Below are 66,126 nucleotides of genomic sequence, written 5' to 3'. Positions count from 1 at the left end.
TAAATTTATTTATTTATATATTTTTGAGATGTAATCTCACTCTATTGCCCAGGCTGGAGTACAGTGGCGTAATCTCAGTTCACTGCAACCTCTGCCTCAGCCTCCTGAGTAGCTGGGATTACAGGGAACTGCTACCACGCTTGGCTAATTTTTGTATTTTTAGGAGAGATGGAGGTTTATCATGTTTTTCAGGCTGGTCTTGAATTCCGGACCTCAAGCAATCCACCTGCCTTGGCCTCCCAAAGTGCTAGTTTTACAGGTGTGAGCCACCATGCCCTGCCAATATACCATTATTTTATATACTAAGAAAAAAATACTATCCATTAAGCCATGGCATACCTTCAGTTTAAGATGCATTCTGACTTCAGAGATGTTCAAATGTAAACAGATTTAAAACGTTATATAGAGTAAATAAAATACATTTACTGCATTTAAAAGATGAGGCGGCCAGGCGCGGTGGCTCACACCTGTAATCCCAGCACTTTGGGAGGCTGAGGAGGGCGGATCACCTGAGGTCAGGAGTTCGAGACCATGACAGCTAACATAGTAAAACCCCGACTCTACTAAAAATATAAAAAATTAGCCCAGCGTGGTGCTGGAAGCCTGTAGTTCCAGCTACTCTGGAGGCTGAGGCAGAGGAATCGCTTGAACCCGGGAGGCAGAGGTTGCAGTGAGTGGACTTCGCGCCACTGCACTCCAGACTGGGCGACAGAGTGAGACTCCATCTCAAAAAAGAAATAAATAGATAAAATATGAGAAAACAGGCACAGAGAGGTTAAATAACTTGCCCACGGTCCAGTAAGAGACAAAGCCAGGATTTGATTGAAACCAGGTAGCCCAACTCCAAAGCCCAATTTCTTAATCATTTGATGCAGGGCTGGGGGTTGTGAGCACTGTGGAAGTTTTCAGGGAGGCCAGCGTGGCCGCTGAGGGTGAAGTGCATTCCAGGGGAGCAGGCAGCCTGGTGGCACCTCTGGGAGACTGGGGTCCACTGTGAGAGGGTTCTGGGTGGGCAGGGGCTATGGAAGGATGGGACAGACAGGATAGAGATCCTTGAAAACTGGGCAGGACTGCCTGTAATCCCAGCACTTTGGGAGGCCGAGGCAGGCGGATCACTCGAGGTCAGGAGTTCCTGCCCAGCCTGGCCAACATGGTGAAACCCCGTCTCCATTAAAAGTACTAAAAAAATTACTCAGGCATGTGGCTCATGCCTGTAATCCCAGCACTTTGGGAGGCCGAGGCAGGAGGATCACCTGAGGTCAGGAGTTTGAGACCAGCCTGGCCAACATGGCGAAACCACATCTCTACTAAAATACAAAAGTTAGCTGGGCGTGGTAGTGCATGCCTGTAATCCCAGTTTACTCAAGAGGCTGAGGCAGGAGAATCGATTGAACCCAGGAGGCAGAGGTTGCAGTGAGCTGAGATCGAACCACTGCACTCCAGCCTGAGCAACAGAGTGAGACTGTCTCAAAATAATGATAATAATAATAATAATAATAATAATTTGTAAAAATAATATATTGGAAAAAAGGGAGAGGTACAGCCAGGTGCAGTGGCTCACACCTTAATTCCAGCACTTTAGGAGGCCGAGGTGGGTGGATCACCTGAGGTCAGGAGTTCGCCACCAGCCTGGCCAACATGGTGAAACCCTGTCTCTACTAAAAATACAAAAATTAGCCGGGCGTGGTGGCAGGCACCTGTAATCCCAGCTACTTGTGAGGCTGAGGCAGGAGAATCATTTGAACCTGGGAGGGGGAGGTGGCAGTGAACCAAGATCGCGCTATTGCACTCTAGCCTGGGCAACAAGAGCGAAATTCCGTCTCAAAAAAAAAAAAAAAAAAGGCCGGGCGCGGTGGCTCAAGCCTGTATTCCCAGCACTTTGGGAGGCCGAGACGGGCGGATCACGAGGTCAGGAGATCGAGACCATCCTGGCTAACATGGTGAAACCCCATCTCTACTAAAAATACAAAAAAAAAAAAAACTAGCCGGGCGAGGTGGCGGGCGCCTGTAGTCCCAGCTACTTCGGAGGCTGAGGCAGGAGAATGGCGTAAACCCAGGAGGCGGAGCTTGCAGTGAGCTGAGGTCCGGCCACTGCACTCCAGCCTGGGCGACAGAGCAAGACTCCGTCTCAAAAAAAAAAAAAAAAAAAAAAAAAAGAGAGAGAGAGGTACTACTGTGGAAAGAGTAGGAGTTCTTCCCATCCTTAGGGCCTCTCTGGGCACCCCGGAACAATGATTCTAACCCTGGCTGTGGGTTACACTAACCAAGGCCCCATATAGGACCATTTATTCCAGAATCTCTGGAGATGGGGCCAAAGCACAGCAAGTTTTAAGGCTGCCCAGGTGGCTCTGATACGCAGCTGGCTGAGAACGCTTACCCTGGAGCCTCGAGGTATCCAGTTTGAAAACCCCTGGGCTGGGATCCCTGCCAGGCCTAGGCACTCAGACTGTGCCTTGTGGTTGGCAACAGACCTCTCTTCTCATGTTCCATGTCCCATGTCCCACTCCCAAACCAAAAACTCCTGATAGGCAAGGGACCAAACACCAGGGTTTCTCAACCATTCTCTGACATTTTGTGTCTTTCTTTTCTTTCTTTCTTCTTCTTTTTTTTTTTCCTGTCTCCCTTTCCTGGTAAACACTGACATTTTGGATGGGATAATTCTTTGCTGTGAGGACTTTCCTGTGCATTGCGGGATGGTTAGTAGCATCTCTAGTCTCTACCCACCAGAGACCAGTAGTACATCCCCCCAGTTAAAACAGTCCACAACGACTCCAGATGTTGCAAAATGTCTACTGGGGTGCAAAATCACCCCCATCTGAGAACCACTGTGCTACTCTGAGAGTCTCCCATCCTTCCTCTGCCCTCCCCAGTTGCAGACAGAGGCTAGGCAAAGGCAGAGGCCATGAACAGCAAGTTTAGTTAGGCCTGGTAGGACAGAGACCTCTGAGGGAGGCCAGGGTTTGGAACTGTTAACACGATGGAGGGAGGGCATGCCCGCGAACCCACCGACGTGATCTCACTCTAGCGGGGTGAGTTTTCCAGAACATGCATTCCTGGATTCCTAATCAGTCATAGGAGGGCCTGGAATAGCTTCTGGGGCAGATGCCCCCGCTTTCCCGGAACAGGCAGAAGGGGGTGTGGGTGTGGTGGGAGTGGCGTAGGGGATTCTTTCCTTCTGTAGATATTTTCCTGGCATTGTTGACAGCTGTGTGATTGGTTGAGGGCTGGAGGGGAGGAACTTTCCAGCTGTGGGTGCCTGGGTTCCCGGGAAGCTGTCTGACACTGGGATTGTGGGGGGTCTGGGTTTTTGGGGATTTTCTTGTTTTTCATTATCTCACCAACCAGAAGCAGGGATGTCTGGGTTTTAGGGTCTGGAGACTGTTTTTGGAGCTGGGACTAAGGGGCTGGCGGGTTCCCCTCCAAGGCATGTAGAAGTTGTGAGTGCATACTCCTTAGAGCTGGAGGCTGGGAGGTTGTCAGCGTCTTCACAAGCCACTTTTTGCTTGGAGGTGGTGGGACCTGAGGGAAGACGGAGGATGGGAAGCCTACGGGAGGGGCCTGGGAGGGACAGAGGGAGGGAGGGTGGGCGGTGGAAGGCACTGGATGGGGTAGGATTCCTGTCCTTATCCCAAAACTCACTCCACCAGAAGACTCAGAACACCCAGAAGCAGGATAGCTCCAAAGATGGAGAGGAGCAGAATCTTGGCTTCCCAAAGATCCTGACTTCCTGCAGGGAACCCAGGAGGCAGTGAATGATTCTGGAACGCACACTCACCGACGGGGGAGCCCAAGGGCTCAGGGATCTGGGCAAGGTGGGGCGGGGCCAGGGTGGGCGTGAGGACCTGGGAAGCAGCGCTTTCGGGGCCAGCAGGACACCTCTGTCCCCTTGCAGGTGGAGCAGTTGTACAGCGTGGTGCTGCCCCCTGCAGGAGACAGCAGAGGCAACGCTGGGGAGGGGAAGCCGGGCCTCCACCCTGCCTGGTACCCAGCTTCTTCCTGCAGCTGCCAGGCCCTCCTCTGACACCCTGCAGGCCCCAGGTCCTTGCTACCCCTTTCCTTTCCTACTCACGGCAGGCAGGAGGACAGAGAGCTGAAATGAAAGACAAGGAAGGGGTGGGGGTGTGAGTGGATGAGCTGCTCACCACACATCCCTTTGGCTAAGACGCTAGGCTCCCCTTGAGGCCCATCCCACGTCGGTACCTTCCCTGGTGTACTCAGGGAGCTTGATCTTTCGAAGCCAACTCCAATATGAAGGGAGCGAGGAGAGAGCCTCTTTGATCTCTGGGGAGGCGGAGAGCAGCTCTGTTGCCCTGGGCCTTGACGGGGCCAGTGCCCCCTCCCTTCACCCAGCCCCCTCCCTGATCAGCCCTCCTGTCTCTGCCCCTCCACCCTTCCCCTCTCACCCCAGCCCCTGTCATCCACTCCTCTCCCTAGTGTCCTCCCAAGCCCCTAGGTCACTCTTTCCCCTTGACCTCACCCATGACCCTCAGGACTCTGTGAGTCTTCTCTGTGACTTTGTTCATGGACATCTCATCTGTGCAGATGGGCAAGGACCAGCGACTCCCTCACCAACTCAGATTCTGGGGTCTCTCCTGACTTTCCCAGCTATGGAGCTCTCTCAGAGAGAGAGGCCAGCATGTCCAGAAAGGGCCACAGATGGAGGGCACAGCTGGGAGGTCACATGCCACCCTCTGGGGGTATGGGTGTGAGTGCTTGCTGGACCCATCCCTGGATGTCTGATCCTACCTAAGGCAAAGGCCGAGAAGTCTGGGGAGGCCCCACATTCCTTCTGCCCGGCCTCCATCTGGTTGCAGAGCCGAGCCAGGCGGCCTGACAAGTCGTGGGCTGGGAGGCGGCAGAAGACACAAGCCTGGGCGGCTGCCAGGAAAACCCCGCCTAGTGCCAGCCTCCACATGAGGACCACTGGGGGATGGGGCAGGGCTGCCCCAGCTGGGCCGAAGAATGCTCTGCAACCCTGGCTCCAGCCCTTGCCTGGAGGTTCTAGAGTGTTCCAGAACAATGGCACTGCCCATCCTCAGCTAGGGTAAAGCTGGGGCTCAAGGAACTGGGGTCCAGAAGACATCTCCAGCAGGCGATGGGCAGAGAAAGCAGGGCTTCTGTTGTGAGGGGATAGCACCCCCAACCTGGCCCTCAACAGCCTTCACAAGTTTGTGGTTCCAAAAGCAGTTTTATTTTTCTTCTTGTAAATCATGACCAGTGAGAAATAATGTGTGCCCCCCCAGTGAAGAAGCTGTGCATGAGTATCCCACCCGCTCTGGGACCCAGAAATCCCATCCTTTCCCATCTCCTCCCCCACTGTCCCGAACTCTTCATCTCCTCTCTCTGCCCTGGGCAGCCTTGGGCCTTCCCCAGCTATCTCCTAGCAACAGGCCCATGGTTGCCTCAGCAACCAAGAGTTCCATACAGGCCTCAGAGGCCCAGCTAAACCCAGTGACTTCTCTTACCTCTCACCGGGAAGATCCCAGTGACTCAAACCCCAGCAGTCCCCTCCTGGCTACATGGTGATGCATATACATGCGTGCATATAAACACACACACACATACACCCTGTGATTAAACTACTAATTGTCAGCCACCTCATAGGTATACCACAGACACACCCTGTGCCAGAAGAGTCACTAGGCAACCCCAAACAGGCCTGGACATGCAGACATCACAGACACTGTAGTCAGCAACACAGATAGGAACCAGGATGCCATGGACCTATACGTCAGTCAGACACACGGGCTGATAGGCACGCACACATGAAGGAAGGCCAGGACCCAACAAATACTGCCCTCTTCCCCCTGGCCAGCCCTGCTATCAATATAGGATTCTTCCAGATGAGGGATGCTCCAGCCCCATTGCCGTGGGGACTCTCCTAGCTCCCGTGTGTCAACCTAGGGTGGGTTGTGGCCTTGCCACGTCCGTCAGTAGATGGCTTGGAACACAGCAAAGAATTCCTCTTCCCATGTTCCAGAGTGTTCTGGCCTCTCATTGGTCAGGCCAGGCCAGGCCACCCAGCTTCAGGAGGAGAAGCCATGGTCCGAGAGACCGCATTGGGAAATGCAAAGTCCTCCCTTTTCTCCAGACCTCAATATCCTTCCAGGGTTTTGCCAGGTCTGGTCTGGGTAAAGAGATGTTCCCCCCTTTTCCAGTCCCTTAAACACTGAGATCCAAATCAAGGAGAGACTGGAGGTCCCCAGCCTTAGGTGAGAACAAGCCAAGAGAACCTTCCCTACCCCTCCCAGGGTCAGCACAGGTCGAGACCTTCTGGATCATTTGTGAGTCCTTGGTGGGCCAGGTTTGGGAATTCCTGCCCACATCTGAGCTCCAGTCAGGTGCAGGAGAACCCCGACTCTCATAGCTCCTGAAGCAGAGCTGGAAAGAGGCTTCAGGGGTGCCAGTACCCCATTCTCTCTCCTCCTCACAATCAAATTGAGAAGAGTCCTCAGTGCCGGACAAAGCGCAGAGACCGGGAGTTGAGCAGGTCTTCGGGGTCGGGGAAGACAGAGTCTAGGCGGAAGCCGTGCTCGAGAGCCACCCGCAGCACCTCCTCCAGGAAGCTTGGCGTGCCCACCACCTCCCGCCGCTCTCCTGGCCCTCCAGTCCACAGCGGCTGCAGCCCCAGTCTCCCATACTCCACCTCGGGGAGTTCCACGGGGCGGGGGGCCCACTCCAGATGAAAATGTGGGCCCCCCTCTGCCCTATCCCCACTGGCCACACCAAATCGGGCCCGCAAAGCACCTAGACAGTCAGGGTCGGTGCAGAAGAGGTTGGCTCGGAAGGTGTCCACCTGGACGGAGCTCAGCTCATAGTGATGGGGTCCCCGGCGAGCAGAGAAATGCACCAGGCGGGGGCTGGCATCGACATCTGCGTGGAGCAGGGCAGCTGTGGGTGCAGGGGTCCCCCGAGAGGCCTCCAGTTCCCGCAGGGCGTCCAGGAGGGGCCGGATCTGGTAGAAGTCAGCCTCTGCCCTGAGCAGCGCTGTCTCTCCGTACCCGCGGGGCAGGTCCAGGCGGCCCAGCCTCAGGAAATTGAGGACGTGCCGGAAGGCCTTGCCATCCCGATCGATGAAGTAGTGGCCGCCTCCTTGCGGATTGAGGTTAGGAGGCATGGGGGTGCCGGCCCTAAACATGGCCCCCAGCATGGAGTCTGGGAAGCGGGTCAGGGTCTCCAAAGTGGTGGAATATAGTGTGCCCCCCACATTCAGGGTCACGGGGCCCCCAAAGGAGGGGGGCGAAGAGGGCACAGGAGGAGGAGAAATTTTGGGAAGCACAGAAGACACCGAAAGAAAAGAAAAGGCACAACTTCCTGGGTGTGTGCAGAATTGGGTCGAAGCTGTCAGATTCGCTGGGTTGGAGGCACAGGTGGAGCACACGCAGTAAGGTTTGGGGCTCACCCCAGCTACTTTGGTGGTGGATGGGGAGCTGCTCTCAGGACACAGAAATCCCCAAAGGGTTGAGAGAAGAGATGAAAAGAGCAGAGGGCAGCCAGAGAGGGGAAGGGAGCTTGAGGTTTGGACGTATCCGATTTGAGGTGGTCAGCGACACCCCTCTGTGGTCTTCAGACAGTGGGTTTCCGGAATCCAACCAGCAGATGACGGTGGCGAACACAGGGCCGATTCTGAAGGGCTGGCTTCCGAGACCCCGGGCAGATCGCTGCCGCCGTGGATGAGTTCCCCAGGGCTCTGGGGCCACTCAGAGGCCTGGCCTGGCTGCGGGCGCGGGTCCCAGGAGATGGATACGGAACTGACGGGAGCGGATGGCGGAGCCCCCTTGTATCCGCCGGGGAGCGACGATGAGTGTGCTCAGCCCGGGCTGGGGAGTGTCCGAGGGCTCTGATGGAAACAGCCAGGAGTCTCGGGACCCGGCCGCGCCGCCTTCCCTGGGTGTCGCCGCAGCCGCTGAGGCCCTCTCCGCCCCCAGGAAGTGGCCTAAGGGCAGCGGCCCGGGGCCCTTTAAGAGACAGCCCCGCCCCTTGGCGCCCCGCCCCCGCCCCCGCCCCCGCGAGGCTCGCGCTGCTCGGGCGGAGGCGGGAGGCTGGAGGCGAGTCTCGGACACGAGAGACTAGGCGGACTGGCTGGACTGGCAGACGCTGGCGGGACGGGGTGACTCAGGCACGTCGTCCCGGATGTGGCCGGGACCTCCCCGCCGCCCCTACAGGTGTGCCCAACCTCACGTCTGCAACTCGGCAGGGCTGGAGCCTCTAACCCCACCGCTCAGAGCCCGAGGCCCTGCCGGCCCGGCCCGGGAGCCGCGTCCCTCCCAGCGGCTCCCCCGGGGAATTCCCGAGGGGGCGGGTGCTGAGCCGCCGCATTCCGGGGATGCCTTCCGGCCGGGGTGGCCCGGGCGCGCTCTCTCCGCGGCGGCGGCGGGGCCAGCGAGCCCCAGGGCCAGCCCCACCCCTCGGCAGGACTGGGCCGGTCAGGTCACCCCAGCCCGAGAGCCCCCGCCCCGCAACGCCCGGCGCTCGGGTCGCGGCCGAAGCTGCCGCCTCGCTCTCTGGAGTCGCCCCTTGCTGGACTCGAGGTCGCAAACCCCCAGTCGCTCCCCGCACCCCGGGAGCCTCAGGGCCCACACCCTACAGGTCCAAAGGTGGCGCCCAAGAAGTGAACCAGAAGGGAAGAGCGAAGCACGGAAGCTTTAATGGCAGAGGGCCCGGTAACGGGGAGGGGAGGGAGGCGCGGACCCTTAGGGCCTGGGGTCACAGCGTGTGGAGGTCGTGACTGCGCCGGCTGAGCTTCTCCGGGTCGTCTGACGCCATGAGGGAGAAGTCGCGGAAGATGTCAAGATACGTCTCATCTCCTGGGGGAGGGAGGAAAGGCCGGGAGGCGGCTGGGCCCCAGTGCAGAAGGGCAGAATCCGGCGTTTGGAGCCCGCCTGGGGACCTCGCGCTCCGAGCCTGGATGGGAACGTGCGCGCCGCGAGCACCGCGCCAGCGCCTATGCCTTGCCAGGGCTTGGCACGTCGCATGCGCCCAATACGCATTTGTTAAATAACGGAATGAATGCAGCTGGGCACTAGGGAGAGAGGTCACCGTGGACCAGAAGCCCAGAGTTCGGGTGTTGGGCCTGGGGGGTGGGGTGGGTGTATTCTTTACCTGCCTGCCCCTGGGCCGCTTCAGCCTCCCTCATCTTTGCCAGTCGTAGCCTGAAGGGAAGGGAATTAAGACATGAACGACGCTATCCTTGGCCGGGCGCGGTGGCTCACGCCTATTATCCCAACACTTTGGGAGGCCGAGGCAGGTAGATCACGAGGTCAGGAGATCAAGACCGTCCTGGCCAACATGGTGAAACCCTGTCTCTACTAAAAATACAAAAAATTAGCTGGGTGTGGTGGCACACGCCTGTAGTCCCAGCTACTCGGGAGGCTGAGGCAGGAGAATGGCTTGAACCCGGGAGGCGGAGGTTGCAGTGAGCCGAGATGGCACCACTGCACTCTAACGTGGGCGACAGAGTGAGACTCCGTCTCAAAAAAAAAAGTCTCAAAAAAAAAAGAACGACACTATCCTCACCTCCCCCGCCAACTTCCCATCCTTTGAGCTGGGTTGCGTTCGTTCATCTGCCCACCCGGGGTCACGTCTAGTGCTAAAAAGATGCCTGATGGCAATGTTGATGGGCGAATGACGCCTCTCAGGGTGGGCCAAGCATCCTCGCACCCTGCCCGCCCTCCCGCCTGCCTTCTACTCCACGCCCCAATGCACACTTGGCGCAGCCTTTCTTGAGCCTGGCCTAGGCGCTGGCCCAGCCCTTCCCCAGGCCCCACCAGGCAGGCTCCAGTTTCTGCATCAGCCCCGCCCGCTCGAAAGTGGGCGGGGCGGGGTGGTGGTGGTGGTGGTGGGGCTCCAGCGCCAGCGCCAGCCCCTCCCCTTCAGGCATTCTCACAGGGTGACGATGTCAGCGTTGGCTGTTTCCATGGCGATGGTCAGAGGGTCCCTGCCTTCAGAGTCTCGAGCCCCCAGATCAGCCCCCCGTTTCAGGAACAGGCAGGCGAGGCTGGAGAGAAGAGCCAGGGTGAGCCGGCCACCCAACTCCTCCCAGCCTTCCTCCCCATGGCTGTCATCCCTACCCTGTGTGGCCAAGAATGGTTGCGTGGTGCAGCGGGCCCCGGCCCGTACTGTCTGCTTGGTTCACATTCGCCCCGTTCTGGAGGAGAAACTCACAGGCCAGAAGAGAATTCTGCATGGAGAAATTGAGAAGGGGGGTTGAGGGTGGCATCCCTAGTGGTGGATTTCAAGATGTCTTAGGATGACGCCAGTTCAGAGAATGGGAGGGTAGGGTGTGTTAATCAGGAGTGTAGAAGGGGTTACAGCTAACTCAGGCTTGACTCTAGCTCTTTGCATGTATTCATATATAAATCTGTAGTACAAGCTTATGAGGTATGTTACTATTTTACAGATGAGACTGAGATTGTTAAAAGTCTCCTGTAAGGGGTGAGAGCCTGGGTTCAAACTCAGGTTCTCTGCCTCCAAATCACACACTCTTAGCAACCAGTCTCTGTTGCTGATGTCTCTCTATGGGTGGAGGCCCTAGGGAACAGGTCGTGGGAAGAGGAGGTAAGGGCAGGGCCTAGAGTCAGGAGTAGGTGTCAGAGCCCTAGGGTGGGGTGGGGAGGTCCGCAGGGCTCTCACAGCAGCTGTGGCCTGGATCAGCGGCGTGGCATTCTCTTGGCCCCCATTGACCCAGTTGACATCAGCTCCATGGGCAAGGGCATCGGCCATGGTAGGAAGAGATGGAGGATGCCCAGACGCTCGAAACAGCAAGGCCCCGGGGTGCAGGCTTCCCAGGTCCTCAGAGGGGGGCTCTGTTCAGGGGATTTGGTTCTTTTAGGGGGAAGCAGCTCTGAGTCTGGGAAGAAAACCCTCAGCACAGTGCCCTGATGCTCTAACGGGACATGTCTTTTCTAAATGGTGGGGAGCTTGGGACTGTGGAGGGAACAGAGTGTGCAGGCGTGGGTATGTGTAAGTGTGAGTATGCATGTGTACAAGTCCCTAGGGTGTGGGGGAGAGACGGAATCACCACCTCATCCAGTCCAACCACCCCAACTGCTGGGATGACACAGGTGAGCTGACTGCCTGACACTCGGCCTCAGCTCTCAACCCCTGCCGCTCCAGCCAAACCCACCCCCCCTTTTCTCATGCTGCTGGCACCCCTTACCCTACCTGCCCACACCCAGCCCCACATTCCTTCCCATTCTTCATGTCACACTCCACTGTAACCCCTGAAACGGCAGTCCAGTCCCTCCGACATTCTCCAGGGGAAGGCCTGGGCTTCACACTCTGTGCCTCCCTGCGGGACCCAGCACGGTGCCAAGTACACAGCAGGTGCTCAATGAATGCCCAGCCAACCCTATACCTGGCTTGGATCTCAAGCTCCCTGGCCGGGGCCTGATGGAAGGCTTTGGGGGCACAGGAGGCTGCCCCCTTGGGGGCCCCCGGCCACCTCTTCGCCCTCGAATCTCAGGCAGCTTGGTCAGGAACTTCTTTTCCACATATTTAGCATGAATCCAGGCCTCCTTCTCCTGCCTGTGGGAGGGGAGAAGCACGCAGTCTTCCCTCTTCTTGCTCCAGGTATCCCCCATTCCCCTGGGAGGCTAAACCCCAAGCTTACCGGGAGCAGCTGGGCCCTGGTTTCTTCACTGCCATGGCCTCCACACGGGCCTCATAGATCTGGTTGATGACGACATTTCCCAGCTCACACATGAGCTTCGGGAGGCCCAGGCAGAGGCAGAGACAGGTAAGGTAGGGGTGAGTGATTTCTCAGGGGTCTCGCCCCTGCACCCCCATGTCCTTGCCCTGCCCCAGGTTCTTGCCCCCAATCTTCACAATACCCCAAGTTACCTTCACCAGTTCTGGCTCCCATGAGTCAAGGGTCAGTGACCGGACTTTGGAGAAGTGAACACCAAGGCTCCTGGAGGGCCAGAGGGGAGGGTCAGGCCCTGTGCGGGGCAGTGGCCTGGGCAGCTGCTGCTGCTCCTGAACACACTGGGAGGCAAGGCTGGCATGGGGGCCCATGTGGAGGTGCTGGCCCAGGAAGCAGGGCAGCTGCGGCCATGTAGCCGCCATGTAGCCTTGACCTGGCCCTGGCAGGACCCTGCCTCGTCACCGATTCCTTCTTCCTTAGGTTTCATTTCAAGGCTCCAGCCACCTCCCTTCTCTAGTGACACTTTGGCCTGGACAACCTCTCCCATGTCACCTCTCTTCCACCACACTGAGGCGGGGGGCAAGGGCCTTAGACACTTGCTAAGGCCTCATGACCGTTTCTCTGCCTAGTCTTCCTTGGCTCCCCCACCCTCAGCAGCCTTGACCCCACACTTCTTCCAAACAAGCCAACAAATTCTGGATATCCCCCAATTCTGGCCAGACTAGGACACAGAGGGGCCAGGCCCACCTGGGTCCAACTGGCACCCCACAGGCTTGGGCCCAGGCCTGGTACCCAGTGACAAAGCCAGAAGCTAAGAGAGGAAGCCAGGACAGGGAAGGAAGAGGGGCCAGTGTGATGAGCTCTCTATTGGAGCCACAGTGCGGCCCAAAGGAGTGGGGCTCCCGCCTGGGCCTCATGGAGTAACCTGTGGATGCCGGAACACTGAATGCAGAGGGTGACACCAAGGTTGATGCTGGCCCACTCCGGGGCTGGCTCCCGGCAGTCGCAGCACTGGGCATTGCCATCCACACTCTGGACCTGTGCCACCACGTGCCCGGCTCCCCCAGGCTCCCTTCCCCTGGCCATTCCACCACAGCCCAGGGTGGCAGCAGAGCCTATGGCCAGGTGTCCCGAGCCCTGGAGAAGAGAAGAAAGGGTGGCCTAGGGTAAGGGGTGCCCCATCTCCATGGGCAGCCTGGCCCCGCACCCCCAGGTTAAGTTACCTGGCCTGGACCCCGGGGGCTGTCATCAAGGCGAGCCTGACTGAAGGCAGAAGCGATGCTGCTCTGCACAGCACTGACCCACAGCTGCAGGAGGCGCTCTGAGTCAGCCTGGAGGAGGCAGGACCTAGGTAGGAGGGTGAGGGAGATGGCAGAGGGGTCTGAGGCCTGGGAAGCAAAGTGGCAGGATGAGCAGGCTGACATCCAGCCAGTGTTCAACCAGTTCCAGTGGCATTGAAAGACTTCTGTACCAGTTGGTAATAGCCTCCTGAGTATCCCCCATCACCCTGTACCCTCTTCCACAATGGCCCCCCAGTACAGCCACCAAAGGGTTAAATTTAGGTCTGGAGCTGCTTGGCTGGGCCTCCATTGTTGTGGGCCTCCATTGTTGTGGGCCCTGCCTTTCAGATTGGCAACTGTTTAGATATGTTAGAGTATCACCCCTGGGGACTGCACTCACTTGCTGGTGGACACCACCTCAAAGCAGAACCGCCTTTCTGAGTCAGGGCAGAGTTTCACTGTGCAGAGACGAAGGTCATCCACCACCACAGTCACAGGGTCCTGGCGGGATAAGGTGATAAGGGGGCTGATGTCCAGCTGCAGGCAAGGGCTGAGTCTCCCTGGGACCCAGGCATCCAGGACCCAGGCCCACTCACCTTGTACTTCTTCTGGTAAACCAGTTGGTTGCTCTGAATGGTGAACCAGCGTCTGTAAGAGAAGGAAATCATTATAGACATGGGCAGTTTTAGGATGAGGGATGGAAGAGAGGCTGTGCTCTTTGCCTATGAGGATCTTACTGAGAGGAGAGACACCTGGGCTGACTGTTCCACGAGACATTCCAGAGAAAGGTGGACAGTTGTGTAGCCTGGAACATCTAAAGGATGCTGTTTAGTCGTATCTTGGACAATCCAGATTTCATATAGTTATGAAGACAACTTTCCAGCAGATGGCAGTAACATTATTTTTCTAATAAAATGTCTATTGCTACAATTTAAAAAATACTATTTAGGCTGGGCTCACACCTGTAGTCCTAGCACTTTGGGAGGCCAATGGGGGTGGTGGATCACCCAAGGTCAGGAGTTTGAGACCACCCTGACCAATATGGTGGAACCCCGTCTCTACTAAAAATACAAAAATTAGCCGGGCATGGTGGCGGGCGCCTGTAATCCCACCTACTTGGGAGGCTGAGGCAGGAGAATCACTTGAACCCAGGAAGCGGAGGTTGCAGTGAGCCGAGATCGTACCACTGCACTCCAGGCTGGGCAACAGAGCGAGGCTCTGTCAAAAAGAAAAGAGAAAAGAAAAGAAAGAATCTTGGGGGCCAGGTACAGTGGCTCATGCCTGTAATCCCAGCAATTTGGGAGGCCAAGGTGGGCGGATTGCTTGATATCAGGAGTTTGTGACCAGCCTGGGCAACATGCTGAAACCCTGTCTCTATCAAAAATACAAAAATTAGCCAGGCATGGTGGCACACACCTGTGGTCCCAGCTATTTAGGATGCTGAGGACGGATGATCACTTGAACTCAGGGGGCGGAGGTTGCAGTGAGCCAAGACTGTGCCACTGCACTCCAGCCTGGGCAACAGAATGACACCCCATCTCAAAAAACAGAAAAAAAAAAAAGTATCTTGGGGAAGCAGCTCCATTTTCTAATTTGCACAGAGATCCCATATGGGCTAGCAGTGGCCCTCGAAGGGGAAGGAGTCAAGTCACAGCATGCTGCCATCCTGTTCCAAACCCTATAGCGGCTCCCAATTGACCTCAGAGTAGACCCCAAATCCCTACAAAAATCTATACGGCCCTATAATGACTCATGCCCCCATTAGCTCCAGTTTCATCTCCTACACATCCTCCTCCCTCACTCTGTCCAGACCCAGGGCCACCACCCTGCTCTTCCAACTCCCCAGCTATCTCAGGGCCTTGGCACTGGCTCTTCCTCCTGTCTAGAACTTTCTTCCCCCAGATATCCTTCAAGTCTTTGTTCAAAAGTTACCTTCTCATGAAGCCCACACTGCCCAGCTATTTAGAACTGCAACCCCTACCCAGCTCTCCACATTCCTTGCTTTATTATCTTTCTCCTATAGCACTATCACTTTCTTACATAGCACGTAATTTACCGACTAGGTTTATCATCTGCCTTTGCTGATGGAATGTAAACTCTACTAAGGCGGGGGGTTCATCCGTTTTTCCTTGCAGTGCTTAGCGTGCTATTACCACTCGAAAATACATAATTGGGTGGGGTAGGCTGATTGGGGTGTCCTCTCCTCACCTGCTCCAGGTCTTAAATGCGTTGCTGGCCCGTTTGAAGAGATGTCCTTCCATCACCAGGCCACCGGGCCCCTCTCTTAAGCTTGGTTCTGGCTCCTCCCCACCCAGCTCCTGGAGGCACAAAGAGGTTCAAAGGGCAACTGAGATGGGCAGAGACCAAGGCCATAGGCATCTGCCTCCTGCCCGCAGCCCTAGCCCTCACTTCTGCTTTTTGAAATATTTTTTAAAATTTATTTTTAGAGACAGGGTCTTGTTCTTTCACCCAGGCTTAAGTGCAGTCGTGTGATCATAGCTACTGCAGTCTTGAACTCTTGGGCTCAAGTGATCCTCCCACCTCAGCCTCCTGAGTAGCTACTACAGGTGCATGCCACCACACCAGCTAATTTTAAAATTTTCTGTAGAGATGGAGTTTCACTACGATGCCTAGGCTAATCTTGAACTCCAGGCCTCAAGCGATCCTCCCACCTCAGCCTCCCAACATGTTGGGATGACGGTCGTTGGCCACCGCACCTGGCCCCTCACCTTCTGTTTCAGCAGCACGTGTCTCTGCTCCATGTCCCTCTTCTCTCGTGCGGAATTCAAGACCAGCTGGTGCAACTGGGCACAGGAAGGGCATCTCAGATGCCCAAGGCCCCCCAGTTAGGAGTCCCTAACCTCCTTCCACCACCTGCTGTGCCCTGGGGGCCCCACCTGGGCGCCCAGCTCCTTTCGATACTGGGACAGCTGGCTCAGCTCCTCGTGGCCCTGCTGGAAATGGGTAGCCTGGGCTTCCACCAAACGCAGCGCCTGGGGGACAAGGCGGGCAGTGGGTGGGCTGAGGAAGAACCCCTCTCCCCTTTCCCTTGTGCTGGCAGCAGGCTCCTCTCCACCCTGCCCTCAGCCCCGCCACTACTCACAAACTCCATGATGTCAAACTTCCTCTTGTCCTCAATCACATTGATCTGAGGATGTAAAAAGACCCAGGTTAGTCTTGAAAACACAGCACCCCTTCCCACTGCACAGTGGGGACCCCCCAGCCTCGAGGTGACACCTGAGGCTCTGGTACCCCAGGAAGACAGGTTGGGGTAGGCACCTGCAGAGCATAATCCAGTGCCCGTCCCCGGTACCCAGCTCGCGCTGTCCTCAAAGCAGCTCCTGCCTCTTCTGCCTCCTGGGCCCGGCGCCTGGGAACCTCTGCGTTGTGGGTCAGGGCAGCCTCCAGGCTCTCAGCCCCCCGCCAGAAATCCCGGCGAGCCTCTCGGAAACCCCGAAGACCTCTGAGGATGGAAAGATAACACAGAATCGCAGCTAACACCCACCTGCGCCAGCAGAGCATTCCCAGGATAAAGCCATCATGTCCTTTCAGTTAGTCTCTGCATGTGGGAAACCCAAGGAGATCCCTGGGATGGAAGTCAGGACACCAGAAACCCCCAATCTCACAACCCCGCCACTGGGGAGGCCCCTGTGGTCATGGGAAGAGGGCGACGCGGCTGGTTTCCAAGAAATAAGGCCCCTTTCCCTCCCATCTCACTCCGCCTTTTTTTTTTTTTTTTTTTTTGAGACAGGGTCTTTTGCTCTGTTACCCAGGGTGGAGTACAGTGGCACAATCACAGCTCACCGCAGCCTTGACCTCCAGACTCAAGCAATTCTCCTACTTCAGGCTCCCAAGAAGCTGGGACAACAGACATGTGCCACCACGCCCGGCTATTTTTTTTTTTTTTTTTTTGAGTCAGAGTCTCACTGTGTTTCCCAGGCTGGAGTGCAGTAGTGTGATCTTGGCTCACTGCAACCTCCACCTCCTGGGTTCAAGTGATTCTCCTGCCTCGGCCTCCTGAGTAGATGGGATTACAGGCACCTGCCACCATGCCCCACTAATTGGCTTTTTCTTTTTTTTTTTTTTTTTTTTTTTTGTATTTTTTAGTAGAGCCGGGGTTTTGCCATGTTAGACAGGCTGGTCTCGAACTCCCGACCTCAGGTGATTCACCCGCCTTGGCCTTCCAAAGTGCCGGGATCATAGGCATGAGCCACCGCGCCCGGCCTAATTTTTGTATTTTTTGTGGAGACAGAGAGTCGCCATGTTGGCTAGGTTGGTGTCGAACTTCTGGGCTCAAGCAATCCTCCCGCCTCCCAAAGTGTTGGGATTTCAGGCATGAGCCACTGCGCCCGGCCCCATCTCACTCCTTGACCAGGGTCTGGATCTGCTGCTGCAGTGTGTGTTGGGTGGCATCTAGAAGCTCCTGAGGGAAGGAGAAGTTGGTAGGTTGGGGTCAGGACCACAGGCGACCTGGCCACCACCCCCACAATCCCTACCTTCCCCTGCTTACTGCATGGCTGTCCAGCTTGTGGTTCAGGCTCACGGTGAATTTTTCCAGACACTCCTAAGCAAGCAGAGGTATAGAAAGAGTACCAGGCGTGGGGTGGCAGCGCCCTGCCGACTCGAGACCCAGACTGCTATGGCTATCTAGGACAACAGCCCAGCCCCGCTCAGGCCTGGAACCTGCAGACCCCAGGCCAGCCCTCCTCTTCCATGGCATCACCTCCTCACCCCAGACCCCTTCCCACCCAGATGCAGACCCTCCGTATACCGCCATCATGGGTTCTGGTGGACCCAGGTGGGCCAGGTCACAAACGCCGACAATGAAGGCACGGCTGGCAGCAAGGTAATGGCGCCCACTTTCCAGGAGACCAGTGCCCAGTTTCAGGAGCTGGGAAAGAAGGAGAGTAACAGGGAGCTGTGCAGTCATCCCCACACCAGGTGACGCCCCCACACCTGCCCCACTTCCTCTCCCCTTGCCCAGAGCAGCGCTCCCCCATTCCTGCCTGGCCTCACTGTCCTCCAGGCTCATCCAGCTCTCCCTGTATCTAACACACACCTGCTGTGTTCTCATGACTGCCTCTTTGCTCCCACTGCCTTGGGCCTGAAACCAAATTCCTGCCCATTCCCCTCAGCCTGTCGCCAACACATCTGTCAGCCTTACCTCCAAAACATCTTTCCCTGTCCACTCACACACATCTCTTCCTGCCCTGCCTACCTGCTTAGATCCAGAGCTCCCTGGAGATTCTAGCCTCCTGCATGGTCTGGATGCTCTACGTGGTTGCTATTAAATTCTACAGTATTGGCCGGGCGTGGTGGCTCACACTTGTAATCCCAGCCCTTTGTGGGGCCATGGCAGGCCAGTCGCTTGAGCTCAGGAATTCAAGACCAGCCTGGGCAACATGGTGAAACCCCATCTCTACTAAAAATACAAAAATTAGCCAACCATGGTGGCACGTGCCTGTAATCCCACGTGCCTATAATCCCAGCTACTTTGGAGGCTAAGGCAGGAGGACTGCTTGAACCCAGGAAGCGGAGGCTGTAGTGAGCTGAGATGGCACCACGTGCCTATAATCCCAGTTACCTGGGTAGCTGAGGCAGGAGGACTGCCTGAATCCGGGAGGTCAAGGCTGCAGTGAGCCGAGATGGCGCCACTGCACTCCAGCCTGGGTGACAGAGCAAGACTCTGTCTCAAAATAAATAAATAAATAAATAAATAAATAAATAAATAAATAAATAAAATCTATAGTATTTACTGCTAGGAGTTGTCCCATTCTGTGCTCACTGTGCATTCCCTCATAAATATTAATCCATCATCCAGACCACAGGTCAGGACCAAGAGGAAATGCTGGGGTACTCCTGGGGTCCATCCTATCTGGCCCCTTTGACTGACAAACAAAGAGACTTGATAGTCCAGGCAAGGTGGCTCAGACCTGTAATCCCAACACTTTGGAAGGTTGAGGTGGGTGGATCACCTGAGGTCAGGAGTTGGACATCAGCCTGACCAACATAGTGAAACCCCATCTCTTTTTATTTTTCTATTTTTGAGACGGAGTTTCACTCTTGTTGCCCAAGCTGGAGTGCAGTGGTGCGATCTCAGCTCACCACAACCTCCGCCTCCTGGGTTCAAGCAATTCTCCTGCCTCGGCCTCCCGAGTAGCTGGGATTACAGGCGCCCACCACCACACCTGGCTAATTTTTTGTATTTTTAGTAGAGATGGGGTTTCACCATGTTGACCAGGCTGGTCTCCAACTCCTGACTTCAGGTGATCCACCTGCCTTGGCCTCCCAAAGTGCTGGGATTACAGGTGTGAGTCAGCACACCTGGACTGACCAAGATAAATCTTTTTTTTTTGAGACGAAGTCTCGCTCTGTCGCCCAAGCTGCAGTGCAGTGGCCAGATCTCAGCTCACTGCAAGCTCCGCCCCCCGGGTTTACGCCATTCTCCTGCCTCAGCCTCCCAAGTAGCTGGGACTACAGGCGCCCGCCACCTCACCTGGCTAGTTTTTTGTATTTTTTGGTAGAGACGGGGTTTCACCGTATTAGCCAGGAGGGTCTCGATCTCCTGACCTCGTGATCCGCCCGTCTTGGCCTCCCAAAGTGCTGGGATTACAGGCTTGAGCCACCACGCCCGGCCCCAAAATCAAATCTTACCAGATATCACCATGGGTTGTCTGTGACAAGGGACAAGGATGTTCACAAATCACTGTGTGAATCTGAGTACTCTGTGTCTAGTTTTTTCCTTACCGTCTCAGCTCCTCCCCCTTAGATGAGTAAGAAACTTTCATAAGACTGGACTAGTGACAAACTGGGACATCTGTACAATAGAACAGTACTCAGCAATAAAAAGGAACGAACTGTTGATACGTGCAACAACTTGGATAAACTTCAAAAGCATTAATCTTTTAAAAAAATTCGTATTATTTTTAGAGTTGGGATCTCTGTCGCCCAGGCTGGAGTGCAGTGGTGGGATCACAGCTCACTGCAGCCTTGAACTCTTGGGTTCAAGGGATCCTCCAACCTTAGCTTCCTGAGTAGCTGAGACTACAGGCACACACCACCACACCTGGCTAATTTAAAAACAAAACAAAGCATTTTTTAGAGACAAGGGTCTTGCTATGTTGCCCAGGCTGGTCTCAAGCTTCTGGCCTCAAACAATCCTCCTACCTTGACCTCCTGAGTAGTTGGGATGACAGGCATGAGCCACCACACCCGGCAGGAGCATTGTTCTGAGTGGGGGGGAAAAAAGCCAAATCTCAAAGAGTCACATACTGTATGATTCTATTTATGGAACATTCTGGAAATGACAAAAGTAGAGAGATGGAGAACAAATCAGTGGTTGCCACGGATTAAAGCAGTGTGGGAAGGGTATCGGGTTTCACTGTAAAGGAATTCCTTGTGTCCATTTGTATGTGGCGATGGTTAAAGGAATCCATACACGTGATAAAGTACCGTAGAATTATACACAAAAACGCAAAAAAAAAAAAAAAAAAAAAAAAGAGCATATGCAAAATGTAAAATCGAAGTAGGATCTATAGAGTTTATTTATTTAGAGACAGAGTCTCGCTCTGTCGCCCAGGCTGGAGTGCAGTGGCGCGATCTCGGCTCACGGTAACCTCCGCCTCCTGGGTTCAAACAATTCTCCTGCCTCAGCCTCCTAAGTTGCTGGGATTACAAGTGTGAGCCACCACGCCCGGCTAATTTTTGTATTTTTAGTAGAGGCGGGATTTCACCATGTTGGTCAGGCTGGTCTTGAACTCCTGACCTCGTGATCTACCTGCCTCAGCCTCCCAAAGTGTTGGGATTACAGGCGTAAGCTACTGTGCTTGGCTAGAGTTTACTGGGTTTTTTTATTTGTTTTTGTTTTTTGAGACGTAGTCTCACTCTGTAGCCCAGGCTGGAGTGCACGATCTCAGCTCACTGCAAGCTCTGCCTCCCAGGTTCACGCCATTCTCCCACCTCAGCCTCCCGAGTAGCTGGGACTACAGGCTCCCACCACCACACCTGGATAATTTTTTGTATTTATAGTAGAGATGGGGTTTCACAGCATTAGCCAGGATGGTCTCGATCTCCTGACCTCGTGAGCCACCCGCCTCGGCCTCCCAAAGTGCTGGGATTACAAGCATGAGCCACCGCACCCAGCAGAGTTTATTGTTAATTATAATGTGACAATATTAATTTCCTGGTTTTAATAATGTACTAAAGATGTCACCACTGGGGAAGCTGGGTGATGAGTACATGAGACCTCTCCTTACTAGTCTCCTGAGTCGATAATTTACTCAAAATAAAAAATTCAGGCCAGGTGTGGTGGCTCACACGTGTAATTCCAGCACTTTGGGAGGCTGAGGTGGGAGGATGACTTGAGTCCAGGAGTTCCAGACCAGCCTAGGTAACATAGGGAGACCCCATCTCTACAAAAAAATAAAATTTTAAAAAGCCAGGCATGGTGGCATGTGCCTACAGTACAGCTACTGGGGAGGTTGAGGAGGGAGGATCACTTGAGCCCAGGAGTTCAAGCATCTGGGACCACAGCTGTGGCCACCCCATCCAGTCCGTTGTTTGATATCATTATTTGTAGACCGGGTGTGGTGGCTCACGCCTGTAATCCCAGCACTTTGGGAGGCTGAGAGAGGTAGATCATTTGAGGTCAGGAGTTCAAGACCAGCTTAGCCAACATGGTGAGACCCCATCTCTACTAAAAATTAAAAAAAAAAAAAAAAAAAAAATTAGCCAGGTGTGGTGGTGCGTGCCTGTAGTCCCAGCTACTTGGGAGGCTGAGGTAGGAGAATCGCTTGAACCTGGAAGGCGGAGGTTCCAGTGAGCTGAGATCGCACCACTGCACTCCAGCCTGGGCGACAGAGCAAGACTCCATCTCAAATAAATAAAAATAAAATTATTATTTATAGAGATGAGGTTTCACCATGTTGCCCATAAAACAATGTTGCTGGGCTGGGCACGGTGGCTCAAGTCTGTAATCCCAGCACTTTGGGAGGCCGAGACGGGCGGATCACGAGGTCAGGAGATCGAGACCATCCTGGCTAACACGGTGAAACCCTGTCTCTACTAAAAAATACAAAAAAGTAGCCGGGCGAGGTGGTGGGCGCCTGTAGTCCCAGCTACTCGGGGGGCTGAGACAGGAGAATGGCGTGAACCCGGGAGGCGGAGCTTGCAGTGAGCTGAGATCCGGCCACTGCACTCCAACCTGGGCGACAGAGCGAGACTCTGTCTCAAAAAAAAAAAACAAAAACAAAAACAAAAAACAATGTTGCTCACCAAATTTGTGACAATTTGGTACACAGCAATAGAACTAAGACATAGCATGCAAATACATAATGTGTCAGAGGTAAATGTTGCAGAGAAAAGTAAAGTGAAGTAAGGGAAATGAGAGAGCATTTGTGTGTGTATCTGTGTGAACATGCTGTTTGATACAGTGCTCAGGGGACACCTTACTGTCTTGAATTGAAACATTTCACTGGTTTGTCTTCCAGTCAGCCTTTGGGCTCCATGGGAGCAGAAATGATCTTGCCCTCCCTGAATGCCCAGGGCCTGGCACAATGCAGGAGGAGCTCAAAAGCTGAACAAGGAAGTCCAAAAGTAAGTCTTTTTTTTTTTTTTTTTTTGAGGCAGAGTCTCGCTCTTTCGCCTAGCCTGAAGTGCAGTGGTGCAATCTTGGCTCACTGCAACCTCTGCCTCCCGGGTTCAAGCGATTCCTCTGCCTCAGCCTCCTGAGTATCTGGAACTACAGATGGGTGCCACCACGCCTGGCTGAGTTTTGCATTTTTAGTAGAGATGGGGCTTCGCCATGTTAGCCAGGCTGGTCTTGAACTCCTGACCTCTGGCGATCCATTCGCCTTGGCCTCCCAAAGTGCTGGGATTACAGGCATGAGCTACCACGCCCGGCCCAAAAGTAAGTCTTGTTTTCCAAGATCCTGAGCTTCTTGAGGGTACAGAACCACCTTTTTTGCTTCTCTAGAGTCTCCAAAATATCTCCCCTACACAGTATTCAATAATCCCTGGAACGCATTCTCTATCTCCAGCTTTCTCCCTGGCCCTACCCCTCTCAACCATATCCACTCCAGGGTCACCTCTCCATGTCAGGGTCACCTTTTCCAGACGGGTCTCCAATTCTGACACTTGGGCTTCCACCAGCTCAATAGAGGCTCTGGGAAAGAGGGGGTCATGGGAACAGAGCTTGGGTCGGTCTGGTCTGTCTGCCTCATCAGGCCAGATGGAGTCGCAGGGCGGTGGGTATGGAGGAGAAAGCTGCAGAGTTGAGAGGCTCGCCCCCCACCCGCCCACTTGTGCTCTGCCCGCTCTGCAGTCTGGGAGCTACCACAGCCCAGGCCAGAGCAGGAAGGGTAGAAGGAGGGTGGATGTGGCCAGGGCAGGAAGTTGCTAACCGCCCCAGAGCAGGTGCTGGGGGAGGGGCAGGGGTCCCACTGAGAGGCCAGAGGGAATGCCAGCTCTAGGGCTGAGGGAAACTGCAGAGGCCAGGAGGAGCATGCAGGGGCGGAGAGCACTGGAGCACCCTGCTTTGATAGCTGGGTTACCACTTTGGCCCACAGGCTCGCTCCTGCCTCTTGGAGGCCTGCTACCTGGAAGGAGATCTGGCCTGGGGAAAGATGTGTGTGTGCTGGGGGTGTTAGACTTTTCCCTCCTTAGCCCCCTAGACCAGTTCACACTTACCGGAAACGGGGTGAGTCCTTGAGACACTCCTCGAAATCCAGCTTGACCGTCATCTCAGCTTGCCTGCTGTGGGGCCAGCGGGCCCTGGAGGCCGGACGCCTGGGGATGCAGGTGGAGGCACTTTCTGTCCCAGGAGGTGGAGATGATGGGGAAGGAGAAGAGGGACCTGAGCGGGGAAGGGCCTGGGGGGCACAATTCTTTCCCCAAGGGGAAAGTGGTGTCCTAGGAGGAGCTCCCACCCCACACTTCCAGGCAGTGCTGGGAGGGGCAGGGGTGGGGCCTGGGCGGAGGATGGGGGCCTGAGATCAGAGAAGCCACAGCCCCGCCCTCAGAGGCGATCTACCAGCTCCTTCCTCTTGGGGCCCTAGCCTCTGTTTCTTTCTCTCTTCTTGGTTGAGTCTTGGGGGCCTGGCAGATCTAGGTTCAAATCCTGGCTCTGTCACTTAGAGGTTGTGTGCCCCTGGACAAGCTCTCTGATTCCTCAGTTTTCTCATCTGGAAGATGGGAATGATGACCCCTTCCTCCAGGGAATTAATTAATTAATTAATTAATTTTTGAGACGGAGTCTCCCTCCGTCACCCAGGCTGGAGTGCAGTGGCGCGATCTCGGCTCACTGCAACCTCCGCCTCCTGGGTTCAAGCGATTCTCCTGTCTCAGCCTCCCGAGGAGCTGAGACTACAGGTGCCTGCTACGGCGCCCGGCTAATTTTTCATATTTTTAGTAGAGGCAGGGTTTCCCCTCGTTGGTCAGACTGGTCTTGAACTCCTGACCTCAGGTGATCCACCCACCTCGGCCTCCCAAAGTGCTGGGATTACAGGCATGAGCCACTGCGCCCAGCTGGTTCACTAAATTAATTGCATCAGTCATTATCATCCTGCCGCAGCTTGGGCCTTCTCGTGATGCTAGGCTCCTGTGGAGTCCAGTACCCCGGACTGCTCCCAGCTTTCTTCACTCTGCCCTCATATTCATAGTTCCTGTGTGTGAACTCCCCTTCCTCCTCCCCTCTCCTCAACGACTGAGCAGGCCCAGCCTGAGCACCCGATTCACAGCTCCCAGACTCTTGCTCTTCTGCTCTTTATCGTCCACTCATAGGGTGGCTAGGAAGGGAAGGTTGCCGCCACTCTGCCCCCAACCAGCCCCAGTTTCCATTGTTTGCTTTCGTTTTCTTGAGTCCATGGAAGTCCCAGGGTTTCATCTGGAGAGAAGAGTTTGAGTTCATGGCTTTCTTGTAGCAGGCGTGGGATCTTGTTCATGTGACCCTGAATCCCCTAGAACCTCCCCACTCAGCTCCTCTACCTCCCTGGCCAGTGTGAGCACCCCCTTGCCTCTGCCCAGGCTCAGTCTGTCAGGCTGCGCTTGTTCTGGCTTGAGGGGTTGGGGTTGCTCCACTCTCCCTCTCTGAACTCCCTGGGCTTTGCCAGCTCAGCCCCCTAGCCACCAGCTGGACACCATTTGAGACTCACTGTCTTTGAAGGACAGAGAAATACCTGGAGTGGGATGGCGTGGCAGAGAGGAGTTAAGGAGAAAGCATGGAGCCAGTGGGTGGTGCCAAGCTGGAGGGGGTCTCAACCCATTCTGAGTCTCCCTGGTTCCTCTCCTGTCCAATGTGGACCTTGGACTCGAGGCTGTTCAGGGCCTCTCCTTCCACCTGTTGCTGATGTACTGGCCTGAAATAATTGGAGGGCTGGGAGATGGGAGCTTGCCAAGAGAGTCCCACGGAGATAGCGGCCTGGTGCCCTCGACAGGCTGCAGTGGTGTCACTGTCACCATCAGGGAGCTCTCTGTGGCTTTGTGATCCCTAAAGGGGCCTCCCATGTGGTCCAGTAGGTGGACCTCAGTGCTTACAGGGTTCTCAATCACCTAGGTCAAGCTTGTGGAGCCTAGAATCAGGGATCAGGGCTGGGGTACCCATCAGGCTGTGGGTTCCCAGCCCTCCTGCCCCCTAGGCTGGCCTGCCCAGGCTCTCACCATCCTGATGCTCATCTTCCATGTCCTCCACAAGCTCTGGGTGGGAGCAGGACCTCAGGTATAATCCTTTGCCATAATACTCCTTGTGCTGCAGAGCAATCTTCTGCCCCAATATGATGGTGGCCACAGCTGGTGGCGGGAGGCACTGATTTCTGTAGGTGGAGGAATCTGAGGAATCAACCAAATGAATCCAAGTCTTCTGGCCATCTGGTATATCCATGCCTCCCAGGTGTCTGTCATGGGCCCTCACCAGAGGGGAGAAGCTCAGGCCCCAGATCCTCATCTCACTGACTTCTCTTACCCTTCCCATTTGAGAAAAACTTCAGTGACCGCTCCCCCTCCCCCCATGGTTGTCTCGGACTTTTGTTCATTTTTTATTTATTTTTTGAGACAAGATCTTGCTATGTTACTCAGGCTGGAGGGTGGTAGTGCCATCATCGCTCATGGCAGCCTCAAACTCCTGGGCTCAGACTATTCTCCCACCTTAGCCTCCCTGATAGTCTGGACTACAGGTGCACGCCACCATGCCTGGCTAGTTTAAAACAATTTTTTTTTTTTTTTTTTTTGTAGACACGAGGTCTCCCTATGTTGCCCAGGCTGGTTTTTGAATTCCTGGCCTCAAGCAATCCTCCCAAAGTGCTGGGATTATGGAAGTGAACCACCGAGCCTGGCCAACAAACAAGCCCCCAGTCAGACTTTCTGTTCCTCAACAGCCAATAATCTCTGGGGGCTATCCTGAATGGGGTCCTTTCTCCAGCTGCTCTCTTTCTTCCCCGGGGTCACTTCCCAGCATTACCTCCCTGTCAGGCAGCAGAGTCTTGAGCTGATGGCCACTGAGGAAGACAGACTGTGGTAGAGAAGTGAGGAACGGGCTCTGGAATACAACCCCCTCTAGTCCCTGGAGCCCTCCCGTCTCTAACCCTGGGCTTCAAGGATGTGCTTCTGGGTGACCAGGCCTGGCTCATCTTTGGCTCCTCTGGCTGGTTCTCCTGCCCAGCCTCTCTGCACAGGCCTGGGCTCTGGGTCCAGCATCACACCTCGACTGCCACCGCTGATACTGATACCACCATTGCTGTCCTCTTCATCCTCGAAGGGCCAGTTTTTCTGAGCCTTGAGAAACTTCCCTTTGTCATAGTGTGCCTTGTGGCGCTTGTCAAAGTCACTGGAGCCTGTGACCATGGTGACAGCCTGGCTTTCCCACCGCACTCTTGCCAAAGACTCGCTCCACCTCCCACTTTCCATTCAGTCCCAAACCCTTCATCTCATGTTGTGGGAGAAAGATTACCTAGGTGCCGAGGCAAGAGGCTGAAGGCACAAACTGTTTCAGTATAATAAAGAAAATAGTTAGAATCAGAATAGTCATGAACACAAATTAGATATAGAGATGATCATGGACAATTATCAGTCATTATTATAAACATTATTAATCATTAGCTTTTAATATTACTCTTTGTTGCATTACTAATATAACCTAGGAATAACCGGCGGGTATAGGGTCAGGTGTTAAAGGGACATTGTGAGAAGTGACCTAGAAGGCAAGAGGTGAGCCTTCTGTCATGCCCGCATAAGGGCCGCTTGAGGTCTCCTTGGTCAAGCGGTAATGCCAGTGCCTGGGAAGACACCCATTACTTAGCAGGCTGCGAAAGGGAGTCTCCTTTCCTTGCAGGAGTCAGGGAACCCTCTGCTCCACCAGCTTCTTGTGAAAGGCTGGATATTATCCAGGCCTGCCCGCAGTTATCTGGAGGCCTAAACCCCTCCCTGTGGTGCTGTGCTTCAATGGTCACGCTCCTTGTCCGCTTTCATGTTCCTCCTGTATTCCTGGTTCCTCTTTGAAGTTCGTAGTAGATAGTGGTAGAAGAAATAGTGGAAGTCTTAAAGTCTTTGATCTTATAAGTGCATAGAAGAAAACGCTGACGTATGTTGCCTTCTCTCTCTCTGCTTCGGCTACCTAAAAGGAAGGGCCCCCCGTCCTGTGATCATGTGACTTGCTTCACCTTGTCAATCACTTAGAAGATTCACCTTCCAGGCCGGGCGCGCTGTCTCAAGTCTGTAATCCCAGCACTTTGGGAGGCCGAGACGGGCGGATCACAAGGTCAGATTGAGACCATCCTGGCTAACACGGTGAAACTCCATCTCTACTAAAAAAAATACAAAAAACTAGCCGGGTGAGGTGGAGGGCGCCTGTAGTCCCAGCTACTCGGGAGGCTGAGGCAGGAGAATGGCGTAAACCCGGGAAGTGGAGCTTGCAGTGAGCTGGGATCCGGCCACTGCACTCCAGCCTGGGCGACAGAGCAAGACTCCGTCTCAAAAAAAAAAAAAAAGAAGAAGAAGATTCACCCTCCTTACCCTGCCTGTAATAAATATCAGCACGCCCAGCCATTCGGGGCCACTGCCGGTCTCTGTGTCTTGATGGTAGTGGTCCCCCAGGCCCACCTGCTTTCTCTTTATCTCTGTCTTGTGTCTTAATTTATTACAATCTCTCGTCTCTGCACACAGGGAGAACACTTGCTAAGCTCCATAGGGCTGGACCCTACATCATGTGTCTTGGAAAAGTTGTCTGCAGGCCCTGAGCTCCTGTCAGCACAGTCCTGGCGGAACCTGGGGCAGATACTGTCCATCATGGCAATCCTGAAGGGGTAGGAGACTAGTGGGGGCATCGAGAGAAGAAAATAGCAACGGGGACAGGTGGTAAATGAGGCCAAATTGGCAGACCCCCGCCCCCATCCAGGCCTGATAGAAATTGCAGCAACTCCCATTGTGGGTGTCAAAAAGCAGACCAGCTGCAGACCTGAATTCAGGGCTGAAGGGAGGAAAGAGGCCCCACACCCCGGCTGCTCTCTGGCAGGACTCACACCTCTCTGCCAGCACTCCAGGATTCACTGAGCAGGAGGAACCAGCAGAGAGGTCCTCAAAACTGTCCTGCAGCCTTGTAAAGGAGGGGGAAGCAGTGCTGGGAAGTGGGGGGTCAGGCAGTATCCAGTCCCTAAAGCTCTCTGCCTCCTCCACCTGTCCCCCTCCTTTAAACAGAGAAGAATCTCTGGACTGAAGGGTTGGGGCTGAGGGCTCAGCACCTGTGGTAAGGACTGTTGGGCTCATCCACCGTCATAAATCCATAGTCCTTGTCAGCAGGGAGGTAGGTGGCCAGGATATTCATCTAATCCCAATGCTGAGGCTTCCTTCTGGGGCCGGACCTTCTAGTGAGCCCCCCCCCCCCTTATAGGCCTCGCTCATTTTCCCAGTCATTCAAAACAGTTGTTTGTTTTTTGTTTTTGTTTTTGAGACGGAGTCTCACTCTGTTGACCAGGCTGGAGTGCAGTGGCACGATCACAGCTCACTACAACCTCGGCCTCATGGGTTCAAGTGATTCTCCTGTCTCAGCCTCCTGAGTAGCTGGGATTACAGGCACATGCCACCACGCCTGGCTAATTTTTGTATTTTTAGTAGAAATGGGGTTTCACCATTTGGTCAGGCTGGTCTTGAACTCCTGAGCTTGTGATCTGCCTGCCTCAGCCTCCCAAAGTGCTGGGATTACAGGCGTGAGCTACTGTGCGTGGCCTTCAAAACAGTTTTTGTTGTTGTTTGTTTTTTGAGATGGAGTCTTGCTCTGTCTCCCAGGCTGGAGAGCAATGGTGTGATCTCAGCTCATTGCAACATCTGCCTCCCCGGTTCAACCCATTCTCCTGCTTTAGCCTCCCAGGTAGCTGGGATTACAGGCGTCTGCCACCACGCACGGCTAATTTTTGCATTTTTAGTAGGGATGGGGTTTCACCACATTGGCCAGGCTGGTCTCAAACTCCTGACCTCAGATGATCTGCCCGCCTTGGTCTCCCAAAGTGCTAGGATTACAGGCGTGAGTCACCACACCGGGCCTCAAAATAGTTTTCTTATACCCTCTTGTTGAGGCTGGGGATGGGGCAGTCCTTAATGACAATCACAGTCCTGTGCAGCCAGGGTTTATGGGGCACCTGCTCTTCTCCGGAAGGCCTGGAACCTCGGACTTCCGACTCAATTGCCCTCACCTACTCTAACTCTTTGTTCTTAAGGCTCTGCCCCTTTCCTTCTGGCTCTGATCCTCCAGTGTCCTGAACCCTCCCGACTCTGGGCCGCCTGTCCACAGAGCTGGTCTCCTTACTTCTCCACATTGGGGGATTTTTGCATCAAGTTGGAGCTGTTCTTTCGTAGGATGCTCCGGGGGCCGGTCCTGTTGGGAGTTTTGGGGGTTCAAGCAAGTTGATCCAGAGTGTGGACTGCACTCGCGGCTGTTTACCTCTCGCCCTATAGGCCCCCCAGGCCCGGGGCTGGAAGCCCAAGATACACTGGTTCGAGGCTCGGGGATGTTGAATTCACCAGGGTTTGTGGCAGACCCAAGGCTGTGGCTCGCAACCTCCCCTAGGTGCTGACTGGGCCTGGAACCAAGTACCACTATCCCCCCGAAGGGCCAGCTTGAACCAGTACCGCGAGATACGGAGACCCCGGAGTGCACGCGGGGCCCAGAACCGTGAAACAAGACTACTCCGGAGGGCTGCCCAGCGCCTGCCTCGGCTCCTCTGACCGCTGCGGGAACTCCTCTGGCTGCCCCTCCAGGGGAAATCCCGGTTAAGGCCGCCAGCCGCCCCTAGGCACTCCAGTTTCGCCATAGCCACATCTGGGGGCCGCTCTCAGCGATCCTGCCCCACCTCCCGGCTCCACGTAGCCCCGCCCCTGGCCCCGCCCCCACCGCTGCCGGCGGGGGATGCTCGGCCTCAGTCCCGGGTCCACCTCTCCCCTGCTCCCCAGCTGCGGCGGGCGGAATCAAGGCTATATGGAGACACTGGCTGGGGGTCCCTCCGCTTGCCCCTTTCTTTTGTGTCCCACCCAAAGACTTTCTTTGTTTGTCTGGGCAATTTGTTCCCGCCCTTCTCCATCACCACCCTCATCCAAACCAGCCAATCCCAGTCAGGGGACCAGGCCAGGGGGCAAGAAGCCTCGATTGTGACGTCACGGTCCTCCAGCCTGAGCGTGAGCGTCGGGGAGGTGGGCTGGGGGCTTGTGAATAGCTCTAGGGGAGATCTTTTGGGGTCGTCAGCGCTGTCGCTTGAAACTGCCTGTCGGGGCTTCTCTAGACTCTTTGTGGCCTTAACATGGAATAGTTTGGTTGAGTTGGAGTTAAGGCTGGGCTTGACTTAATCATCTACGAGCTTCCCCCATCACCGCCAGTCGGCTCGCTCAGCCAATCAGGAGAGGTGTGAGGCAAAGTGGAAGGATTGCGGCGCTGTCACAAGACACTTCGGTCTCAGTGGGGTGGCGGGCAGACTTTCACTTAGACTTTCACTACCGCTTCTCTAGGTCCTGCAGACTCGGCTCACGCTGCTTTGGAGCGTGCATCCCGAGGGGAGACAATTCCCCCCTCGTGCCGTAAAATGAGTGCTTCAAGGTGCCACCTCCCCCTAGCGAGGGCAGGGTGGTCGGTGCCGCTGTCGCAAAGCAGAAGTGTTTGGACTCCAGTACCCCACCGTCGTAAAGATGCCTGAGGTGGGCGTGTCTTCCTCCCACTGTCGCAAACGCTCCCTACCCAAGTCTTCGTCCCCCTCGGAGCCAGTCCATCACCTCGCTATGCCGTAAAGCGAGGCTCCCGACCCCGTCGTCCTTCTGTTCTCACCGTGGTCGTCCCCAGCTCCTAGCACGGGCTGCTTCGTTGCCCGGCAGTGCCGTAAAGCATACCTGGCCTCAGTCCCTGGTCGTATCCCTCAGTGTCTGCCCGCCGCGGTTGCCGCGGTGCCGCCAAGCGCGGCTGTCGCGCTGTCCCGGTGTCAGCGGAGATGGCGGCGGGGTCGGGTGGGAGTGGGGGCTCTGGGGGAGGCCCCGGACCGGGGCCGGGCGGGGGTGGGGGACCCAGCGGGAGCGGCTCAGGACCGGGGTCCAACGGGGGTCTGGGCAGCGGCGGGGAGCTGCACCCGCGCACTGGGCGCTTGGTGAGCCTGTCGGCCTGTGGGCGTACAGCGCGGCGGCAGCAGCCGGGCCAGGAGTTTAACCACGGGCTGGTGTTGAGCCGAGAACCCTTGCGCGATGGACGCGTCTTCACCGTCCGCATCGACCGCAAGGTGCAGCGCTGGTACCGCGGAACCGAGATGTGGAGGGTGGTGGGAGGGGACTAGAGGGAGACGGGGTAGGACAGCCAGGGTAGCCCACATCGCTGGGCACCGAGAGGGAACAGAAAGACCATAGAGCACCGGGAGGCGGACAGGAAGACAGCATGAAGCAGAAACATTCAGTTTGAAGAAGACAATAAGAGCTTGAGTGTTCTCAAGATCCACAACCAGGGAAGGGACACGAGGGCCAACCCACTAAAATGGCGGGGAACAGACCTCCTGGTACAATTTCTTGAGCATGGAGGATGGAGAGATGTCAGAGATGTGATGACAAGTGAAGAAAGATACCAAGGAACGAACAACCCTAATCCCAGCTCTTTGGGAGTCCAAGGCGGGCGGATCACTGGAGTCAGGGGTTCGAGACCAGCCTGGCGAACGTGGTGAAATCCCGTCTTTACTAAAAATTAGCCAGGCATGGTGGTGCGCACCTGTAATCCCAGCCACTCTGGAGGCCAAGGCAGGAGAATGGCTTGAACCTGAGAGGCAGAGGTTGCAGTGAGCCGAGATCATGCCATTGCACTCCACCCTGGGCAACAGAGTGAGTGAGACTGTCTAAAAAAAAAAAAAAAAACACTGAAGGACACACTTACAGGCTGTGCCAGAAAGATAGGTGAGGAGAAATAATCCAGGATGAGGGAGGTGTGTGTGATTCAGTGAAGAGGTCAGGCTTACAGAAAAAGAACTTGGGAGGAGGTTAAATCTGGGTAGAGCCTGATCCTTGGAGAGAATTAGGCCAGGGGAAGGGAATGAATGATACACAAGAGCAAGAGGTGTGGGTATAGGAAGTAGGTGAATTTGGATGGTTGGAGAGCCATAGAGGCTAGGGAAGTTAGAGGAGGCAGGAGACTGGAACCAAGGAATTCATGCTTGGCTTGGAAAGGAGTGGTATAGTAAACACTGAGTAGAGAGCAGAGTTGCTAAAGGAAAGCCCAAATAATTACCGAGACAGAGTCCAGAAAATCACTAGTCTGCATCTCTGGATTAGTGTTCCAAGAGACAGAAAGCCAGCTAGCTGTCTGAGAGGTGGGAAGATATGGTGGCCTGTGGAATGGAGGGTGGCCCATTCTAAGTCTCTGTCCAATACCCCTATCCCAGGTCAACTCCTGGAGTGGCTCCATTGAGATTGGGGTGACAGCGTTGGACCCCAGTGTGCTGGACTTTCCAAGCAGTGCCACGGGGCTGAAGGGGGGCTCGTGGGTAGTGTCGGGCTGCTCTGTGCTGAGAGATGGACGCTCTGTGTTGGAGGAGTATGGTCAGGACCTGGACCAGCTTGGCGAAGGGGACCGCGTGGGTGTGGAGCGCACAGTTGCTGGGGAGCTTCGGCTCTGGGTGAATGGGCGGGATTGTGGTGTGGCCGCCACAGGCCTGCCCCCTCGTGTCTGGGCCGTTGTGGACCTTTATGGCAAGTGCACTCAGATCACCGTGCTACCCCCTGAGCCAGGTTTCAGCCCCCCTACTCCCATCCCCACACCTCCCCTTGAGCCCTTGGCCTCCACTGAAGACTCTGCCTTGGCTGAACAGGGTACCTCTGCTGATGAAGGTGAGAACACGGCTAGTGGTGGTGGGGTGGGGACAGAATGGGGGAAATACAGTGACAAGACAGACTGGGTGTGGGCAGGGCCACCCTGATCCCCAAGTCTGTTGAATGGGAAAGCAGGAGCTAGAGGATGGGGGGGGGGGTCTCCTGGCTATGAGCCCTGAAGCAGGGACTGAACCCTTATTCCCTCCCATCCCACCTGGTCCCCAGCCTTCATGGTGTCCCCAGCGCAGGCCCGGCCGGAGACGTTTCCTAACAGCCTTGAGTCGCATAATGGTGAGGGCTTTGGGGAGGCCCTGGGAAGGGGAGTGGGAAGTGAGGTGGACAAGGGAGGGCCCTCAGGAGAAGGGACAGGGAGAGAGGCACCTGGTCTGGGGGTATAGAGCCTCATCCCAACTTCCCATTCCTTCTTCCATCCTGCTGCTGTAGACTTTGCCAGCATGGAGCTGTCTGAGGTGGTGAGCAACACCATCCTGTCTGCCTACAATGGAGGGCTTCTGAATGTGAACCTGAGCTCCCCGCCAGCAGGGGAAGGCCTGGGGTCTAGCGGTGCTGCCACCTCGCCCATCCTCACTTCCAACGACGCTCTGCTCTTTCATGAAAAGTGCGGAACCCTCATCAAACTCAGCAACAATAATAAGACGGCTGAACGCCGGCGGCCCCTGGACGAATTCAACAATGGGGTTGTCATGACCAACCGCCCACTTCGGGACAATGAGATGTTTGAGGTGTGCAAAGTCCTGTGGTCTGGTTGGCGCCTTACCCCTGGGAGCTAAAGATAGGGCTCGATCATTGGTGCTAGGAGGGTGGGCCCTGGGGAAGAACCAAGGGCTGAAGGTCTCTTTCTGCATTTACATTCCCTGCTTCTCCCTTCTGTTCCTCAATACCAGATCCGTATCGATAAGCTTGTTGATAAGTGGTCAGGCTCCATTGAGATTGGGGTCACCACCCACAACCCCAACAGTTTGGAGTACCCAGCCACCATGACCAACCTCCAGTCAGGTACCAGCCCTGGGCAGGGGCAGGGGCAGGGGTGCGGGCCTGGTATTGCTGAGGGGAAGGAAGCTCCGTACTTGAATCCGAGTGTCCACCATCACCCAGGCACCATCATGATGAGCGGCTGTGGGATCCTGACCAATGGCAAGGGCACCCGCCGGGAGTACTGCGAATTCAGTCTGGATGAGCTGCAGGTGAGGCTGGCGCACAGATCCTTGGGCCACTTTCCAGCAGAGCCACAGGTACTCTATGACCCTGCCAGGGCACCAAGCAGGGTCTCCTGTGTGACCTAGAGCCAGTCCCTGTATCTTCTACCTCAAGGTTCCTTCCGAGAAGGCAGAGTTGCCCAAGAGTTCAGCACTCAGATTTTTTTTTTTTTTTTTTTTTTTTTTTTTTTTTTTTTGAGACGGAGTCTTGCTCTGTTGCCCGGGCTAGAGTGCAGTGGCTGGATCTCAGCTCACTGCAAGCTCCGCCTCCCGGGTTTACGCCATTCTCCTGCCTCAGCCTCCCGAGTAGCTGGGACTACAGGCGCCCGCCACCTCGCCCGGCTAGTTGTTTTGTATTTTTAATAGAGACGGGGTTTCACCATGTTAGCCAGGATGGTCTCGATCTCCTGACCTCGTGATCCGCCCGTCTCGGCCTCCCAAAGTGCTGGGATTACAGGCTTGAGCCACCGCGCCCGGCCAACAGCACTCAGATTTTGGAGTTAGATGGTTGAATTCCTCTTACTGTTTTCCCATTTGTAGTGGCGAACCGAGGCAAGAAGCTTCTCCTCTTTCATTGCTCCCCCAGCCCCTGCGATCTCTAAAATGAGCCTACAAGTAGTACTTATTCCATAGGCTGAGACTTGTAGAAGCTGATGTCTGTGAGGTGGTTTAACTCAGTGCCTAACTCACGGGGAGCATTGAGGAAATGTAGAAATTGTCATGTCTGGAAAACAAGGACCCAGGACCTGTCCTCCAGGATGGTCTGAGACTCTGGCGAATACCTTCTGGAGTTGTTCCTATGTGGAGTGGGGTGCTGGGCAGGCCTCGGGACTCCTCTGAACTATTTTTCTTCTTTGAGTAGGAGGGTGACCACATTGGCCTCACAAGGAAGTCCAACTCTGCCCTGCACTTCTTCATTAATGGTATCGATCAGGGTAAGGGTCGCTCAGAGAGGGCCTCTGGGCTGGGGCTGTCGGTGGGGCTGGGACTGGGGGCTGTACTTCATCCTCCTGCTTCTCTTTGGTGCTTGGTCTCCGTGTTTGACTTCTCCCCTCATTCTCCCTGCCCACTCCCACACCCCTGTACCTTCCTGCAACAGGAGTGGCAACCCCCTTGACGCCCCCAGTGGTGTATGGCGTGGTGGACTTGTACGGGATGGCCGTGAAGGTGACCATCGTCCACAATAACAACCACAGTGACCGTCTCCGCCGCAACAACGCCATCCTGCGGGCGCTGTCCCCCGAGGGCGCTCTCCGCCGTGCTGCCCCTGCCGCTCAGGCAGAACCTGAGCGCCTGCTCTTCCACCCCAACTGTGGGCAGAAGGCAGCCATCACCCACGAGGGACGCACTGCCTTGAGGCCCCAGTATGGCCCATGGGGTGGGGAGAAGCCTGAAGAAGGAGTTCTAATGGGAGTGGGGCAGGGCACAGAAGTAGAAGGCAGAGGGAGCCTGGCGGGGGCAGCTTCCTGGAGGTTGAGGTTTAGTTCTTTGGCTTGGGGCTGTGAATGTTGGCAGGCATTGCTGGGCTAAGCCTTGGCACATTGAGAGCCTGTGTTGGGGATCTGACTGTCCACTTGCTGTCCCCTCAGTGCCACCGATGACTTCAATCATGGCGTGGTGCTGAGCAGCAGAGCCCTGCGGGATGGAGAGGTGTTCCAGGTGCGCATCGACAAGATGGTGGACAAATGGGCTGGCTCCATTGAAATTGGTGTCACCACCCACAACCCTGCCTACCTCCAGTTGCCCTCCACCATGACCAACTTGCGCTCTGGTGAGCTCCCAGGAAGGACAGGGCCAGGACAGGGTTTTGGGGGGAAGCTGTCCCCAAAGCCCTGGCAGTTGTTCTCCAGCTTCTTTTTCACTTGTCACTCTTGTGACCACTCATTCAGTGGCTAGAGAGTGCCCCGTGGGCAGGGCTGTGGCTGTCTTGGAAGCTGCAGAGTTTTCTTGTCCTGCTCAGGGAAGAAAGCTAGTCGTCAAAGAAAAGGCAAGATGGGCTGTGGGCTCAGGAGTTCTGTGGGGGCTGCTATGGAAAGGAGAGGAGCCCTTCATTTCCCTTCATGTCCTCTACTGCTCCTTGTCCTCCCAGGGACCTGGATGATGACTGGGAATGGGGTGATGCACAATGGGACGACCATCCTGGATGAATACGGGCACAACCTGGACCGCCTCAAGGTGGGAAAGTGGGTGCGCCGCCTGGCGGCCGCAGCGGGCATCACAAACACCACAGGGCTGATGTAGGACCAGCCCCGGCAGGAACTCTGCCTGACTCCTCACTCCAGCACCCCCTTCTTCCAAGGCAGGGGACACGGTGGGCGTGGTACGGCGGGAGGACGGGACTCTCCACTTCTTTGTCAATGGGATGACTCAGGGCCCTGCTGCCTGGAACGTGCCCCCGGGTGTCTATGCTGTCGTCGATCTCTATGGCCAGGCGGCCCAGGCCACCATTGTGGACGACGTGGGTGAGGGCCGGGCTAGGCTGGGGCCAGGGGTTAGGGTGGCCTTGGGAGGTCTGAGAGACACTTAGAGATCTAATGGGTGATGATGTCCACTTTTACAGAGGTGTCTCCAGTTCCTGAACCACTTCCTGAGGGGAATAACCAGGTGTCTCCAAGCTCTCCATCCTCAGGGGCGGGGGGCTCTGACCTGCGCTTCCACCAGCTGCACGGCAGTAACGCAGTCATCACCAATGGGGGCCGCACTGCCCTCCGCCACAACTGTCGCAGCGAGTTTAATGATGCCATCGTCATCTCCAACCGGTCAGTCTCTCAACTTTCATGTCCCCACCTTCCTCCTGCCCAGCCTCAGCCACCCAAGTAGAGCCTCTCTGATCACCAAACTCCCTGGCAGGGCCCTGCGGGATGGAGAGCTGTTTGAAATTGTCATTCAGAAGATGGTGGACCGCTGGTCAGGCTCCATTGAGGCTGGTGAGGGGCGTCTGTGTGTGTTGGGGGCCGTTGGATGTCTGTGCCTTGGGGGATCGGCCTTGACTTACCTCTGCCTCCTCCCAGGAGTGACTGCTATTCGGCCTGAAGACCTGGAATTCCCCAACACCATGACAGACATTGACTATGACACATGGATGCTGAGGTTGGGCTTCCTGCTTTGGGGGCCAGCTTAGGGCTGGGTGGAGCTGGCTGGGATCAGGGAAGCCAGGTTTTGGCCTGTGGTGGCTGTGGGCAGTGACAGACCTAGGGGATCTGCCTGTCCCCTCTCTGGGATTCTGGGAAGGCCTGCTCAGGCCCACAGGGGCTCAGTCCTCCATCTTAGGCAGTTCTTGCTTTTCCCTGAGAGGATCCCAGGGACAAAGGAGATAGGACTGGGCCTTACACTCAGATCAAGACCCCAGCCCAAGGCATTGGAAGGTTCTGACAGGCAGGGAGTGGGCGGGGGCCAGTGTGAATTTGAAGCTGGCAGGCTGACTCACCCCTTCTGCCATCCCCCCAGTGGTACAGCCATCATGCAAGACGGTAACACGATGCGCAACAATTACGGGTGTGACCTGGATGCGCTGGGCACAGGTGCACGCATTGGCATGATGCGAACTGCCAAGGGCGACCTGCACTATTTCATCAATGGCCAGGACCAAGGCGCTGCCTGCTCGGGCCTGCCTCCGGGTAAAGGTGACTATGTGGCTTTCAGCCTGCCACCCTCAGCCCAGACCACCTGGTTGTCAGGCTTCTGACCTTCCCTCTCCTCCCCAGAGGTGTATGCAGTAGTCGATCTCTATGGCCAGTGTGTCCAAGTGTCCATCACCAATGCCACCGGCCCCATGGACAACAGCCTGGCGACCAGCAACACTGCCACCGAGAAGTCCTTCCCACTGCACTCCCCAGGTGCGGCAGCAGGGCTGGGGCTGGATGGGCTGGGCTTGCCTGCTGTGCACCTGAGGAGTAGGGCTTCCAGGTTAGAGCAGCTGTGCAAAGACAGTTGGCTGGGGTAGCTGCTGGCTCAAGGGAAGGGACAGCACACGGTGGCAAGCAGCCAGTAAGGGGGAGGTTACACTTGGTACTTAGAGCCTGGACACTTCCCTGCCACCAAGGGGCCAGGACACCATAAACTGAGCATGCCAGGTTTGGAAATGAGTCTTGCTGTGGTGAAAAGAGGTATCAGGGCTGGGCGCAGTAGCTCATGCCTGTAATCCCAGCACTTTGGGAGGTCAAGGCGGGTGAATCGCTCGAGCACAAGAGTTTGAGACCAGCCTGGGAAACATGGCGAAACCCCGTCTGTACCAAAAATACAAAATTTAGGCAGTTGTGGTGGCGTGCATCTGTGGTCCCAGCTACTTGGGAGGCTGAGGTGGGAGGATCGCTGGATCCCAGGAAGTCGAGGCTGCAGTGAGCCATGATTGTGCCACTGCACTCCAGCCTGAGTGACAGAGCGAGACCGTGCCTCAAAAAAAAAAAAAAAAAAAAATACAATAAAGAGGTGTCAGGAGGCCCTGAGGAGTAATGGCAGATGGCAGATGTGGCGTTGGTGTCCCCATCTCGTTTCATCTGAAAGCTTTGCTCTGTTCCATCTGAAGCTTGCTGCCCCAATCCTACCCCTTCCTCTGGTGCCATCTTTTCACAGTGGCTGGCGTGGCTCACCGATTCCACAGTACTTGCGGCAAGAATGTCACTCTAGAGGAGGATGGCACGAGGGCAGTGCGTGCCGCTGGCTATGCTCATGGCCTTGTCTTCAGTACCAAGGAGCTGAGGGCTGAGGAAGTCTTTGAGGTAGGCGATGTGACAGAGGGGCTGGCTGCCAGGCCCGTCACGACAAGGCCAGCTCATCTTTTCTCTGTCTCATAGGTGAAAGTGGAAGAGCTAGATGAGAAGTGGGCAGGTTCCCTGCGGCTGGGACTGACCACACTAGCCCCGGGGGAGATGGGACCCGGAGCAGGTGGCAGTGGCCCAGGGCTGCCTCCTTCCCTGCCAGAGCTCCGGACGAAGACCACTTGGATGGTATCCAGCTGTGAAGTGAGGCGTGATGGGCAGCTCCAGAGGATGAACTATGGCCGGAACCTAGAGAGGCTGGGGGTGAAGTGGCTGGCTCCAGGGACAGGGGAGGGGTTGGGAGTGGCGCTGGCAGGGAGGGGTGGGCTGAGCATCATCTGTCCTTGTCCTACCTTGGTCCTAGGTGGGGAGCCGTGTGGGTGTTCGTCGGGGGGCAGATGACACGATGCACATCCTGGTGGATGGAGAGGATATGGGGCCTGCAGCCACTGGCATTGCCAAGGTAGACCTGAATGCTTCCTTGGATTCTGGGAGGATTGTTGAGGTCTTCCGCTGATCTCTGATGTTTCTGGGTCTTGTGTGCCTCCCAGAACGTGTGGGCTGTGTTGGATCTCTACGGGCCAGTCCGCAGTGTGTCGATTGTCAGTTCCACAAGGCTGGAGGAGTCAGAAGGCACCCAGCCTCCTTCCCCCAGTTCAGACACCGGCAGTGAGGGCGAGGAGGATGACGAGGGCGAGGAGCATGGCCTGGGAGTAAGGCTGCAGCATGGCCTGCTGTGCACATGGATGGGCAGTTGCTGGGCCATTGGATGCCAGGCCTTTTTTGGGTTCTCTGGTCGTTGGGTGGAGGCTCACACTCAGGGTCTGTGCAAACTCCAGTGGGGTGGGTCGGTCCTGGCATTGGCAACCCATGCAGCTTAGTCTCTTCCTCCACACCAGGGCCAGAATGAAGTGGGTATTATACCCACCACCCTCGAGTTCCTGGAGAACCATGGGAAGAATATCCTCTTGTCTAATGGGAACCGTACAGCCACACGGGTGGCCAGCTACAATCAGGGCATCGTTGTCATCAACCAGCCTCTGGTGCCCCAGCTGCTGGTCCAGGTGGGCTCTCCCTCCCTGTCCCCAGCTCCTCTCGCTCCACAGTGACCCATGACCAACCCTCCTGAAGAAAGGCCTTTATGGGTGGAGAAAAAGAAAGCAAGCCACTTGGATGAGCTTTCTGGGCTTTTATTCATAGCCTGTAATGGGGTTTGTCAGTCAGTTACCACGAAGTCCCTACCTGGCGATTAGTGAGGGAAGCAATAGGGACAGGCTGGAGGAGTCCAAGGGAAATGCCTGATCCTATATGTGGGAGCAGAGAGGGCTTTCCAGAAGAAGGTGCCTTTTTGCTACAAACGGAAAGATATATCAAAGTTAGCCAGATGAGCCCAGGTACGGTGGCTCACACCTGTAATCCCAGAACTTTTGGAGGCCAAAGCAGGTGGATCGCTTGAGTTCACGAGTTTGCGACCAGCCTGGGCAATATAGCGAAACTCTGTCTCTGCAAAAAAATACAAAAATTCGCCAGACATGGTGGCACGAGCCTGTAATCCCAGCTACTCAGGAGGCTGAGGTGGGAAGATCACTTGAACCTGGGAGGCAGAGGATACAGTGAGCCAAGATCGCGCCACCGCACTCTAGCCTGGGAGACAGAGCAAGATCTTGTCTCCAAAAAAAAAGAAAAAAGGCCGGGCGCAGTGGCTCAAGCCTGTTATCCCAGCACTTTGGGAGGCCGAGACGGGCGGATCACGAGGTCAGGAGATCGAGACCATCCTGGCTAACACAGTGAAACCCCGTCTCTACTAAAAAAATACAAAAAACTAGCCGGGCGTGGTGGCGGGTGCCTGTAGTCCCAGCTACTCGGGAGGCTGAGGCAGGAGAATGGCATAAACCCAGGAGGCAGAGCTTGCAGTGAGCTGAGATCCGGCCACTGCACTCCAGCCTGGGCGACAGAGCGAGACTCCGTCTCAAAAAAAAAAAAAAAAGAAAAGAAAAAAAAAGCTAGCTAGATGAAGGAAGTCCTACGAATAAGAATCCTGACCGATCGTTACAGAGGCAACAGCAAGGTCACGGCTCAAACAGGGTTTTTTTTGGTTTTTTTTTTTTGAGATGGAGTTTTGCTCTTGTTGCCCAGGCTAGAGTGCAGTGGCACGACCTCGTCTCACTGCAACCTCCACCTTCCGGGTTCAAGCGATTCTCCTGCCTCAGCCTCCCGAGTAGCTGGGATTACAGGCATGTGCCACGATGCCTGGCTAATTTTGTATTTTTAGTAGAGACGGGGTTTTGCCATGGTGGTCAGGCTGGTCTCAAACTCCTGACCTCAGGTGATCCACCCGCCTCAGCCTCCCAAAGTGCTGGGATTACAGGTGTGGGCCACCGTGCTGGCTGATGGTTCTTCTTTTTAATTATTATTAGAAAAAAAAAAGGGAAAGAAACAACTGAATTTGCATTTTCTGGTCCTTCCATGCATAAGAAAAGGCAGCATTCCAGGCCACATTCTGGGAGATGCAGTATTCCCTCCCTGGCTGGGGTAGGGAGCCTGGTTCTTCCCAGGAGGCTGTGATTATGGAGTAGTTTCTTCTTCCCCAGGTGCGGATAGATTTCCTAAACCGACAGTGGACATCTTCCCTTGTTCTGGGAGTCATCACCTGCGCGCCTGAGAGGCTCAACTTCCCAGCTTCTGCCTGTGCCCTCAAACGGGCAGCCTGGCTGCTGCGGGGCCGTGGGGTCTTCCACAACGGTCTCAAGGTGAGTAGGAGCCACAGAGAAGGGGTGGGACCAGTCTTGTGTGTAGGGAAGGGCTGGCCAGAAGGGAGAAGTGGGCCCCTAGCCTTGGAGGTAGGACCACAGGTGTAAAAGGGGGACGGTAATGGGCAGGCAAGGATGAGTGGCATTGCCTGGTTAGTTTTAGGCCTGCTGCTTCCTGCGGTGTCCCTGCCATTGAGAATGTGCCAGTTTTGGGGAAGAGGAGGGGCTCTAGGTAACTGCAGTGGGAGGAGAGTCTCGGCAGCAGGCAAGCGTGGAGGCAAAGCCAAGGCACTGGCAGCAGGAAGCAGAGCAAAGGGCAGGACGGCTGCTGTGGTGGAGTGTGACCTCTGGAAGACAGCCGGTCTCTCCTTCCAGATCTGTGAGAAGTTTGGGCCGAATCTGGACACGTGCCCTGAAGGCACCATCGTGGGACTGCGGCTGGACAGCTCTGGGGGGCTGCATCTCCATGTTAATGGGGTGGACCAGGGGGTAGCTGTGCCAGATGTGCCCCAGCCCTGCCACGCGCTTGTGGACCTCTATGGGCAGTGTGAGCAGGTTAGTGGCAGTGGGGGCAGGGAGGAGGGGTGCCTAAGAGTCTGGGCGTCTAGGACGGGGAAGTTTCTGTTCCAGAATCAGCAGGCCCTGGGGTCTTACCAAGCTCTGTCTGACTACCCTCTCCCCTGCAGGTGACAATCGTGAACCCTGAGCCAGGGGCTGCCAGTGGGAAAAGTGCTGGAACCCAAGGGGACATGGAGAAAGCAGACATGGTGGACGGTGTGCCAGCCCAAAGGGACCCAGCTCCTGCCCCTACTCTCCTGCCCCTACCCTTCTAGCCTAACTCCTGTGACCTGTGCCCCTCTGCTCCCTCAGGTATCAAAGAGAGTGTGTGCTGGGGCCCACCACCGGCCGCTAGTCCTCTAAAGAGCTGCGAGTACCATGCCCTTTGCTCTCGCTTCCGAGAACTCCTGCTGCTTCCTGGTGAGTCCCAGTCCCCAGAACTGACTTCATCCCCAGGGCCAGGCCCAGAGCCGTGGAGAGCAGCTGAAGGGTGCCAGTGTGGCTGAGATCAAGGGTGGGAGCCACAGCACCAAGCCTGCTACTTACTGTCCCGCAGAAGATTATTTCATGCCTCCGCCAAAGCGAAGCCTGTGCTACTGTGAGTCTTGCCGGAAGCTGCGAGGAGACGAGGCCCACAGGCGCAGAGGGGAGCCTCCCCGGGAATACGCACTGCCCTTTGGCTGGTGCAGGTTCAACCTCAGGTACATACAGGCAGGGTCATGCCTTTCCCCTACTGTTTTCCCCCTGGAGAAATGGAGATCCCAAGAAGGTGCATGGAAGAAGTGATAGAACTTCCTGTCTAAGGAAAAGCCAGGAAGTGCCAGGAACTTCCTGCCTAAGGAAGAGCCTCGTGAAGCTCCTCCACTGGGGAGCCAGTGTCCTTCGTTCTATCTGCCCCGCTTGTCCACCTCCTAGAGTGAATCCCCGCCTGGAGGCTGGGACACTAACCAAGAAGTGGCACATGGCCTATCATGGGAGCAATGTTGCAGCTGTACGGAGAGTGCTGGACCGAGGGGAGCTGGGAGCAGGTACTGGGGAGCAGGCCCATGCTAGGTGGGCTGAGCCTGGGGGGCTGTGGAGGAATAAAAAGGGCTGTCTTGACCCAGTTCTTCTCCCAGGTACTGCTTCCATCCTGAGCTGCCGTCCTTTGAAGGGAGAGCCTGGGGTAGGGTTCGAGGAGCCTGGCGAGAACTGTGCACCTCCTCGGGAGGAGCAGCCCCCTCCTGTGCTGCTTTCCCCCTCCCTTCAATATGCTGGGGCCGAGACCCTGGCCTCCAAAGTGCAGTGAGTACTGGGAGGGGTGGGGAGAGATCTCCAGGAGCTCAGATGGAGAGGGCCCGAGTGCAGCCACCGGGGTCTTCATGATTTGCCCTCCCCTTTTCGCACCTCCTCTTGCTAGCTGCCAGTCTCCAACTCAGCCCTTTTTTCATTCATTGAACAAATACCACTTACATACTCTTCTAGTGGGCAAAAAAAGGAAACTTGCTCTTGCGGAACCTCTGCCTTTTCTCTGTATAATGTTCATACATAATAAGTATTTATTAGTTATTATGTATTTATTTATTTTTGAGACGGAGTCCTGCTCTGTCATCCAGGCTGGAGTGCAGTGGCATGATCTCAGCTCACTGCAACGTCCACCTCCCGGGTTCAAGCGATTCTCCTGCCTCAGCCTCCTGAGTAGCTGGGACTACAGGCGTGTGCCACCAAGCCCGGCTAATTTTTCTATTTTTAGTAGAGATGGGGTTTTGCCACGTTGGCCAGGATGGTCTCGATCTCCTGACCTCGTGAGCCACCTGCCTTGGCCTCCCAAAGTGCTGGGATTACAGGCATGAGCCACTGCGCCTGGCCAGTATTTAGTATTTTTAAAGGTAGTAAGGACTGTGGAAACAAAGAGTGGGGCGAAGGACACAGCAATGTGGTTGGTGTGGGCATCGTAAGAAGGTGGGAGAGATTCGAGCAAAGGCTTGAAGAAGGAAGTGAAGGGTGTAGCTGAGCAGGCTTTGGGAGGAAGAGCGTTTCAGGTGGAAAGAGCAGCTAGAGTGAAGTTCCTCTAAGGTGGGAGTATTTCCTAGGCACAGCAAGGCTTGTGTGGTTGGAACAGACTTTGCAAGGGGGAGGTGATGGGGAGAGAGGCTTCACTCCCTTATTTTTTCCTGTTTGACAGATTCCGGGACCCCAAATCCCAGCGGACGCACCAGGCTCAGGTGGCGTTCCAGGTGTGTGTGCGCCCTGGCTCCTACACCCCGGGACCCCCTTCCGCTGCCCTTGGAGAACCTCCTGACCCTCACTTCAGTCCAGCCGAACTTGAGTGGGTCACTAAGGAGAAGGGGGCCACACTCCTCTATGCCCTGCTGGTACGGGTGGAATGAGGGGTGAGACACAAATACTACAAGCACAGTCGGGCCTCGGGCCCATGGACTCTGGCGACTGCCTCCACCTCATTCCCGTGACTCGTGGCATGCGCAGGTGCTGGAGCTTGGCAGCCGCGCAGGAGCATGTAGGCAGGCTCTCAGATGTAGGTGGCAAGTGGCACAGCTCCATGTCTGGAGGCCCAGCACTCCGTCTGATGGGAGGAGCCGTGGGAGCCCAGCTCCACGCCCTGGTACCCCTCTTCATGCACTGATTTGGGGAACATGACTCCCTTTTACTCCCCTTCCCCATATCACTTAATTTATTTCCGTTTTTGTTTCTGGTTACTGTGAATCCCAGAGGAGTCTCTCCCTGTGCCCACATGAAGCTGCTTTTTCCGGGGCCACCGGGCGGGAGTGGGGAAGGGTGGGCGCACTGAAGATGGGGGCCTCTGTACAGTTGTTACTGACTCTGATTTCTAAGGAGCCAATAAACACCGTCTCAGAGCCTCCGCCTCGGCCTCTCTCTCGCGCGCCCCTCTCCGGAGCCCGCGTCCCCTGGGGTGCCACCAGGTGGGCCCGCGAAATTAAAGAGAGCTGAGGATGCCAAGACCAGTATACAGCCCTCGTCGCCCGCCTTCCCGGCTACGGGATTTGGACGCCGCGGGCACCCGTCGCAGCGCGCTTCCGCCTTCTCTCACCCAACCTGTGAGGTCGGCCGCAGCCGTGACTCCGGAAGAACTCGGCCGGGCCTCCGGATGTGACGCACGGGCCAGGGCGCGCCTTAGCTGCTGAGAAAGCGCAGAGAAGTCGGGTAGGGAGGGCTGGCGTCCGGGCTGGCGTCCGGGCTGGCTGGGCAGGGAGCGGCAGCACCGAGCAGGGGATCCCGGCGCCGCCCGCGCGCGCGGTGGAGCGGGGGCTGCGGGCCCGGCCGGGTGGCGGGCTCCTGGGACACGTGACCGGGGCGGCGAGCGGGCCGGGCGGACGGGCTTCCGCCTGGGCCGGGCGCGGCCCCCTCTGAGCGCCAGCCTCCCCGCAGGCGCCGTCTGAGGTCTGGCAGTCAGAGACAGAGCCGGGCGCCCACGGCCCGAGCGCCCACGGCAGCACCATGCCCGCACTCCTGGAGCGCCCCAAGCTTTCCAACGCCATGGCCAGGGCGCTGCACCGGCACATTATGATGGAGCGGGAGCGCAAGCGGCAGGGTGAGCCGGAGCCATAGCGGGGGGACACACGGCCCAGAATGGCTCCTGTACCTCAGAGTTGGCGTCAACCCAGCAGCCAACCAGTGCGCCCGCTGCCGAGCGCAGAGGAGGGAAGGAATAGCCCCGTTGTGGTGGGATTTAAGCGTCCTGGTCCACGCCCCAGAACCCTTGTGACGGGAAGGACCTTGGAGAGCACCTGATAAAGCCTCTCCGTTCCCTGTTGCAGCGATGGGGGAGCTTGTCCCCTCGAGGCAAAGAGCACACAGGCGTGTTGGGATGACCGGGTTTTGCTGGTCTTCAATCTAACGTTGGAATTGTTTTCACTACCCTGCCTCTTCTTCATTCTGCCTGATTCTCCAGAGGAAGAAGAGGTGGATAAGATGATGGAACAGAAGATGAAGGAAGAACAGGAGAGAAGGAAGAAAAAGGAGATGGAAGAGAGAATGTCACTAGAGGAGACCAAGGAACAAGTAAGCAGTCCCTTGAACTCTCCCAGCTTTGATTTCTTCCCTTGACTCTCCCTGCCTTCATCTTCTCTTCCCACTCCCTCCCAGATTCTGAAGTTGGAGGAGAAGCTTTTGGCCCTACAGGAAGAGAAGCATCAGCTTTTCCTGCAGCTCAAGAAAGTTTTACATGAGGAAGAAAAACGGAGGCGAAAGGAACAGAGGTGGGATCGGAGTGCTAAAAACTGAAATGGGGGCCAAGTGGAACTGGGATCAAGTAATAAAAGAACTAGTGTTTAATGGCGAAAGAGAAGGCATCTGTCCTTGGCTTTGACCTGCCTTCCTCTCACTCCAGTGACCTGACCACCCTGACATCAGCTGCATACCAGCAGAGCCTGACCGTCCACACAGGAACTCATCTCCTCAGCATGCAGGGTGAGGACTAAAGAGACCACCTGATGGAACCGGCCTTCTTACAGGTTGCAGCCTCCCATTTCAGCATCATGAAGCCCTTCTCCCTTTCTAGGGAGCCCTGGAGGACACAATCGCCCAGGCACCCTCATGGCAGCTGACAGAGCCAAACAAATGTTTGGACCCCAAGTGCTTACGGTGAGAGTAGGATTGGATGCCCAGCCCCTACTGCTTCCATCCATGCATCCTTGCCACCAGTATTCAAGTCACAAACGTATCAAGCACTTAAGTTTAGGGGGAAACGGGGCATACAGATAATACACAAGTCACTGGGTTTCAGCTTTCAAGTTTATAGGCAAGTTCTCATTCTCCCTCCTTAGACCCGGCACTATGTGGGCTCAGCAGCTGCTTTTGCGGGGACACCAGAGCATGGACAATTCCAAGGCAGTCCTGGTGGTGCCTATGGGACTGCTCAGCCCCCACCTCACTATGGACCCACGCAGCCAGCTTATAGTCCTAGTCAGCAGCTCAGAGGTGAGTAATAGGAGGGATGGGGCTTGGCCTTCCTCACCGTCAAAGGAGGAATGCCATTGAGTAAAAGGTTTTAATGGCTTTTTCCTTTCTCAGCTCCTTCAGCATTCCCTGCAGTGCAGTACCTATCTCAGCCACAGCCACAGCCCTATGCCGTGCACGGCCACTTTCAGCCCACTCAGACAGGTGATAACATCCCATGCAGGAGCTCTAGCTCTCTGGGTCCTCCCCTCCCTGTTTCTTTCTCATCTCACATGCCCCTCTTCCCCACGTAGGTTTCCTCCAGCCTGGTGGTGCCCTGTCCTTGCAAAAGCAGATGGAACATGCTAACCAGCAGACTGGCTTCTCCGACTCAGTGAGTATGGCACCTTGGGAGGTCAGGATTAGGGATATGTTAAGGGGAGCTTCAGTATGCCTCAGGCCCTGACTCTGTTCTCTGCAGTCCTCTCTGCGCCCCATGCACCCCCAGGCTCTGCATCCAGCCCCTGGACTCCTTGCTTCCCCACAGCTCCCTGTGCAGATGCAACCAGCAGGAAAGGTAAGAATGGTAATACAATTTACCTGTCAGAATCCCTACACTAGGGATCCAGAAAAGCAGGATTAGGTAGGACAGGTGGCCCACATCACCTGGTTTTTCTTCCTCTTTGGGGGTGGTTACCAGTAGGGTATTAAGTGGGAGAGTACGCCCAGTGACAAAGCCCTCTTTTCATCACCACTGCCAGTCGGGCTTTGCAGCTACCAGCCAACCTGGCCCTCGGCTCCCCTTCATCCAGCACAGCCAGAACCCGCGATTCTACCACAAGTGACCATCAGATTATATCTTCAACATCATGCCCCCCACCCCACTGTGGGTGAGGGTACCCCGTGTGTCCCAGGCCAATAAAATCTACCTGCCACTGACCCTGGCTGCTGCTGTTTGTGTTGCCTCCCACCCAACTGTCTGGAATAGGTCAAGGCTGCTTGGGGGGTGGGGGGATGACTGGCAGGTCCACAGCAAGTCAGCGATAGACAGCGGGTTCCAATGAACTCAGTGGCAGAGTTCAGTCTTTTTTGTGGTTTCCAAATATATCCATTTAATTCAAATAAGCAGCTGAGTTGGGGGCTTCATATTAAACTTGTAGTTTTATTCAGGTTTGATTTTAACAAATATGTCGGGGAGAGAGCCCGCAGGGAAGGGTAAAGCCCACGGGGGCAGGGCCCTCCCAGATGCCTGAGGAGGGGGCAGGTCCCCTCCCCTCTCCTCCTCTTCCCTCCCCATCTAAAGGGGTTTGGGGAGAGACACAGGCAGGGGAGGGGGCTGGTCCCCAGTCTGTTGGGGTGGTGCTCAGGGTAAAGGGCTATGGGCAACGGGACCAGACCAGGGATGAGTGGGGAGGGCACAAGGACCATTTGCCAGAATCCACCACTTTCTGATTCCAGATTGAATTAAAAAAAAAAAAAAAAAAAAAAAAAAAAAAAAAAAAGACTAGACCACAAGCAGCACCCACCCCCTTCTCCCCCACCAGGGCTGTAGTGTGAGGGGAGAAGAGGAGGGCAGCTTCACCAAGGCCACAGCTTCGCTTGCTCCTGGCCAAGGGAGCTAGGTGAAGGGGAGGGGCTCCCCGACAGATTGAGGGTGAGGGGGTGGGGAAAACCAAAATAAAACATCAAATAAATGGTGTAGGAGGAGTCCAGCCTAGGACCAGGCCACAGCCAGGCCAGGCTGGGGGAGGGGGCCTCTGCAGGTTCAGAGGATCACTGCTGCCACCACCGCCACCCTAGGTAGGAGAGAGAAATTAGTAAGATAGGATAATATCTTCAACAGGAAGGATAGGGAGAACAGGGCCAGGCTAGGGGCACAAATTAAGCCTGGAACAATTAAGACTAGAGCAGATCTGCTGAGGACAACAAAATGTGAAGGGGACAGTGAGGGATTTGTCACACTCACCTGGGAGCCAGTTATTTTGCCATGGCCTTGATTGCAACAGCTGCCTCCTCTGTCATGGCAGACAGCACCGTGATCTGGAGGAGCAAGAGAGATAGACAGGAGATGTCTGAGCTCAGGAAGAAACGTACAGAACAAAGCTGAGCACAAAAGCAGGGAGGGGGCCAGGCACGGTGGCTCACGCCTGTAATCCCAGCACTTTGGGAGGCCAAGGCGGACGGATCACGAGGTCAGAAAATCAAGACCATCCCGGCTAACATGGTGAAACCCTGTCTCTACTAAAAATACAAAAAATTAGCCGGGCGTGGTGGCGGGCGCCTGTAGTCCCAGCTACTCAGAAGGCTGAGGCAGGAGAATGGCATGAACCCGGGAGGCAGAGCTTGCACTGAGTCGAGATCGAGCCACTGCACTCCAACCTGGGCAATAGAGCAAGACTCCATCTCCAAAAGAAAAGAAAAGAAAAGAAAAAGCAGGGAGGCACCATACCAGGATCTCTTCTCCACAGTCGTACTTCTGCTCAATCTCCTTGCCAAGGTCTCCCTCAGGGAGACGAAGGTCCTCTCGTACCTCCCCACTGTCCTGGAGCAGTGATAGGTACCCATCCTGGATGCCAATCAGCTGGGGGCAGACAGGGAAGGAAGCTGAAGGTAGTAGGCCCAGGGAGGCTGAGAGTAAAGGCTCTGATAGACAAACTGGAGTGATAGCAAACTAACACTAAATATCCTCTCCTGCCATTTCCTTCCTCTCCCAGCACAAGCTCTCCTGATCAGTCCCTATCCCCCAACTTCTCCCTCCACCATAAACGGCTAACCCATCCTCATCCAAACCATCTACATACCTGGAAGTCATTCCTTTTGATGTTGGGGACATCCATGTTATGAGTTGACGGGCAGATATCTTCATATTTTTTCCCAGTGAAGATGTCAATGCCAACCAGGTGGACCTGTATGTGAGCATCACAGAGAGAAACCCAACCAAACTCTTAAGACGGAGGAAACAAAGGCTGCAAGTGACCTTGCCTGATGAGGGAAGTCAGACTACATTGTTGGGGCAAAGACTGGAGTATTGGAATTGAACCAGTCAACTCAAGAAACAGTAAAGCCTCTTAAAGAAAACAAAACAACAGAGGCTAAAAAACCACCGTTGAGATTGGGGTTGACAGCACAAGAGAAAACTGCATGGCAGGCTTAGAGAAGACGGTTACCTCGATAAAAGATAAGATGCTAGGAGTCTAGGGGAGTGGGAGGAGTCTGGGTAAAAGTTTGGAAGAGTTTTCTGGACACCAGGAGAAAGAGCTTAGAAATTGGGAAATAAGGAGGGTAGAAGGGGAAAGATAAGAAATAAGAAATGTGAAAGAGCTGAAGAGAAAAAAGGACTTGCAGGGAGATCAGAAATAACTATGTAGCTAGAAAATAAGGAAGCCAGAAGAGCACAGAGAAGGATACTAGGGAATAACCCAAGATCAGTGTCAAGTCAAAAGATGCAAAAACTGATTAAGGAAAAACACCACAAGAAACTCAACAAGAACGAACCACGTTGAAGTTCTAAAGAGACAGGAAAAATCTGAGGTGATGAGGGAAGTGCTAGCAAGAATGTTAAAACCCATGACAGCATGGAGGCTCAAGGAACCCAAGGAGAGTGGGATGGGGCAGGTAGGGGCAGTTTGATCCTGCATCAGAGTTCCAAAGGGAAAGCTAGAACTGAGGAACGAAGCGGCAAGGTGATCTGAAAGCTCAGAATTAACGCAGGAGTCCCTCCAGGGGAAGGCCACATTCTGGTAGAACTGGAGAAACCCTGGGCAACGTGATGGAAACAACCAGCTACAATGGCTCAAGGGAAGAAAAAGTGAAAACCAAGAATAAGGAAGGAGCAACTGAATAGCTAGAGCATAAAGGCCTATGAATTGAAGTTAAGAGACTGGCACAAAGCTGGAGAAACGGAGGGACTACCAGATAATGATGGGGGGACAGAAGGGTAACCACAGAAGAGGCTGAAGACTGGGGAGCAGGTGTAGTTGTCTGAATGGGTATGAAGGCTGAGTGCTAAACAAAAAGAATCAGACAGTAAAAGCAGAGTTAAAGGAAAGTCAGCACTGTTGGCAGCTTGCTGCTGGGAGCGCCAAGGATACTGGAGGCACGGGGAAGGCAAGATGTGGAGGTGAAATTCTAACCTTGGCGTGGCCGTGCTTGCCAGTCTTCGAAGTAGACATCTCGACGATCTTACATGGCCGGCCTTTGAGCACCACAAAGCCATTCTTACGTAATGCTGAGCACTGCATTGGGAAGGTGGCTGAGGCCCCTGCATCTCCTGTCTCGAAGTCCAAATCATCTGCCATTTTAAGAGGCTTCGATTCCAACTAGAGCCAAGAAGAGAACTGAAGTGAATAAGCATGGAGGTTAACAGGACCTCCAATCTATCCCATTTCTCTCTAGAAACATTTTCCCAACTCTGTATTCCATTACCCACCTAAAATAAAGTCAGAGTTCCTGAACTTAAAATACTGACTGGGCTCAAATATACTCAAGAACTGGTGTGTGTATGGGAGGGTGGAATAGCTGGTTTCTCCCGCATAAATCAAAGTTAGAGTGGTGGCTTGGGAAAGGAAGGCTCTAGGGAGCTGGAATGTCAAATCTCAGAGATGAGAAAAGGCCTACTTCCTGGGAGGGGGGAGGACTCAGGTGTTACTTGCCACTGAAACCAACCACCCCTCTTCCCCACACACAGCCAGGGCTATAATTAGGTGAGCAGCTATGATCCAGCAAAAGGGCAGGGCTAATGTGGGGGGGAGGGTGGAGACCGGAGGACAAGGCCCCACCCATCTGTTACACCACCCCCCCTCCATCCACACACAAACCAGTCACTGCTACAGGAAACCACAAGGCCTCTTTGGGGGATTCCCGCCTCGCCAACATGCACTTGCAACAAGCCAAGGGGGAGAAAGCAAAGTTGTTTCCGAAATGATCCCCCTGCCAAACACCTCGATCTTGGTTCCCAAAGAGAACCGAGGAACCCAGCCTCTCCTGGAAGGCCCTCCCACTTTTCCCAGGATGCATCTGTCCTGTCGGCTTTTCAGGCCGGGCCAGTACAGTCAGTAGAAAGTGGGAGAGGTGGGGGGTGGTGAATGACAATAAAATGAAAGCAAAAGGTTGGTAGTAGTGAGTAGTAGAAAATCATACTAGGCTAGTAGAGTTAAGGACTTCGAAACCGTGGAACTCCCAAACCAGTTACAACGGGAAGACAGTGATAAGGTGAAGAATGCCTATCACGGTGGGAAACTCATCTGCCGGAGACTTTAAGGCGCTGTCCGCCCGGGCCGACAGAAGAGTTGGGCTCCTGTCCAAACGCCCTCAGTTTCCCCATTTCTCCGGCCTCCCAGCTCGAAGGAGTGCCACTTACACCTGGCTGGCCGCCACACTTCACAGGAGGGTTTTGCAGGAAAGCTCCAGGGGCCCTTGAGGTTGGGAAGCGCTAACATATGCCTGCAGCATGCTCTCCGGGGTGATCAGGACGCGAGCCTCCGTCTTCTCCCACTTCTCAAAAGCCCCGGCCCCCTAGGACACCCCGCGAGGGCTAGCTCTCCCCGCGCTAGGGGCTGCCGGCTCCTGCAGACCATGTGGCCGTTCGGGGCTTCCGGTGGCCGGGACCTGGGGGGGAGGGGTCCCCGCGCTGCCATGCGGCCCCGGTCCACGCTCGGCCATGCGGCCTGCGACCCCGAGGGCAGCCTCCCGTGGGGGGCACTTCCGGTGCCGCGGCCGCCCCCTCCTCAGAGACTGCGCCAGGCCGGAGCCACGCCGCCTCCCCTCCCCCCGGCCGTCCGCCAACCCCCCCCATCAGGCCCTCTCACCGAATAGCCCCCTCCCCCACCTCACGTGGCCGCGCTGCGCCGGGTCCTCAACGGCCCAGGTACCCTTGCCCCGATGGGCCGATCTGGCCCCTGGCCCTCGCCCCGGCGTGGCCGCCTGGCGGCCTCTCCCGCGTGGCTGCCTCGCGGCTCGCCGTCCCCCGCCCTGCGTCGCTCCAACGTCACCGGGCCAGCCCCAACCGTCACCCCGCGCGCCAACCGGGGCGCGCGCCCGCGCCTCTCCGCACCTCGCGCCGCTCTCCGGCCGAACCCGTGCGGCGGCGGCCGCCGCTCCCCTCTGCCCCCTCCCCGACCCCCGCGCCGTTCCATCTTCTCCCGGGCCCAAACCAAGGTACCGCGCACGCGCGCCCTGCCCGCTCTCACCTCGCGCGAACGCACCGACTCGACCCCGTCCGCTCGCCGCGAGCCCAACCGCTGCCTCCGAGCCCGCTGCCGCCGCCGCCGCCGCCTCTACCGCCGCCGCCGCTGCTGCACACGGGTCTTAGTACGCAGGCGCCGACTCCCCACTGACCAACCAAGCAGCCCTATGACAGCCGCGCAAGCGTGCTATCTTTCTCCTCCGCCCTCCACCCCCGCACTGCGCAAGCGCACACACCCTCCCCATCTCCACCCTCCCTCCCACCTACCCGGCCAATGACGCGCATACGTGACCCCGCCCCTCACAAACCCTGAGCGTCTTCAACTAATCTGCAACGCGCAGGCGCACCCGGTTTTTTAATCTCTTCAACCTCCTCTTCCCTCCCCTTGATAGACCGCTTGTCCTGCCGGACAGTCCTTGCGCCTGCGCAATACGGAGCCCTGCACTCCACACCCTCTAAAGGAAACGCCTGGGTCTCAGAACGCATGCGTGTTCGGAATCCTAAACGCCCCTTCCACCTCAGACGTCGTCTGTACGCCGGGCGTTGAAAAGACCACGCCGCTAGATCACTTGTCTCGTCTAGAACGCATGCGTCTCAGGATACGCCCCACCTCGGCTTTAACTGAACTTAAACGACTCACACGTTTCAGAAAACTTGCTCTGGGGGGTGGGCCTCTTGTCTTGGAATCAGTCTCCCCAGTTCCACACATGCGCGGGAGATGTCTTTCCGCCCCACTCTTCCTAGCGCGGTAGTGTGGTCGGGTTCCCACCCATCTCGGCTTCACTTCTCTAAATCGAACGCCTATGCTGTGCCATAGAGTTCACCCGGGAAGATAGAGCGGTGCTGCGGCGGACACCATCTTGTTTAAACCCTCCGTCCGTATTGGTCTCTATGGCATCCGTAGAGGCCATTCCGCTTTGAGGTTCTCAGTAAAGAGACTTAGATGGTATTACTGTGTTTTCCCCAACTGTGCTCTGCGATTCCCAAAAGAATTGTCTACGAGATCCTTCAGAAAAAATTGTCTATAAAAAAAGAGTGGTGGGCTGGGCGCGGTGGTTGACACCTGTAATCCCAGCACTTTGGGAGGCCGAGGCGGGCGGATCATCTGAGGTCGGGAGTTCGAGACTAGCCTGACCAATATGGAGAAACCCCATCTCTACTAAAAATACAAAATTAGCCGCCGTGGCGGCGCATGCCTATAATCCCAGCTACTCGGGAGACTGAGGCAGGAGAATCGCTTGAACCTGGGAGGTGGAGGTTGCCGTGAGCCGAGATTGCGCCATTGCACTCCAACCTGGGCTACAAGAGTGAAACTAAGTCTCAAAAACATAAATAAATAATACATAAGTAAAATAGTGGTAGGCCGGGCGCGGTGGCTCAGGCCTGTAATCCCAGGACTTTGGGAGGCCCAGGCGGGCGGATCACAAGTTCAGGAGTTCAAGACCACCTGGCCAACGTAGTGAAACCCCTGTCTCTACTGAAAATACAAAAAAATTAGCTAGGCATGGTGGTGGGCGCCTGTAATCCCAGCTACTCGGGAGGCAGAGGCAGGAGATTCGCTTGAACCCAGGAGGCGGAGGTTGTAGTGAGCTGAGATCACCCCACTGCACTCCAGCCTGGGCGACACAGCGAGAATGGTATGTTAGATTACATTGACATTGTCTTAAATCATAGGAGACCGTGAGGCTAGAGACGAGCTATTTTCCCAACTAGTAGTAGGTGCACACCACTGCCTCCAGCTAATTTTTGTAATTTTTGTGGAGATGAGGTTTCATCATGTTGCTCAGGCTGGTCTTGAACTCCTAGACTCCAGGGATCTGCCCACCCAAAGTGCTGGGATTATAGGCATAAGCCACGGTGCCTGGCCAACAGGCTTTTTTTTTTTTTTTTTTTTTTTTTTTTTTTTTGAGACAAGAGTTTTCACTCTAGTGGCACAATCTCAGCTCACTGCAACCTCTGCCTCCTGGGTTCAAGCGATTCTCCTGCCTCAGCCTCCCAGGTGGCTGCGACTACAGGTGTGTGCCACCACACCTAGCTAATTTTTTTTTTTTTTTTTTTGTATTTTTAGTAGAGATGGGATTTCACCATGTTGGCCAGGCTGGACCTCAGGTGATCTGCCTGCCTCTGCCTCCCAAAGGGTTGGAATTACAGGCGTTAGCCACTGCGCTCAGCCTGACAGTCTTAACCAGTTCATTTCTCTGAGACACTGACTAAGTGTCTTGACTGAGCTAAGGGTAAGGCAGAAGCTCCACGATATCAAAAAGAGGTTGGGTATTCACAGCCCCCAGGAGTGTCCATTCAATCTAGAAGCATAGATAATCTGGACAGAAGACTGAGGCATACACAGAGAAAAACAATGGCAAAATATCATGTAGAATTGTGGCATGACGAGATAACACCTGGGAAGGCCACCAGTGCTGTTGTGTCTATGGAATCACCACAGTCCGCGGTAGAGTCTTCAGCTTTGAAAGGTCCACATTTCTTTTGCCAACTCAAGTGACTTCCTCAGGGAAGCCTTTCTTGACCTAGCATACTAAGTCAGCTTCCTGTGTTACATGCTGTCACAGCAAACAGAGCATTTATCATGGATTGTTGATATTCATATATCTGTATAATTGTTTTATTAATGTCTGGTTTTCCTCATTAGAATAAATCTGTATAAGGGATGGGAACCTGTCTGTTTTGTTCACTACCATGTACTCAGCTCCTAGAATTGTGCCTGGCAAACACTTGGTATGTTATAAATATCAATGTAATGTTGAATAAAGATACACCTGACTTAAGCTAACCAGATTCACAGTAGACTGACAAAGATATGGCAGTATCAGATTATTTACAAATGGATTGAAATTACCTAAGACAATGGAATATCCATATTGGTTGGTCCATCTGTTCATTCTCTCTCTAAAAAAAAAAATGAGACCAGGTGCGGTGACTCACGCCTGTAATCCCAGCACTTTGGGAGGCTGAGGTGGGCAGATCACCTGAGATCAGGAGTTTGAGACCAGCCTGACCAATGTGGAGAAACCCCGTCTCTACTAAAAAAAAAAAAAAAAAAAAAATACAAAATGAGCCAGATACGGTAGCGCGTGCCTGTAATCCCAGCTACTCGGGAGGCTGAGGCAGGAGAATCACTTGAACCCGGGAGGTGGAGGTTGCTGTGAGCCGAGATTGCGACATTGCATCTAGCCTGGGCAACAAGAGCGAAAATTCATCTCGGGGGCTGGGGGGAAGTGAAAAGACAAAGTTCAAAGAGCCTTGAAATCAAGGCAAGGTAATTAGCTGCACCTCCTTCAGGACTAGTACCATACAACTCTAAGAGCTTAGTACATTTGTCTTTAGTGTAAAAAAGGCCTGTCTTCTCTTCAAGAAGAATCCTGGAATATGAATAACCATGGATCAGGGCTCCTCTGAAAACTGTTGGAGAGCCTCTCTTTGACCTTCTTTTTTTTCTTTTTTGTTTGAGATGGAGTCTCGCTACTGGTGTGTGCCACCACCATGCCCGGCTAATTTGTGTATTTTTTGGTAGAGACGGGGTTTCATCATCTTGGCTAGGCTGGTCTTGAACTCCTGACCTCATAATGCACCCGCCTCGGCCTCCCAAAGTGCTGGGATTATAGGTGTGAGCCACTGCGCCCAACCTGACCTTCTGTCTAATTTACATATTAAGCATTTCTCTTCTGTTCACATAGAAGTTTCCTTCTTGGGCTGGGTGCGGTGGCTCACGCCTGTAATCCCAGCATTTTGGGAGGCCAAGTTGGGTGGATCAGAGGTCAGGAGATTGAGACCATCCTGGCTAACACGGTGAAACTCCATCTCTACTAAAAATACAAAAAATTAGCCAGGTGTGGTGGCACGCACCAGTAGTTCCAGCTACTCGGGAGGCTGAGGCAGGAGAATCACTTGAACCCAGGAGGCGGAGGTTGCAGTGAGCTGAGATCCCACCACTGCACTCCAGCCTGGGCGACAGAGCGAGACTCTGTCTCAAGAAAAAAAAAAAAAAGTTTCCTCCTTGAGAAATGATTCGGCCAGGCACGGTGGCTCATGCCTATAATCCCAGCACTTTGGGACGCCGAGGCAGGTGGATAACGAGGTCAGGAGTTCGAGACCAGCCTGGCCAATATGGTGAAACACTGTCACTACTTTAAAAAAAAAAAAAAAAAATGGCCGGGCGCGGTGGCTCAAGCCTGTAATTCCAGCACTTTGGGAGGCCGAGATGGGCGGATCACAAGGTCAGGAGATCGAGACCATCCTGGCTAACACGGTGAAACCCCGTCTCTACTAAAAAATACAAAAAACTAGCCGGGCGAGGTGGCGGGTGCCTGTAGTCCCAGCTACTCGGGAGGCTGAGGCAGGAGAATGGCGTATACCCGGGAGGCGGAGCTTGCAGTGAGCTGAGATCCGGCCACTGCACCCCAGCCCGGGAGACAGAGCGAGACTCCTTCTCAAAAAAAAAAAAAAATATATATATATATATATATACACACACACAAGTGGGCATGGTGGCTCAAGCCTGTAATCCCAGCACTTTGGGAGGCCGATGCGGGCAGATCACTTGAGGTCAGGAGTTCAAGACCAGCCTGGCCAACATGGTGAAACCCCTGTCTCTACTAAAAATACAACAATTAGCCGGGTGTGCTGGTGCTTGCCTGTAGTCCCAGCTACTCGGGAGGCTGAAGCAGGAGAATGGCTTGAACCCAGGAGGTGGAGGTTGCAGTGAGCTGAGACTGAGTCACTGCACTCCAGCCTGGGTGACACAGCGAGACTCCGTCTCCTAAAAAAATTTAAAAAATAAAAATCCAAAAAAATTAGCCAGGTGTAGTGGCACATGCCTGTAATCTCAGCTACTTGGGAGGCTCAAAAAAAAAAAAAAAAAAAAAAAAAAACAGAGAGAGAAATGATTTAGCCGGGCGCAGTGGCTCACCCCTATAATCCTAGTACTTTGGGAGGTTGAGGTGGGCAGATCACCTGAGGTCAGGAGTTTGAGACCTAGCCTGGTCAACGTGGCAAAACCCCGTCTCTACTAAAAGTACAAAAATTAGCCAGGCACGGTGGCACATGCCTGTAATCCCAGCTACTCAGGAGGCTGAGGCAGGAGAATTGCTTGAACCAAGGAGGTGGAGGTTGCAGTAAGCTGAGATTGTGCCATTGCGCTCCAGACTGGGTAACAAGAGAGAAACTCTGTCTCACAAAAAAAAAAAAAGAAAATAAAAGAAAAGAAAAGAAAGAAAGAAAGAAATGGCCTGGTGCTGTGGCTCACATCTGTAATCCCAGCACTTTGGGAGGCTAAGGCAGGCGGATCACCTGAGGTCAGGAGTTTGAAACCAGCCTGGTCAACATGGAGAAACCCCGTCTCTACTAGAAATACAAAATTAGCTGGGCGTGGTAGCACATGCCTGTAATCCCAACTACTTGGGAGGCTGAGGCAGGAGAATCAACCTGGTAGGAGGAAGTTGCGGTGAGCCGAGATCACGCCATTGCACTCCAACCTGGGCAACAAGAGCGAAACTCCATCAAAAAAAAAAGAAAGAAAGAGAGAGAGAGAAGGAAAAAAGAAAAGATTCATATACAATCGTTTGGGTTCTAGCTTGTCTTAATGACATACACATTTATTTCCTACTTCCTTGTGGTTACACCCACTCACCATGATTAGAATTCAGATATTCTTGAAAACTGCCAGGCATAGTTGCAGCATGCCTATAATCTCAGCTACTCTGGAGGCTGAGGCAGGAGGATTGCTTCAGTCCATAAATTCAAGACCAGCCTGGCAACAGGACTTTTGCTCTGTTACCCAGGCTGGAATGCAGTGGTGCAATCTCGGCTCACTTGCAACCTCCGCCTCCCAGGTTCAAATGAGTCTCCTGCCTCAGCCTCCTGAGTAGCTGGGATTTACAGGTGCACACCACCAAGCCCAGCTAATTTTTGTATTTTTAGTAATGACAGGGTTTCACCATGTTGGTTAGGCTGGTCTCAAACTCCTGACCTCAGATGATCCACCCGCCTCAGCCTCCCAAAATGTTGGGATTACAGGCGTGAGTCAGTGCTCCCAGCCTGCCACAGGGATCTTGTATGTCTAATTCACTACTGTACCTTAGCATGTTTTAGCACCTCGCACACACTAGGTGCTCAATAAATGTTTGTTGAAGAAATAAAGGAATATGTATATTTTATTGTAAACTATGTGAAATATTTTTAGAAGGTGACCCACAGAATTGCTAACCAGTGCTGAGATTATCATGATAGTTACTGGTGCACTTGTCTCCCAGTCCAGATGGTCAGAGGAAAGCACTCAAGAAATCTCAGTGAAATGAATTCAAATAGGAAACTATCTCTGAAACTTTTAGAACAGAAGATTTACTATCCTGAGTACTGAGATTTACAGAGATGGCTGAAGCCAGGCATGATGGCTCATGCCTATAATCCTAACACTTTGGGAGGCCAAGGGTGGGGGCATCACTTGAGCCCGGGAGCTAGACACCAGCCTGGGCAACATGGTGAAATCTGTCTCTACCAAAACTACAAAAATTAACCGGGGGTATTGATGTGAACCTGTAGTCCCAGCTACTCCAGAGGCTGAGGCGAGAGGATCATGTGAGCCTGGGAAGGTCAGGGCTGCAGTGAGCCGTGATTGTGCCACTGCACTCCAGCCTGGGCGACAGAATGAGACCCTGTCCCAAAAAAATGAAAATAAAAAATAGAGTTGGTTGAACAGCAGTGCTGTCTCCTAGGCCTTTCTTTGAGGGTGGAAGTGTTCTCTATCTGTGCTAATACAGTATCCATGAGCCTCATATGGCTATTGAGCTTGCAAAATGTGGCTGATGAGACTTAGGAACTGAATCTTAAGTTTTATTTTAGTTAAACTGAAATAGCCACTTGTAGCAATGTCAGGAAGACTGGTCAGGAGGCCGTGCTTGAGACCTGGGTGGGCAGGGTGGCAGTGGATTAGATCTTGGGCCTTTAGAATTAAGCTAAAGGGCTTGAGCTTTACCTATGAGTTTTCAATGGGAAGTCACTGGAGAGTTTTAAGCAGGATAGAACATTTCATTCATTCCTCCATTGGCTTGATTTTTTTTCTTTTATAACACCCCCAACCCCATTTACTTCCCTGCTCCTCCACAAGCAATTACAATGTTGCACACGTTTTGGTTTTGATATACTCTGAGAGATATGGTTTGTTGTTTGTGGGAATGATTCTTTTTATGTGTGTTATGTCATTGTGTGTGTGTGTGTATATATTGTTGGCCTAAACAATGTGTTTTTAAGATGCATCCTGGCAGCCGGGCGCATTGGCTCACGCCTGTAATCCCAGCACTTTGGGAGGCCAAGGCGGGCGGATCACGAGGTCAGGAGTTCAAGACCAGCCTAGCCAACACGGTGAAACCCCATCTCTACTAAAAACACACAAAAAAATTAGCCAGGCGTGGTGGTGGGTGCCTGTAATCCCAGCTACTCAGGAGGCTGAGACAGGAGAATCACTTGAACCCAGAAGGTGGAGGTTGCAGTGAGCCGAGATCACGTCATTGCACTCCAGCCTGGGCGACAAGAGCAAGACTTTGTCTTAAGAGAAAAAAAAAAAAATCCATCCATGTTGTCATGTGTACATCTAACCTGGTACTTCTGATTGCTGCATGACACTCCACAGTATATACCCACATTTCACCCTCACACTCTCAGAGACGGATGCCCACGTCACCTCTAACTTCCCAGCTTCATTCTCATGGAGGTCTTCTGTTTTTTTGAGACAGAGTCTCGCTCTATTGCCCAGGTTGGAGAGTAGTGGGATGATCTCGGCTCCACACAACCTCCGCCTTCCAAGTTCAAGCGATTCTCCTGCCTCAGCCTCCCCAGTAGCCGGGATTACAGGTGCCTGCCACCACGTCCCGCTAATTTTTTTGTATTTTTAGTAGAGACGGGGTTTCACCATGTTGGCCATGCTGGTCTTGAACTCCTGACCTCAGGTGATCCACCCACCTTGGCCTCCCAAAGTGCAGGGATTACAGGCATGAGCCACCGCGCCCAGCCTCATGTATGTCTTCTGTAAAAGAATCTCTTCAGGTCACGTGCCCAGAGGATGAATTGCCTGATCATAGGGAATGTAAATATTTAATGTGAGGAAGTAATGCTAGAAAAAGAAATGCATTTTAGACAAACCTTTCTGCCTTCATTCATTCAGTCATATATTCACTGGTCACTTACTAGGTGCCAGGTACTGTTTCAGGAGCTGATAATATAGCAGTGAACAAGACAGATAAGATTCCAAGCTTACAAATGATAAACAAGAAAATACAAACAAGAAAATATCAAGTAATAGCTGGGCACAGTGGCATGTGCCTGTAATCCCAGTTGCTTGGGAGGTTGAGATAGGAGGATCACTTGAGCCCAGCCTGGGCAACATAGCAAGACCTTGTCTCTGCAAATAAAAAATTAAAGGCCGGGCGCGGTGGCTCAAGCCTGTAATCCCAGCACTTTGGGAGGCCGAGACGGGCGGATCACGAGGTCAGGAGATCGAGACCATCCTGGCTAACACAGTGAAACCCCGTCTCTACTAAAAATACAAAAACTAGCCGGGCGAGGTGGCGGGCGCCTGTAGTCCCAGCTACTCGGGAGGCTGAGGCAGGAGAATGGCATAAACCCGGGCGGCGGAGCTTGCAGTGAGCTGAGATCCGGCCACTGAACTCCAGCCTGGGTGACAGAGCGAGACTCCGTCTCAAAAAAAAAAAAAAAAAAAAAAAAAAAAAATTAAAAAATTAGGCTGGCCACTGTGGCTCACACCTGTAATCCCAGCACTTTGGGAAGGCAAGGCGGACGGATCATGAGGTCAGGAGATCGAGACCATCCTGGCTAACACGGTGAAACCCCGTCTCTACTAAAAATACAAAAAATTAGCCGGGCGTGGTGGTGGACATCTGTAGTCCCAGCTACTCGGGAGGCAGAGGCAGGAGAATGGCATGAACCTGGGAGGCAGAGCTTACAGTGAGCTGAGATAGTGCCACTGCACTCCAGCCTGGGTGACAGAGCGAGACTCTGTCTCAAAAAAAAAAAAAAAAAAAAAAAAAAATTAAAAAGTTAGCCAGGTGCAGTGGCTCACGCCTGTAATCCCAGCACTTTGGAAGCCGAGACAGGTGGATTGCTTGAGGTCAGGAGTTTGAGACCAGCCTGGCCAACATGGTGAAACCCTGTCTCTACTAAAAATACAAAAATTAGCCAGGCGTGGTGGCATGCACCTGCAATCCTAGCTACTCAGGAGGCTAAGGCATGAGAATTGCTTGAACCTGGGAAGCAGAGCTTGCAGTGAGCCAAGATCATGCCACTTTACTCCAATGTGGACAACAGAGCGAGACTCCTTTTTTTTTTTTTTTTTTTGAGACGGAGTCTGGCTCTGTTGCCCAGGCTGGAGTGCGGTGGCCAGATCTCAGCTCACTGCAAGCTCCGCCTCCCAGGTTTACGCCATTCTCCTGCCTCCGCCTCCCAAGTAGCTGGGACTACAGGCGCCCGCCTCGTTGCCCGGCTAGTTTTTTTGTATTCTTTAGTAGAGACGGGGTTTCACCGTATTAGCCAGGATGGTCTCGATCTCCTGACCTTGTGATCCACCCGTCTCGGCCTCCCAAAGTGCTGGGATTACAGGCTTGAGCCACCACGCCCGGCCGAGACTCCATTTCAAATAAAAAATAAAAAATTAGTCAGGTGTGGTGGCACGCACCTGTAGTCGGATCACTTGAGGTCAAGAGGCTGAGGTAGGAGGATCACTTGAGTACAGGAGGTCAAGACTGGAGTGACCTGTGGTCATGCCTCTGCACCCCAGCTGGGATGACAGAGCAAGACCATGTCTGGGGAAAAAAAAAAAAAAGTTCACTGCCATATTATTTGTTGTGGTTGAGAATTGGAGGTGCCATGGGTGCTCCTCAGTGGAAATGTGAGCAGGTAAAATGTGGCACAACTCATACTGCAGAGCACGGTGCAGCAACGGCTTTGATCATCATAGAGCATGGGTGGATTTTAACAACACGGTACTAATTGCAAATAAGATCAGAACGAAATCTATAGCAAGATGTTATTTAGAGAAATTGAAAATGCACACAAAAAGATACAGCAGATAAGACAAGGAGGTAGAGGCTAGAGAAAATGTAAAGGCTTTGACAGAGTGCTAGCTGAGCCTGCAAAGAGAGAAGGACAGTGGAAAGAGCAGCTAAAGAATAAATGTGTGGCCGGGCGCAGTGGCTCACGCCTGTAATCCCAGCTCCTTGCGAGGCTGAGGCAAGAGAATCGCTTGAACCCAGGAGGCAGGGTTGCAGTGAGCCAACATGTGCCACTGTACTGCAGCCTGTGCAACAAAAGCAAAACTCTGTCTCAATCAATCAGTGGGAGAGGATAAGATGGACACTGTGGGTATGAAACACTGTAGCTGTTGGGAAATAAGAGAGCAGTTATTAGGAGAGAGAAGAGGTAAACTCTGATTGGGCTGCAACAAAAAAGTTGGAGTGAAAAGTTTCTGGGAGTAGATGGCACCAGGGGATAGAGGTGACATCATTTTTTCTTTTCTTTTTTTTGAGACAGGGTCTCACTCTGTTGCCCAGACTACAGTGCAGTGGTGTGAACAGGGCCCACCAGAGCTACAGTGCAGTGGTGTGAACAGGGCCCACCAGAGCTTGGACTTCCCAGGCTCAAGTGATCCTCCTAACTCAGCCTCCTGAGTAGCTAGAGTGCACCACCATGTCCAGCTATTTTCTTTTTTTTTAAGTTTTTGTAGAGACAGGGTCTTGCTATGTTGCCCAGGCTAATCTCAAACTCCTGGGCTCATGCATTCCTCCCACCTGGGCCTCCAAAAGTCTAGGGATTACAGGCATGAGCCACCACGCTCAGCTGATGCCATTTTTTCAATTGTTCAAATATTATCTCAATTTGATCACACAAATCTTCACCTTTATTGTGCTAAACCTGGGCCTCCAGGAAGACTGTTCTACACAAAATGACTGTGGATAAGTGGTGATGACCTAAACTCAGTGAGGTGGGAGAATGCAGGGAGGAAAAAGAGGAGCTTAGACTTGTACTCATCAAGTTTTAGAAGCCTTAGGAGCTGTTGGCTAGAGACTACCTGACATGGGGGTCTGGTAGAAGGTGGGAGGGACTCAGGAGTGGAGACACAAGTTTGAGAACCATCAGAAAGTGGTCACTGAAGCCAGGGAAATGGATAGAACAACCTAAAGAAGGGCTGTCCGGGCGCAGTGGCTCACGTCTGTAATCCTGGCACTTTGGGAGGCCAAGTGAGGTCAGGAGTTCGAGACCACCTTGGCCATCATGGGGAAACTCCATCTCTACTAAAAGTACAAAAACTAGTTGGACGTGCCTGAAATCCCAGCTACTCTACTCAGGAGGCCGAGGCAGGAAATTCACTTGAACCCGGGAGGCAGAGGTTGCAGTGGGCTGAGATCGTGCTACTGCACTCCAGCCTGGGTGACAGAGTGAGACTCCATCTCAAAAAAAAAAAAAAAAAAAAAGAAGGCGATGACAGGAAAACATGGCCTAGGAAACACTGGGGTTGGAGAAGGAGAACAAGCATAACAGGAGAGGTGTGAGGTGACAGGGAAGGTTGGGTTGTGGAAGCTGTGGCAGGAATACTTCATTTGACGGTGTCCAAAGGGAACCAAAGCCATCCACTGCATGTCTCAACTGAGAAGGGACAGTGGAGCATTGCTGAAGCTGTCGCAGTGCAGTGATGGGGCAGAACCCAGGTTTGGGTTGGTGGGGTGTGAAAGAAAGTTGAAGTAAACACAGTAAAGACTGGTTTCAGGAAATTTGGTGTTCAAATAATGGAGATGTACATAGGGCAATAGTCGAGAAAGCAGGAGTTTGTTTTGTTTTGTTTTTTGAGACGCAATTTCGCTCTCATTACCCAGGCTGGAATGCAATGGCGCGATCTTGGCTCACTGCAACCTCTGCCTCCCAGGTTCAAGCAATTCTCCTGCCTCAGCCTCCGGAGTAGCTGGGATTACAGGCATGTGCCACCATGCCCAGCTACATTTGTGTATTTTTATTAGAGACGGGGTTCACCATGTTGGTCAGGCTGGTTTTGAACTCCTGACCTCAAGTGATCCTCCCGCCTTGGCCTTCCAAAGTGCTGGGATTACAGGTGTGAGCCACCATGCCCAGCCTGTTTTACATTTTGTTTTATTTTACTTTTTGAGACAGGGTCTTACTCTGTCACTCAGCTAAACTGCAGGGGCAGTTTACTGCACTCACTGCAGCCCTGACCTCCTAGGCTCAAGCAATCCTCCTACCTCAGCCTCCCAGGTAGCTGGGGCTACAGGTGCATGTCACCAACTTCAGTTAATTTTTGTATTTTTTATAGAGACGGGGTCTCATTATGTTGCCCAGGCTGGTCTTGAACTCGTGAGCTCAAGCAATTCTCCTGCCTTGGCCTCCCAAAGTGCTGGGATTAAAAATATGAGCCACTGCACCCAGCCTGTTTTTGTTTTTAAGTAATGAATAAAACAGACAGGTAGAGAACACTTCAGGTGAGCAGCAACTAATGGAAAGGC

The 66,126-nt window shown here is 54.3% G+C and overlaps 6 protein-coding genes across 17 annotated transcripts; 2 read left to right on the top strand and 4 right to left on the bottom strand.

The window, feature by feature from the left end:
• Positions 1-2,899: 2,899 nt before the first annotated feature.
• TMEM95 (transmembrane protein 95) lies at positions 2,900-4,978 on the bottom strand. 3 transcript variants are annotated; one of them, XM_010362331.2, is made up of 7 exons: positions 4,747-4,958; positions 4,478-4,534; positions 4,201-4,281; positions 4,070-4,090; positions 3,843-3,947; positions 3,640-3,727; positions 2,900-3,519 (listed from the first exon to the last, which is right to left on the bottom strand). In XM_010362331.2, exons 1-7 carry the CDS (start codon positions 4,913-4,915, stop codon positions 3,486-3,488), a joined length of 555 nt encoding a protein of 184 aa, XP_010360633.2. In that variant the 5' UTR covers positions 4,916-4,958; the 3' UTR covers positions 2,900-3,485. The 3 variants fall into 3 exon arrangements, with proteins under 3 accessions (XP_010360633.2, XP_010360634.2, XP_010360632.2); XM_010362332.2 differs by having other exon boundaries at positions 3,843-3,923; XM_010362330.2 differs by having other exon boundaries at positions 2,901-3,519; positions 3,640-3,719; positions 3,843-3,923; positions 4,747-4,978.
• Positions 4,979-5,168: 190 nt separating this feature from the next.
• Positions 5,169-8,399, bottom strand: KCTD11 (potassium channel tetramerization domain containing 11). The gene has a single exon (XM_010362329.2). The coding sequence runs from the start codon at positions 7,148-7,150 to the stop codon at positions 6,452-6,454; it is 699 nt and encodes a 232-aa protein (XP_010360631.1). The 5' UTR covers positions 7,151-8,399; the 3' UTR covers positions 5,169-6,451.
• A 225-nt stretch (positions 8,400-8,624) lies between these two features.
• Positions 8,625-23,882, bottom strand: ACAP1 (ArfGAP with coiled-coil, ankyrin repeat and PH domains 1). Of its 4 annotated transcripts, XM_030923562.1 has the most exons (22): positions 23,611-23,864; positions 23,029-23,086; positions 17,696-17,815; positions 17,435-17,488; positions 17,289-17,347; positions 16,204-16,387; positions 16,028-16,072; positions 15,822-15,917; positions 15,654-15,728; positions 15,133-15,242; positions 13,521-13,572; positions 13,325-13,425; positions 12,868-12,991; positions 12,570-12,781; positions 11,842-11,911; positions 11,612-11,706; positions 11,357-11,526; positions 10,633-10,805; positions 10,071-10,180; positions 9,887-9,997; positions 9,103-9,152; positions 8,625-8,807 (listed from the first exon to the last, which is right to left on the bottom strand). In XM_030923562.1, the coding sequence occupies exons 1-22, from the start codon at positions 23,661-23,663 to the stop codon at positions 8,707-8,709; spliced, it is 2,223 nt and encodes a 740-aa protein (XP_030779422.1). In that variant the 5' UTR covers positions 23,664-23,864; the 3' UTR covers positions 8,625-8,706. The 4 variants fall into 4 exon arrangements, with proteins under 4 accessions (XP_030779422.1, XP_030779424.1, XP_030779425.1 ...); XM_030923564.1 differs by lacking the exon at positions 23,029-23,086 and having other exon boundaries at positions 23,611-23,882; XM_030923565.1 differs by lacking the exon at positions 23,611-23,864 and having other exon boundaries at positions 23,010-23,032.
• A 7,477-nt stretch (positions 23,883-31,359) lies between these two features.
• On the top strand, positions 31,360-45,370 carry NEURL4 (neuralized E3 ubiquitin protein ligase 4). 3 transcript variants are annotated; one of them, XM_010377318.2, is made up of 29 exons: positions 31,360-31,658; positions 32,802-33,246; positions 33,454-33,519; positions 33,673-33,971; positions 34,134-34,245; positions 34,345-34,433; positions 35,308-35,380; positions 35,545-35,809; positions 36,035-36,216; positions 36,535-36,620; positions 36,745-36,907; positions 37,006-37,204; positions 37,296-37,372; positions 37,457-37,535; positions 37,893-38,068; positions 38,150-38,281; positions 39,018-39,163; positions 39,239-39,466; positions 39,567-39,665; positions 39,754-39,915; positions 40,102-40,266; positions 41,794-41,952; positions 42,328-42,507; positions 42,639-42,726; positions 42,823-42,930; positions 43,067-43,211; positions 43,426-43,538; positions 43,629-43,794; positions 44,675-45,370. In XM_010377318.2, the coding sequence occupies exons 1-29, from the start codon at positions 31,377-31,379 to the stop codon at positions 44,877-44,879; spliced, it is 4,689 nt and encodes a 1,562-aa protein (XP_010375620.1). In that variant the 5' UTR covers positions 31,360-31,376; the 3' UTR covers positions 44,880-45,370. The 3 variants fall into 3 exon arrangements, with proteins under 3 accessions (XP_010375620.1, XP_010375621.1, XP_030778625.1); XM_010377319.2 differs by having other exon boundaries at positions 37,893-38,062; positions 44,675-45,362; XM_030922765.1 differs by lacking the exon at positions 31,360-31,658 and adding an exon at positions 32,193-32,244.
• A 68-nt stretch (positions 45,371-45,438) lies between these two features.
• GPS2 (G protein pathway suppressor 2) lies at positions 45,439-48,345 on the top strand. The gene is made up of 11 exons (XM_010377320.2): positions 45,439-45,672; positions 45,898-46,060; positions 46,421-46,530; positions 46,615-46,727; positions 46,859-46,938; positions 47,030-47,112; positions 47,295-47,448; positions 47,542-47,631; positions 47,721-47,800; positions 47,888-47,983; positions 48,168-48,345. Exons 2-11 carry the CDS (start codon positions 45,967-45,969, stop codon positions 48,249-48,251), a joined length of 984 nt encoding a protein of 327 aa, XP_010375622.1. The 5' UTR covers positions 45,439-45,672; positions 45,898-45,966; the 3' UTR covers positions 48,252-48,345.
• A 203-nt stretch (positions 48,346-48,548) lies between these two features.
• On the bottom strand, positions 48,549-54,343 carry EIF5A (eukaryotic translation initiation factor 5A). Of its 5 annotated transcripts, none has more exons than XM_010377321.2 (6): positions 54,231-54,343; positions 51,540-51,725; positions 50,208-50,312; positions 49,856-49,987; positions 49,373-49,446; positions 48,549-49,202 (listed from the first exon to the last, which is right to left on the bottom strand). In XM_010377321.2, exons 1-5 carry the CDS (start codon positions 54,297-54,299, stop codon positions 49,384-49,386), a joined length of 555 nt encoding a protein of 184 aa, XP_010375623.1. In that variant the 5' UTR covers positions 54,300-54,343; the 3' UTR covers positions 48,549-49,202; positions 49,373-49,383. The 5 variants fall into 5 exon arrangements, with proteins under 5 accessions (XP_010375623.1, XP_010375624.1, XP_030778627.1 ...); XM_010377322.2 differs by lacking the exon at positions 54,231-54,343 and adding an exon at positions 53,595-53,963; XM_030922767.1 differs by lacking the exon at positions 54,231-54,343 and adding an exon at positions 53,610-53,773.
• Positions 54,344-66,126: the final 11,783 nt, after the last annotated feature.

This window comes from Rhinopithecus roxellana, chromosome 19 (assembly GCF_007565055.1).
Source record: "Rhinopithecus roxellana isolate Shanxi Qingling chromosome 19, ASM756505v1, whole genome shotgun sequence".
NCBI classification, from domain to species: domain Eukaryota; kingdom Metazoa; phylum Chordata; class Mammalia; order Primates; family Cercopithecidae; genus Rhinopithecus; species Rhinopithecus roxellana.
This window is presented reverse-complemented; position numbering and strand designations above follow the sequence as displayed.

Coding starts and splice junctions, on each gene's coding strand:
- EIF5A (XM_010377321.2), bottom strand. CDS start 54,299: ATGTGTGGAACTGGGGAGACTGATTCCAAGACAAGAGGCCCACCCCCC. Junction 50,313..51,539: donor GCAAGCACGGCCACGCCAAG/GTTAGAATTTCA, acceptor GCTCACATACAG/GTCCACCTGGTTGGCATTGA. Junction 49,447..49,855: donor ACTGTGGAGAAGAGATCCTG/GTATGGTGCCTC, acceptor TTGCTCCTCCAG/ATCACGGTGCTGTCTGCCAT.
- KCTD11 (XM_010362329.2), bottom strand. CDS start 7,150: ATGCTGGGGGCCATGTTTAGGGCCGGCACCCCCATGCCTCCTAACCTC.
- GPS2 (XM_010377320.2), top strand. CDS start 45,967: ATGCCCGCACTCCTGGAGCGCCCCAAGCTTTCCAACGCCATGGCCAGG. Junction 46,728..46,858: donor CGGAGGCGAAAGGAACAGAG/GTGGGATCGGAG, acceptor CTCTCACTCCAG/TGACCTGACCACCCTGACAT. Junction 47,984..48,167: donor AGATGCAACCAGCAGGAAAG/GTAAGAATGGTA, acceptor CACCACTGCCAG/TCGGGCTTTGCAGCTACCAG.
- ACAP1 (XM_030923562.1), bottom strand. CDS start 23,663: ATGACGGTCAAGCTGGATTTCGAGGAGTGTCTCAAGGACTCACCCCGT. Junction 17,816..23,028: donor TGGAGACCCGTCTGGAAAAG/GTGACCCTGACA, acceptor CTTCTTTCCCAG/CTCCTGAAACTGGGCACTGG. Junction 15,243..15,653: donor ACGTGCTGCTGAAACAGAAG/GTGAGGGGCCAG, acceptor TTGTGCCTCCAG/GAGCTGGGTGGGGAGGAGCC.
- TMEM95 (XM_010362330.2), bottom strand. CDS start 4,915: ATGTGGAGGCTGGCACTAGGCGGGGTTTTCCTGGCAGCCGCCCAGGCT. Junction 4,535..4,746: donor CTTCTCGGCCTTTGCCTTAG/GTAGGATCAGAC, acceptor CCATCTGCACAG/ATGAGATGTCCATGAACAAA. Junction 3,720..3,842: donor CCGAAAGCGCTGCTTCCCAG/GTCCTCACGCCC, acceptor GCAGGAAGTCAG/GATCTTTGGGAAGCCAAGAT.
- NEURL4 (XM_010377318.2), top strand. CDS start 31,377: ATGGCGGCGGGGTCGGGTGGGAGTGGGGGCTCTGGGGGAGGCCCCGGA. Junction 34,246..34,344: donor CATGACCAACCTCCAGTCAG/GTACCAGCCCTG, acceptor ACCATCACCCAG/GCACCATCATGATGAGCGGC. Junction 39,916..40,101: donor GCGAGGAGCATGGCCTGGGA/GTAAGGCTGCAG, acceptor CCTCCACACCAG/GGCCAGAATGAAGTGGGTAT.